The sequence below is a fragment of the Pinus tabuliformis genome, chromosome 3_2, assembly GCF_031772625.1.
Source record: "Pinus tabuliformis cultivar Carrire ecotype Pingquan chromosome 3_2, CPIR1, whole genome shotgun sequence".
Classification (NCBI taxonomy): domain Eukaryota; kingdom Viridiplantae; phylum Streptophyta; class Pinopsida; order Pinales; family Pinaceae; genus Pinus; species Pinus tabuliformis.
Window position 1 is genome coordinate 931,869,609 of NC_142302.1, and position 72,089 is coordinate 931,941,697.

The 72,089-nt window shown below is 39.2% G+C and overlaps 1 protein-coding gene across 1 annotated transcript; it reads left to right on the forward strand.

The window, feature by feature from the left end:
• The first annotated feature begins 24,626 nt into the window (after nt 1–24,626).
• On the forward strand, nt 24,627–28,694 carry LOC149183702 (uncharacterized). The gene is made up of 2 exons (XM_089415037.1): nt 24,627–26,595; nt 26,728–28,694. Exons 1-2 carry the CDS (start codon nt 24,627–24,629, stop codon nt 28,692–28,694), a joined length of 3,936 nt encoding a protein of 1,311 aa, XP_089271163.1.
• Nucleotides 28,695–72,089: the final 43,395 nt, after the last annotated feature.

Consider the following 72,089-nt stretch of genomic DNA (forward strand, 5'->3'; position numbering starts at 1 on the left):
TATGTGTTGGGATACAGAACCAGTGAGCATGTGGATGAAACAATGCTGGTATTTTTAGCTGCATACAGCCCAGGCCAACCCCCTGCCCGCAAATATAACTTTTCCAAGTTCATAGCTAACAAGATTCATGATCAGTTGTGCAAAGTAGACAGACAGGGCGTCTTCAAGTACTCATCCTATATCTACCACCTTTTCATGTACTATCAGTCCGAGGTTTTTCCATGCTACATCAAAAAGCTGGATTATAAAGGGGAAAGAAGATTTGTTATCTTCTGGACATCTGTCTTTCACGAAGTCCAAAATTCACCCTATTCCTATTGTGAATTTATTGACCAATTTGTATACCCTGTCTCTTGCTTATTGATGAGGTCCCCTCCTCCCAGAATATCAATTGAAATACAGAAAGTCCTGCAGCTCTCCAAGAATTACAAAATAGGTGATTGGTACCTATATGAGGATCATACAGTCATCAGAGTCTATGGCTGTGAGCTCTGTCCATACAGGCTCCCAAAATATGTGCCTATGAGGATATTTGCCTTGGAGTATTATAGGCAGTTAATTCACTCTGACCTCACTCACTTTCACAGCTCCAAAAAGGAAGCCTATCTCAAGTTCAAGCACCAGGTGGGCCCCTTCATCATGAATAAAAAAGATGGGAAGATGCTGACCTAATCCTCAAAGACAAATACAAGCTATCACACAGTTTCCGGTGGGTCCCTTACGACCCTGAAGGCTTCATCACTGCTAGAAGAGTCAAGTACAGGCTACTAGGTTATAAGCATTGCAAATATCCACACATTGAAAAATATGCCAACCAAAAAGAATGTCAGCAGGATACTTTAATTGAAAAATTAACTGAAGAAGAGATAATGCAAAAGAATGTCAAGGAATTGGAAAAGACTCTTGACCTAGATTCTGTGCAGCAGGTAACCTTCAAACGACAGCACTCAGCAGGAGAAGGGACCTCGGCCTCAAGAACTGCACCAGCCACACAGGCACCTTCTACAGTAGCACCAGGTACAGACAAAGGGAAAGGAATAATGGGTGCTGAAGAAGAAACCGTGAAAGAAAAGTCTGCCCCTTCAAATGAGCAGCAACAAGAGTAGCAACAAGAGCAGCAACAAGGGCAGCAACAAGGGCAGCAACCAGAGCAGCAACAAGAGCAGACTCCCCCTCCACAAACTGAGCCACCAACAACTCCAATTTTGCAGACCCCAGCACAGGAGGAGAGGGGTACGAAAAGAGACAGAGAAGAGTCCACTCCTGCTAGTGGATCCTCCCAACAACCCCAGACCAAAAGGCCAAGGGCTGACTCCCCAGAGGTAGAAGACATCACTGAAGAAGTCCTTGACAGTTCAAGGAAAGACAGGGAGGGCAGCCAACATACAGGTACAAGCTCCTTTCAGCAGGAGCAGGGATTACAACTTGGTTTGGAGGTGTCCTCCTCCTCTCAGCAGAGCAAGAAGCCCAAAAGCACTAAGGCTTCTTTCAAGCAAATAAAGGCACAGAATGACTTGTTGAGGGTGGAAGTATATAAACAATTCCTAAATGCAATACCAGCCCAAAAAGAAAGGCTAATGTCTGTATATGACATTCAAGAGGAGAAAATGATCCTCAGCCATTTCAAACCTACAGTGCCCCATCCAAAATCAGCGGCAGATTATGTGAAGACAAGGGTGGAGGTACTAGCCAAGGACATCCATCCCATGGACCAAATTGAACTCCACAAGCAAACTGGAGAGATGGTCTATGCAACCTTGGTGGACAGGGAAACCATGGCCCATAAACTAAAAGAGTCACTAAAAAATACCAACATTCAGTTGGATTTTGAAAGAATGTCCTCCCTAGCCAAAGACAACAGAATAAAATCACTTGAGGACATTATTATCGACCTAGGACATGATCCTAAGGATCCAAAGGGTGTAAGGGCCCTCATGAAGAAAAAGGAGGATGACCTCAATGCATTAAAGAAGAGGTTAAAGCTGCTGCCCAGAGAGTACCCTCAAACAGCAGAGCTACAAAAGGAAAAGCAGGTTGATGAGCAACTGGACCTCATAATGCAGCTAAACCAGAAGGTTCTCGATTTGGAGAAAGAGCTTGAAGGGGCATTACAATATAAATAGGGAGAATCTACATCCCAAGCTCCTCCAACTATTTCAACCACTGCAACAACTACAGAGGCAGCAGTGGCTCCCACAACAGAAGCAACAACAACAACAACAGCTCTAGATTCCAGCACAAGCGTGGAAGAATTGACTAAGGCCGTTAAAGAAATGGAGCTCCAGGCAAATGAAATAAAACAGGCCAAGGAAAAATTGGCAGAATTAGATGCCAAATATGACAAATCAAAAATAACTGTGGCAGAACAAGGCAGAGAAATAAAGGCCCTAAAGGAAAGGATAAAGGCCTTGGAGAAAGAGCTGAATTTGGAAAGCACCATGGCTGAAATAAAAAGGATTCTATGGGCCAAAATTGACCAATCCATCACTAAGCAATGGAAGTCAATTAAAACCATACATGAGCAGATGGATTTAATTGGCCAGGCACAGACAGAGATTCAAAGGGCCAAGACAGCGCTGGGAAACAGGCCTGACCAGGCCAATAGAATGATAGACTTTTTGAACAGGCAAGAAAAGGAAGAACTGGCAGCCATTGGCATAGTCAATAGAACAAAGGCTGTCCTCACAGCTAAGAAGGTACTCACTCTCAGGAATTATGTACAAACTATGGAGAGGAAGTGCTATGAAATACAGGCTGAGGTGGATGAGTACCAACTCAAAATGGCAGCACTGCAAGCAAAAGGACTGCCCAGCCTACTAAGCGGTGCAGGAAGACTGATCTCCAGAGAGCAGTATACCAACAGGATGGCAACTTATATTGAAAATCAAATCACTGCATTTGGCAGTACTTCTGAGGAAACAGGGCCTCCAACAGGACAGAGCCTATACAATAAACTTGAAGGCCTATTTTTTATTGAAAATGAGGTAAAGCACCTTTTTGAAATTCCTCCAAATTTTTACAGATATACAGAGGCCGATGAAACTCTAGTAAAAATTCGAAGACATCAGTTGCCCAAGGAGGATTGGTGGCAGGCAATGCTTCAAATTCTGCCACGATAGCTCCAGTTGTTCGGTCATTGCCAGCTCCAACTCACTAGAAGACAAACAGCAAGATAAAGTTAGCATTTAAGGCAGCTAAAAGGTGACTCAGCACATGGAGAACGACAACTAGCCCAAAGGATAAGAAAATACGCGAATTTTTGACAGCATATCCTCAACCGACTCCAATAGCCACCAAGTCAACAGTTTCTGACTATTTTGGACAGCTAAAGCACTGAAGAGTTATTACAGCATTAACTTTCTCAGCTACAAGGCTCCAGGAGTTGACATAACATTAAGGATCCATTAACTCATTTCCTTGATATTTTCTTATGTAAATTTTGTATATATACCCCCCTTAGCAACGCATAAGGGGTTGGTGATTTTCACTCTGAGGCAAATGTATTGTACACTTTCAGATTATCTAATACAAAGGGCTGGACCAGCTCAGTGATTTCCTGAAAATTTGATGTCTTGCTGATGACATGCATGCTGTTGCAGAATTCTTGTGCTGTCTGATGGAATAATAAGTTTTTCTTAATCTCTGTTTTGTCTTCTTATGTTATTAAATCATACTCATGTTTCACTAATCTAGCAATAGAGAAAAGGGATAGTGCAGGATATGTTTGGTTACACCCTGTGCTCAATCTTTTATTGCTGTAAATGTTTTCTTCAGAATTAACTATGGACATGAATTCTTAATTGCTCATGTTTTTCATTAATTCTATAAATATGAATGTTATCTAGAAATTCTTCAGTGCTTCTAAATAATATTCTCACTTCTTTTGCATATCAGTTTATTGGAAGATTCTTAACTGCCTTTCATGAACTGGATACATCACACTTAATCACTATTTCAAAGCGTTGTTTCTCAAAACCTTATCCAGCTCTGCAGCATCACTACTGTATCAACACAGCACACCAAACTACTAAAGGACCACTGACTCCATGCCCAATGGCCTAGAACATTCTAGTGAGCACATATACATCTTGACTGAAATCATCATCGAACCAAGTCCAAAAACAAACCTTGAGCATCATAGCTAGCCTAAAAATTCAACACAAACAAAGCTAAAGTGTAAAGAGAGAGCCCTCTCTGGTCATAGGTAGGCTAGAACCTGTGACTCAAAGATTGGTTAGTGGTTACCTCGGCCGTATTCCCTTGGGAGTCAAAGGGAACAACCTGAGTGTTAACAGGCGCTACGGGAGGACACTATACAGGGTGAGCGACTACGTGAAATATTCTCCGCACAGGGTTGTGGTGGCCAACCCTTCATCAAGATTGAAAATCACATTGCAAGGCCTGTGATGTATGTCAAAGAATAGGTAAACCATCGCAGGGGGATGAGATTCCCTTGAATCCTCAAATGACACTGCAACCCTTTGAAAAGTGGGTGATCGACTTTGTAGGACCTATCAAACCTCAGGGAAAAATGGGCACGAGATACATTATCACTGCGACAAAGTACCCGACTCGTTGGGTAGAAGCATAATCGGTAAATGATTGCATCGCTGCCACAACCACAAATTTTCTATTTGAGCATGTATTGACACAATATGGATGTCCAAAGATCTTGATGAGTGATCATGGTACCCATTTCCTGAATGAAAAAATCAGCGCACTGACAAAATAGTTTCAGGTGTATCATCATAAAAGCACACCGTATCACCCACAAGCCAATTAGACAGTAGAAGCATTAAATAAAATACTGGAGACTGCGCTGACCAAAGTATGCAATGCACAATGAAGTGATTGGGACCTGCACGTACCTATAGTATTATGGGCTTATAGGACAACGTGAAAGAAACTGACGGGACAAACACCTTTCTGGCTGGTCTATGGAGTGGAAGCCGTACTGCCAATGAAGTATATTGAGCCTAGTCTACGCATAACAGTGCTCATAGGTATGACGGACTGTAGAGCCCTTGAGGAGAGGCTTGTACAGTTGGAGGAACTCGAAGAGGAATGGTTTTTGGTTGGATTCCATCGGCAGGTACAAAAGTAGCATGAAAAGGCTTGGCACGATAGACATATTAAGTTGAGCACCTTCAAGGTAAATAATTTAGTGTTACTATATGACAATAAGTTTGATAAATTCCCAAGAAAGTTCAGAATGCATTGGCTGGGACTGTATGTTGCTAAGGAGGTCACAGACAGAGGCGTGGTGTAGTTATTAAAGCTAAATGGAGAACCTTTCCCAGGCAAAGTGAATGGCAGTCATTTGAAGCCATACACAGGTGGCCCAACTATCTGACTAGCTGACGAAAGCACAGTCATCATGCTCTAGGAAGTTGAAAGAAGGCATGGGACTATAAAAAGATGTAGGCGATGCAACAACAGATACGAGGAGCAGTTCCAACATCGTGGCCTTGGAACAACACGTATAGGAGATACAACAGGCAGCCGCTAAATGCATTGCCGACCTTGTAGCAGTCCGAGCAGAGTGGGGAGGTTTCCATGTGAAGATCTCCGCATCGATAGAGTGACTCGAGGGTGAGTCCTGATATTCGTGTTGGGGGCTTATTGGGCATGGGATCCCCCAAAAGCAAGTTTTGGGGCTTAAAGTCTGAGTTTTAACTAAGTCTGAGGTAAAGACTCTGCGATTTGTGGGCACAGAGTGCGAAGATGATAAATAAGTCAGAGGGTTGTCCGCCCTCATTTTTGTAAATGTAATATCAGTTTGAGAGATTTATTGTATAAAGAGAGAAAGGCTCTAAGTGTAAAGAGATGATCATAGAGGAATTAATCAATGAAAGATCGAATAAGGAAGCATTGAATCAAAGTGTAGAGTCGTGTCTTTCGGTTGTAGAGTAGGAGAAGGCTTTGTAGCTGAGTGCACAGAGGCCTAGTAGTCTGCAGCTAAGGGTGTGGACCCATGCAACTAAGTGCACAGGGTAGGTTGAGTTTGTAATCGATTGAATCATTAATAAAGAGAAGTTTTACAATATTTCTGTGTACGTTTTCCTATTTTATGCATTGAGGTATATTGGGTATGAATTGCAATGTTGCACGAACTTATATGAATGTGCTAAATAAGTGAATCTAATATAAGGTATCTGTTTACGCAAAGATAAGTAACTATTATAAGAAGATAAGTAAGATCCATTGTGTGACTTAGGGAAATAGCATAGATCATTACGTTAGCAGCGCGAAGCTCCTTAGCCCCTGGTTAGGGCTACAGGAAGTCGAGTATAACAAGGCGCGAAGGCCTCGTGGGTCAAGAAAGTGCACGAAGTGACCTACACGAAGATATTCATAGTTGGACTAAATCAACCCCTTAGACATCTCAAGGGCACAAAAACTTGGTTTCAACATCCCCCCATACTACTTCGGGTGAGACCTCAGTCTGCTCTCCACGGACTGTTGTCGAAAGGGCTAGTAGTATAGGGATTTGTTTGGCTAATTAACTCCGAACTTGGGTCAGGCCGCATAAAGCCAACATCGGTGGTCCCACAACATTTCTCAGGCATATATATATTTACAATAAAGTCCAAACTTTTAGTACAAAGGCCTTATTACAACTTATTTAATCACATTTAAATGATGTGATTAATTTAATCTAAACATACTTAATTATCCTCTAATGCTACATTTTGACTTGCAAGCATATTTTTTTATTATTCTTAAGGTTTTTACCCTTTTTGGAAATAATTTACAACATGGAATATTATTTACAACACTTCAAAAATAATAATGATCAGTAACAATCAAATGATCCTATAAAAATTAAAAGACCCTAACAGGTCCACAAAACCATGGTGCCAACTTGGCACATGATCCAATCCTTAAGGAGCTCTTCTTCGACTTGATGCACAAGTACACATGTTCCCCAACCTAAAACTTCTTAAATAGCTTGTTTTGATCTGCATAACTTTTATGCATGTCCCGTGCTAGCTTCAAATTCTTATTTATTACCTGCATTTCCAGTTCCATATCTGCCAACATGTTTGGTCTAATAAACACCCTATTCACTGGATCACTCCAACTGATGGGACTATTACAACTCTGACCATACAATGCTTTAAACAAGCTCATCCTCAAATATTCTTGTTACCCATAGTTGTAAGAAAACTCAACCTGTGGAAGATACTCTTCCTGCATCGACTGTTGATGCATCACATACATCCTCAACATATTGTCCAATAGCCTGTTGTCCCTCTCTGAATTTCCATTTGTCTACAGTTGATAAGTTGTACTAAAGGCCAAATCTATACCCAAACCTTCAAATAACTCTTTCCGAAATGTGGAAGTGAGCTTAACATCCCTATCTAAAAAAAATTCTTTGGTACACCATGCAACCTCATTACATCTCTAATGAATACCTGTGCCACATCACTAGCTGAATACATAGACTTCACTGGAATGAAGTGCAATACTTTTGTTAACCTATCCACCACAACCATGATGGAATCATGTTTTTTAGATTTCATTGGTAAACCCAAGATGAAATGCATGGAAATGATCTCCCACTTCCACTATGGAATCAAAATCGGCTATAGTAGTCCACATGGATGCTTACACTCTGCCTTCACTTGCCGATAGTACAAACATCTAGCCACAGACTCTGCCATGCCCTTCTTCATATTTGACCAATGATAAAACTTCTTCACTACTGTTAATGTCTTCTAGTATCCTAGATGACCTGAAAACAATTGTGCATGAAAATCTCACAAGATATTATTCTTGAGCTCACTATCATTTGACACATAGATTGTGTTCCTAAAGTTGACCAAACCATTTTCTGTAAGATCACAGTCCACATCCTGATCACCTGTACCATGCTGCAACCCATGCATAAGCTCCATGCACCTACTATCATGTTGTCCTACATGTAAGATCCGATCATGTAAGTCTATCCCATAAGAACTCTATTAGGCCCCTATACTACTAGTGTAACCCCTTATTGTTATTAGTACAACCCCCTTATTATATTGTTGTACCCCTGTAGTCCCCATATTGTTACTATTGTGCCCCATAAAAGCCCACTATTGTTATTATTTTGCCCTTACATTATTATTGTTATGTCAGCTCTGATTATATTATGACCCCTTAGACTCCTATATATAGAAAGGACGTCTTTTCATTTGTATCATCTAAGAATTGTTCACTTGTGTAATGTAAAGGAGGTTGAGCCCTCGAAGAGGCTGAATTCTAAGGTGTTCAACTATCTTTTCTATCTTTTTGTGAGCTGGTTTCATAACATTTGGTATCAGAGCTTTGGATTCTAGGGTTTCGCTGCTCCAAATAGGTCATTGTGGCATTTTCTCTATAACTTTTTTTTTGCGACATTTCAAAAGAAAAAAAAACTTATTTGAGAAAAAATCAAACTAAACCTAGGATCCAAATTTCAGAGCTTTTCGTGCTATATTTGCGAGATATGATCTGAGGAAGTTGGTCTTTTTGCAGACTCCTCAATTACATTTCAAACAGGTGACCTGGGGAAAATCGTCATAACTTTCTCTTTGAGCATCAGATAGAAATTGCATAAGAAGGTATAGAAAGAGGATAGACTGTAGTTCCTTGTAGATATTTTTCAAAGCCAAAGGTTGAAATAGTGACACGTGGCAAGTCGTACAAGTTCGCTTTACTGAACTAGTCTATAATCAGGTCACTGTGGGAGATTTGGCATAACTCTTCCGTGGAGAATCTAATTTGGATCAGACTGATGGCATTGGAAAGAAGACACAGAGGGATATTGTAGATCACAATTTCAAAAATGTATGATCTGAGATTACAAAGATACATCAGATTCAATATCAAGCTCCTACAAAGTGAAAAAAGGTGTGTAGTTTTTTTTTTTAATTTTTGCATAAGCTTGGTTTGAAAAATTAGTTTGAAGGAATTCAAAGGGCATAGTAAAGAATTATTATAGGTAATTGATGCCCCAAGGAAATAAAATGCAAACACCTAGTAAGCAACCTAAAATCTCTAGCATGACTCATGAAGAAGAGGAAGAAATGCAACATGATATACCAAAATTATGAGACCAAGTGCAACAAGTGTCACTTGCACAAAAAGTAACAGAATCTAAGATGGATGGTTTAAAGAAAGATGTAGAAGCTAAGATGAATGGTTTAAAGAAATGTGTAGAAGCTAAGATGGATGATTTGAAGATATATTTGAAGACAGATTTGAAGATAGGCATGGAAGATTTGAAGACAGTTTTGACAAAGTTTGTACAAGAAATACTTACTACTGGTGAAAGGGTAGTAAAGGAAACTCATGATGAGAAAAAAAGAAATGTTAATCATGATTTCATAGACTCTAATGTTGGATCAAAGATGCACCATATTCCAAAAATCGATATGAGGAAGTTTGATGTCAAGGATCTCGCAACATGGATACTACAGATGGAGCAATTTTTTGATGTCAATAATATGAAAAATACACAAAAGGTATGTATTGCAACTTTATATTTTGAACCAAATAAGTTTGTATATTGGTATGAATGGCTTTGCTCTCATAAAAAAATTATCACTTGGGCAATTTTTACATAAGAAATGACAGCACATTATTAGGATACAAAAAGCAACACTTTTTTTAGCCAATTGATAAGTCTCAAACAAAAGGGTTCAATAATGGAGCACATTGAGGAGTTCCAAAAATTGAACATAAGGGTAAAAAATATTCCAGAGGAGCATAGGATTGATGTGTTCATAGGGACTTTAAAGGATAATATCCAACATGATGTTCACATGTGGGAACCTGATTCATTAGAGAAGTCATTCAGGTTAGCAAGAAAAATGGAAAGAAAAATTATGGCAACAAGGAAGCATACCACTCAACTATAAAGATGGAGGTGTTTTTGCCCCTAGCCTTCCACAACCTATAAATTTGACACAACAACAATTGGAAGAAAAAATAGCAAAAGGGCTTTGTTACAATTGCGATAGAAAATGCACTAAAGGTCATACGTGTGCTGAGAAGAAATTATTTTACATAGAGTATGAAGAGGAGGAAGAAAAGGATCAAGAAACATCAAAAGAAGAGGATATACGCTAGGACCCAACCCCAGAGAAAGAAGAAATGAATCCGACCATATCTTGTAAAGCATTGGCAGGAATTACCACTCAAACTCTCAAGATAGAAAGACATATCAAGAAGAAAAAAGATCAAGAAGTGAAAGATCACATCGATAAATAAGAAATGAATCCAACCATATCTTGTAATGCATTGGCCAGAATTACTACTCCTCAAACTATAAAGATAGAAGGACATATGAAGAAGAAAAATGTTCAAGAAGTGAAATATCACATCGAGCATCAAGAAATGAATCCGACCATATCTTGTAAAGCATTGTAAGAAATTACTACTCCTCAAACTCTCAAGATATAAGGAAATATCTAGAGGAAAAAGGTTCAAGTAGTGAAAGATCACATCGAGCATCAACAACAAGTTCTCCAACTTTTAAAGGATAATGCCACTTTGGTGCAGAATTGAATGAAATAATAGGTAGATCAACATTGTAGTGAAAAACATTTTGATGTAGGTGATTGGGTATTTTTACGGTTACATCTCAAGTAAGCTATTTATGAGAAGGAAATGTTGGCAATACTACATGCACTTAAGAAATGGTGACCTTACCCAATGGGAAGACACTTCAAGGTAAAAATGGATCATGATAGTCTTAAATATGTTTTAGAGCAAATATTATCTTTAGAAGAACATAAAAAATGGGTCACAAATATGTTGGGTTATGACTTTGACATCATCTATAGAAAAGGGAAGAAAATTTTTGTTGCAGATGCACTCTCAAGAAAGGATGAGGATGTGGAAGCATTGTTTTGTGCTATTTCTATTATCCAACCAGATTGGATAAACGAAGCAAGGGATGAATGGAAGAAGGACGAAGAAGTATGGACACTCATTCAAAAGTTGCAGAAGATCCCAATTCAAACAATATTGCCAGAACTTGAAGAGGAAGGAAAAATCATATTGGAACCTGGAGCAGTCACAGAAACAAGAACTCGATAGCTATGAAATCGATCAATTTCAGAGTATCTCATCAAGTGGAAGAACTTACTTGCTGAAGATTCCACATGGGAGGACAAGAATTTTATACAGAAGCATCAAGAACTACTCAAGCATTGAGGACAACACTTTTTTAAGGAGAGGGGTGTTAGAGCCTAGATTTGCCTCAGGCTGAGAAGGCAAGGTTCTAGGTCCACATCAAACCACACTCAGCCTCGTAGCTAGCCCTACGAGGACAGGAGAGGAATCTCTCTGGGTCAATCTGAGTAAAAATAAATAATAGGGTCTGAGATGACTCAAAATGAATACTGATTTTAGGCTAGTAAATGAAGTGCAAAGTTTTGATTTGATTTTTTTGGGGTTTTTGATGGAAAAAGGGAAAGGAAAATTTGGGTTCGGGGATGAGGCCAAATTCTCGTAGAGTTCCAGTTGGGGCGAGGTAGGCAGTAGTTTTGATGCTTTAGATTAAGTGAATGGATGGAAAAGACTACTGAGGAGCTGAAGAGGGCAGGAGGGTACCAAGAATCCTCTTCAAACTGAAGAAAACATTGAAAATTAAACAAACTAACAGGCAGAGCACAACAAGCTAATGAATTCTACCTTTTGTCACTCAGTTGTTTAATTTCAAAAGCAAAGGGAAGGGAAATGGTATACATGGAACATCAATGAAATTACAATTGCATGAAGAAAAACACCATCAAAACACAGAGCCACAGGGATCCCAACAAGTGTTGCAAAAACCCTGGTCTTTCCTTTGCCAAAATTGCAGAAATGAAATGTACAATAAGATGCCAAGCAATTCGAAGTATCCAACCCTGAAAATGACTGAGAGATTACATGATATAGACAAGCCTTACTCCTTCCCATGCCTCTAGGGATCGAGCTCATCATTCTAGGAGCTGTTTGAACCAATTCTAAACAAGGAACTGAAATCTAGGTAGTCTAACAACTTACCCCTATATGCTAGGAAACTCATTCATTCATTTAATTTTCACTTTTTAGTGAATGAATCCTCTAGAACAAGTAAAAATGTGCCAATATTACATCATGGTTATCAAATTACATCATGAAAGATCAAGAGTAACATCAAAAAGCAAAACTGGTCAAAATTGGGCGAATTTATGAGCTGAACAGTGAAAAATAGGCAAAAATCCTCTATGTGCCACGCCTGATTCTCTATGCATTACGCCACTTTGGAGCTGAATTTGAGGCCCTTCCTGAAGTCCAAATTGAGCCCAAGATATATTTTTGGAAGGCCCTACCTATCTACTTTCCAACCCAAGTGGAATTTCTGAATTTGGATGTCATTTGCCCCTCCAAAACTTCAATCTCCGAAGACCGCTTCCTGTGTGTCAAAATAAGGGTAGTGAGGTCATTTTTTGAGTGTTTTTTAACCTTTTGAGGGCTCAAAACCTACCCAAATTTCTTGGCCATGCACAAGAAACCATAATTTATCATGAAAAATCCAAAAATGCAAATGTTTTTGGATTTGGAGCCCTCTAGCAAAAGTGAGCGCCATGTGGCTTGGTGCATAGGGAGGAAAAACCTATTCTTTTAGTGAAAAAAATTTCAAAATGCCAAAAATTGCTCCAAATTTCTTGAAATTTGGGCTGGAACACCTCTAACAAGTGTCATACTAGGCTAAAGAGGCTTTAGCCAATGTCCCAAGATGATCATGCTCCTTTTGCCTCTTTTTCTTCCTTATTGCCTTCTTTAATTTTGCCTTTAGATTCCTTATTTGTGTCTTGCAAACCTTGTTATGTGCCATGTAGTGGAAAGCCATGTGCCTCAGCAATGCTTTGTCTCTATCGGCCTTGTCCAACAGTCCCTCTAAGTGGATGTTGACTCTTTCGAGCCAAGACTCCCGATCATCATTATTCTCTTGCTCCAATGAAGTGAGTTCAATCCTCCTCCTTTGGGCAGCTTGACGATTCTCCCTGATGTTTTGTAATTACATAATCGCCTGCTGATCTTCAAGTTGTTTGTTCCTTTGCTCCAAGTATTTTATATTCCACTTAGCCCTCTCTAAGTCGAGGGACAAGGCTTTGATCTCTGTCTACTACTTTTGGATGATATCTCTAAGGTTGGCACTTTGCGGGCCTATATCTATATCATCATCCTGAATGAGAATGAAGTCAGTTTCTTCTTCACCTGAAGGCCCCTCATCCTACATTGGACTCTTGCCTTTGTCCTGTACCTGTGGTGTTGATGTTGGAAGTGAGGCCCCTTCCACATTGGCTGGAGATAACACTCGCTTAGCTGCTGCAAACAATTGCCTGGTACCCTTCTGATAAGTAATGAAAACCAGTATAGTAGCAGTGTGTGAAACTCTGAAAAACTCACGTGATATAAGTCATCCCAAGTGATGCCCTGCAATCCAAGCTGATGAACCACCAAAATATTGAGGAGAGAAAAATGATAAACATTGTTAAGTTGCTGCTGAGGGGTTTTGTTCTGCACAACGGTGGTCAGCCTCTCTATGTTCCGGCATATGAAATAAGGAATGTTCATCATCCGTACCCAGGTGAAATGCATGAGCAACCTTATGTGATAAGCATATAAACGAGAGAACCGTCCCTCACAGCTAAAATACTTCATGATTAATTTCATTAGTGGATCATATTCATCTTTAAGATATCGGAATGGAAACACTCTTTTGAGCTGCCTCAAGAAACCGGTTTTAATGTATGGCTCATAATGCTGCCGGTCAATATTCTTCCTCTTGTTCCATGGTTCTCTAATGTTGGGTATGCCGGTTGCCAATGAAATGGTTTCTGGTGTTAGTGTGAAAGTGACACCAACTAAGGTAGCCTGATCTCCATGTAAATGCAACAAAAATAGACGAGCTAACTCATGATGAAATTGAACATTAGCCACCTTCTCACAAAACTCATAACATGACTGATGCTGAAAACAGGAGATGGCTAGAGGGCAGGCCTGTAATTCAGTGAGGGCGATTGGTTCTTCTCTGATATGTCTGCCACCTCTATGAGGTCTCCGGGGTGCATGTTCTTCCATGGGTGAATCACTTTGGGTTTCCACTTCATAGTCAGATGAATGCTCAAATGCCATGACTGTTGCACAAGATTCCTTGGAGAAATCTAATTGCTAATGTATGAAAATTGTGTTGGACTGCTCTTTTGTGATGTGCCTGACCTCTGCCACCAAGGGGAGAACAGAACAAGGGACTGTTAGGAGGGAGGAAAATAGTGAGGGATTAGGGGGTATTGGGATAGATTTTGTTGGGAAAATATGGGAGGGTTTGGGATTTTATGTATGGGAATAGGGTTTAGGGTTTTACATTTAGAAATTTGGGAAAGGGAATTTGGGATAGGGGTTTAGTATATTTAGGGGATAGGGAACAATGAAATCAGGGGAAAATGGAATAAGGGAGAAAAGAAAATGATGGAAAGAGAATAAACTTGGTGGCAAACAGTTGTTGAAACCCTAGGCAGCCATTTTTATGTGAAGTCTTTGACATGGTAGGGTTTGATTATGTTTGAACCATTATCATCCATAAACCACCATAGCATATCACAAAATTGGATAAATCACAGAGATGGAGGCTCTACCTGTCAAATCCGTGCAAGTTAATGGAAATTTGGAACAATTCTTGGCAGTTTTTGGGCCTTTTGTTGTGTGTGTCGCGTAGCTCACCCAATGCGCCATGTCTTCCCAGTGCACTGCGCCTGTTCAAGAATACACTGTGCGTTTGCTCCCAGTGCGCCGCGCCTCTCCGGTGCGCCGTGCACACTCTAAACACAGTTTTGGCTTGAAAAATTATAGTATCACCCTCTCACCACTAAAATTCGACCTTCTTTGATCTCTTGGATGCAAATGGACTTTAAAAACTTGGAGACATGCTTTATACATTGGCTTTTCAAATTAATTTTGCCCAAAACCAATTTTTGTAATGTTTTGCACATAACTTTTATTTGAACCTGTGTTTTGGACTTTTTCACTACTTTTTCACTTTGTAATGAGCGAAATGACCTGAGCTTGACTTTTCTTTGCAGGCATTGGAGCTTCTTAGGTTAAGGAAAGGAACCAGGGTGCAGGTGAAGGAATTTACAATGAAGAGAACAAAATTTACATGATTTTGTACAAATAAAGCTAAATACTTTGTTTTTTCCTCAAAACAGAGTTTTGAGGAAAAACACATTTCGAACACTTTTTTTAACAAAATTTATTGGCGATAGAACATCCTCATGGCCTGCTGGTGATTATCGGACACTCTGAAGCATTTATTGACAAAACCCTAATGAAATCCTAGACCTACTTGACACTAAAACCCTAAAGACAACTTTTGCAACTTTGATGAAAAGACTGTATATGTTTTTTAAATGAAGAGCCAGCAGGTAGATAACATGAGGGGAATGAGTGACAAGGCCCTTCCGTCAGATTATGGCATGCTCCTAGTGGAATGCAGATGATCGAGCTGAATGAGACACCTAAAAATGAAATGCAATAAGAGAAATGATCTTTGACAGAGGGATGACCAGACCGACTCTAACAAGGGGCATGTTAGGCCCCTATGCTACTAGTGTAACCCCTTATTGTTATTAGTACAACCCCCTTATTATATTGTTGTACCCTTGTAGTCCTCATATTGTTACTATTGTGCCCCATAGAAGCCCACTATTGTTATTATTGTGCCCTTACATTATTATTGTTATGTTGGCTCTTATTATATTATGACCCCTTAGACTCCTATATATAGAAAGGAGGTCTTTTCATTTGTATCATCCAAAAACTGTTCATTTGTGTAATGTAAAGGAGGTTTCCCCCTCGAAGAGGCTGAATTCTAAGGCATTCAACTATCTTTTCTATCTTTTTGTGAGCTAGTTTCATAACAAACTCATAACTGTTATATGATTCAGCTGTACTCTCCTACTAAGAGCATCTGCAACTCTATTCTTCTTACCCTTGATGTACCTGATCTCAAATTTCGACTCACTAATCATGGCCTACCATCTAGCTTGCCTGGAATTTAGATTCGGTTGGTCAAATAGATACCTCAATCCACTGTGATCACTCATCAAGATGAACTGCCTTCCAAGAAGATAGTGTGTCCACATCTTCAATGCATGTATGATTGCTACCAACTCAAGATCATGTGTCGGATAGTTATGCTCATGCTCATTCAATTTCCATGACACATAACATACTAACTATCCTTCTTGAATAAGTAATCCACTAAGTCCTCTCTTGCAAGCATCTGTATACACCACAAACTCTTTTTCCAGATTTGTAATATTTAGCATCGTAACATTCGTCAGTAACTACTTCAACTATGCAAAAATGGATGCACACTCCTCTGTCCAGTTAATTTTCTTACCTTTCCTATGTAGTGATGTAATAGGATATGAAATGAAAGATAATTTAATGATGAACCTCCTATAATAACCTACTAGCCCCATAAATGATCTGACCTCATCCACATTTCTAGGAGCTACCCACTCCATGATAGCCCTTATCTTCTCTGGATCCACTGCTATACCTTCCTTGGGAACAACATGCCCCAAGCAATGTACCTATGTTTGAAAGAAATTGCATTTACTAAGTTTAGAATACAACTGATTCTGTCTCAGCAATCTCAACACTGTTGTTAATTGCTCGACATGCTCTTCCTCATTCTTAGAATATATTAAGATGTCATCAATGAATACAATAACAAAATTGTCTAGATAAGGACACAATAAATTATTCATTAAGCACATAAAATTAGATGGAGCATTAACCAAACTAAATGGAACTACAACAAACTCATAATGCTCATACCTAGTCCTGAAAGAAGTCTTGTAAATGTCCTCTTCTTTAATGCGTACATGATGATATTCAGATCTCAAGTCAATCTTTGAGAACACTACTACTCCCTTCAACTAGTTGAACAATTCATCAATGTTCAACAACAGATACCTCTTCTTGATGGTTACCTTGTTCAATTAAGTGTAATCAATGCATAGCCTGAGAGTACCAACCTTCTTCTTCACAATCAACATTGTTGCACCCCACGATGATACACTTGGCCTAATGTATCCCTTGTGAAGCATTTCCTTCAACTGTAACTTCAGATTTACTGGCTCTGTTGTTCTCATCTTGTACGGTGCCTTCGACGTGGGTGCTACCCTTGGTACCAACTCAATGGAGAAGTCCACTTCCCTAGGAGGTAGAAACTCTAAAATATCTATTGGGAACACATCCAAAAACTACTGCAATATCGGGTACCTTCTCAGTACCTCCACATCCTCCACATCCTTACCTTTATCACTGGAAATATGCACTACAAATAACACATACCCTTTTATACGACCGTGTTTTTCCTGCATAGCTGTCACCATTCTAATTGATGTTTCCTTATTCTTATTCTGCAAGATACTCTATTCTCCATTTTCGTCCAAACACTCAATTGCCTTGTCATAACAATCCACTTTGGTCCTATGAAGATAAAACCAATCCATACCAAAAATCATATTGTATGATCCCAATGAAAATACATTCAAATGTATTGAGGTAGGAATAGCATTCAAATCGAATGCACAAGCTTTTACCCAATGACACAATCTCTTCTTTGTACCTGTATCCAACTGCACTAACCAAGATTTTGCATGAAATTATTTATTCAAACCACACTTATCCCCCAGGTCACAACTAACATAAATATAATTAGATCCAAGTTCAATTAGAATGGAAACAACTTGATCACAAAATTTACGTCCATATCGATAATAGTTGCCTCGTGATCTTCCTGCTTGTTATTCAGCATTGCAAAAATCCATGGAATGCTCTGCCCAACACCCCTAACTATTTGCGCTTCATGTGCACTGTAAATATGAGGCCTACCACTCTGATTCTGTAGATAATCCCTCTTAATATGCTCCTTACCACATATCCAACACTGCAACCATTCTGTAGCATCACCTTTATTCTTCAACCCTCCATGTTGTGACCCATTAAACTTCTTTTAAGGTGCAACATTTTCTTTCTCACCTAAATCTTGGGGCCTTGTTCTTTTCAGCGACCATTTACCTTTAGCTTTGTCTTTCCCTTTCCAACCTTGCTGGGATTCTATCTTCCACTTTGACTGCTCATAACAATGCTTCAATTTCCCAGTAGCTTCCTCAAGTGATTGAGGCTCATCATACTCAATTCGATCTCTAAATGCTAACAAAAATCCACTGAAAAATCTCTAAACTTTTGCCTTCTTAGCCTTAACATATGGTACACACCTCAGTAACTCCAGAAACTTGGTTGTATACTCATCATCTATTATTGATCCCTTCTTTAGCTCATAGAAATCCTTGGATTTTCTATTGTAGTACCTCTGTAATAAGTGCTTCTTCTTGAAAAATCTCTTGAGTTCATGCCAACTAAACTCTTTTGTTATGATGTCTCTAACCTACTTCACATCTTCCATGAGATATATGCTTTCCCTTTGAGGCTAAAGATAACTATTATGGCCTTCATATTCTCTATGTAATTATGCAACTCAAATAATTTCTTCATCCAAGGTAGCCATGCATCTGCATCCTCTGGCTTCTTCAAATCTCCATCAAAGTTAGGTGGCCTCGATTTCTTGGAGTCATCTGGAAAATATCCCCTATCACTCCTCCTATATGAATGATAACAATGATGATCATAGTGCCTATTAGAACTAGAACTAGAATATAACTCGTGTCCATCACCTCTCCTATCTCGAGTATCCAAGAGCTTGGCATCTCTGATCATGTCATCCCTATGTGACTTGTGACCACCATGATATCTACTTCCATATGCCCCATTAGTTATGTCTTCTTGCCCATGGCTGATCCTAAGAGGTCCCTGTCTCTGCAATTCTAACAAACTCTGAAGGATTACTGCATTGACCTTTTCTTGTTTCTCCTATGCCTGAATGATCCTATCATTATCTTCCTTGGAACTCATTATTTTTGCCTTCAAGCTTCTCAATTTGTCTGCTAAGTTAGAAGAATGCCCAACACCATGCTGCTCATCTGACCCATAGGGAGAATCTCATGAACTGTAGTCTACCATCTTGCTAGTCATCTTTGATCTCTTTCCCATAAGTATACCATGTCAGCTAAAACCAAAACATAACATAATCAACATACCTCAGTATAGCTCAGGGGAGGTTATATCGTCTACAAGATCAACCAGATTAGAATGATACATGTATAATAATAATCACATCAACATATAAAATCAGTTTAACCACTATCCAATTATCAATGCCTGATCATACCAACCACATACCATGACCTCATGCATAAAAAATACAACCATACCAATGCATGCATAACAATATATAAGCACTAACATGCATAACCAATGCATAATAAACATATACTTATGATGACTACATACAACAACACACCATCCACTTTCACATGACGACACTAATGCAACCATGTCCACCATCATGCATACACAACAAGTACATAAAGCACAAGCATAGAGAATGCATATATGCAACCTACATGAATGAACGACCAACACACAACCCATCTAGTCTAAAGGGTGAACTTGGCTCTGATACCACTCTGTAACACCCTCCTTCCACATTTAATCAAGTTAACCAGTTCGTCAGGGTAAACATGTGATGAGAGGCTACTATGATGTGATTCAACTCCCCATGTATAGTTAAGGAATTGGAACTAAAAAAACCAAACTAGTTTCACCTTTCACACATGTTATGGAACCTTCGAGAGACAACCATGGGGGCTTCGCTAGGGGAGAAATACCATATGACGTACATTCATACTATGGAATATATATTGAGGAAAAAATGACATAATATATTGGGAATATAATAGCAGGTAAAGGTTTTCTTTATTGATGGGTATAAAAAATGGAGCTCAAAGTTCATGAAAAAATATAAAGGGGTATAAAAAATGTTAATGAAAAAATGGATACCTACAATATCTAGTGAAAGTAGGGTTTTATAAATTGGGGAGGTGTATTGGGTTTGTATTGGTAGGGGATTAGATAAAGTGATTTTTAGAGGTATTTTCCAATATGAAGTCAAATTAAGGGTATCGTTTAGTATGCCATGAACACACGTGATATGTCAGAGGTTCATTGAGTAAAGCCCCCGTGGAGCCAAACAACCCTTCGAGGTGACCAACCCCAGAGGAAACTTAAAATTTCACTAATATGGACCCCCAACTGCTCCCCTGACAAGCCATGCATGTGATTGATCCCTTCCAATCGCTCCCACAATAAGGGAATGCCAACGAATTTGGACATTTTCAGCTAGTTCTGAGCCAATGACCCTAGATTTTGTGCCGAGCTTTCAAGGCTAGGACTTAGGCCACTACCCAGAACTTCATGAAAGTTCCAAAATGATAAATGGCATTGGAAAAAGGTACTAATGCAAACACTTAATCAATGATTTGACTGGACCCTTGCTAGCCATGATAGGCATTTCGTCAAAGAAGTCACAAATATCCAATCTACATGTCATAACATCAAATCTGATCATATAGGCCTCATAATTATCTGAAATTCATAAAAAAACATTGTTTCCTTATCACAATAGATTAATTATCATCTACGAGGTCATATATTCATTGTACACTCATTTTCAAATCAAAACATGATGAGAGCCATACATCAAGTCTATCATAAAACATACTCATAACCATCATACAACTAATAGAAATAATAAGGATATAATAACCATAAAATCCACATTTAATCTAGTACAATTACACATGAAATAACAAGGAGAAGGGGCTCTTATTAATCATTGGAAAAGAAAACTAGGTTTGGGACTTCCAAGAACCACCCAATCGTAGATTGGCTGAACCAAATACTTCTTTCAGCCAATCACCCTCATGCCATATTCCAAGCATGAATGTGGGACTCAAAACCAAACCAAACCAGGTTTCCTCAGGCTTTACCGCAATCTGCATTAGATAAATAGGACTTGAACAAGCATAGATGCCACCATATTTCTCCACCTACACAGTGAGGAATTTTCCTGTCTCCTAGTCTCTAGGCTTTACCATATATCCTACCATATAACAGTAGAGGATTCTTAGGCCTAATCAAGACTCCACCCTCCAGTATTTACCGTATATCCTGCCATTCACCGATCAAGGATTCCTAGGCCCGATCGAGGGCACAAAACTATAGTATTTAATATATAACCCACCATTCACTGGTAGAGGATTGTTTGGTCCATTGAGGTCATAAAATCTAGATTTACCACAATCCCACCTTCTCTGGTCCAGGGATTTCTAGGTGTTGTGTTTTTTCTTTCAGAGACCACCTCACTCAGTTTTGAAACCATATCACAATCCAACTCAACCAAATACAAGAGAACCCATCAAACCAAGGTAGGGCTGAAGAACACTGTCACACTTGGAAAAACCCATGTCAATGACAACAAGAGAACCATATACACACATGCATGTACCATGCATGCCAAATCTAGCAAGGAAATCACACATGCAAATTGATGCATGCAAATAATCCCATTGCAGCTGCTTGATACTGATCTTCCTTGCTTCATATTTTCCTTCATGGTCCTTCCTTTCCTTTCCTTGATCCAATGCTAGAGTTCTCCAAGAATGATATAAGTGTCCAAGAGTGAGAGAGAGAGGGAGAATAGAGAGAGTCTCAAAACTCCACTGACAAAAGGGTACCAACTGATCCTCAAAGGCCTTTTTATTAATGAGGCCTCTATTTCCTTCAAGTTTCCATTATTTTCCTTCATTTTCATCTTCACATGCAACCTGTGACCTTTCACCTTCTTTTTCTCCTAATTTCCATTATTTTCATAAATAAAATGCTAATTAATGCCACTTGTCTTTCCAAATACTTTTCCATTTCCTTTTCTAATTTCCTTAGCCATAATAAACCAAATGAATGCCCACACTAGAATGTTTTTCCTAACATTCAACTTGGAGTACGTGTCCCATGACCTTGGTTATTATTTTTCCTTTATTAACTCTATTACATGGAATTTTGACCAGGGCTATTACAAGGAAATTCAAATATGAGACTAAGAGGCCAAATATGACTTTGCTAGAATATTCAAATATGCCTACATATATCACAAAACTCATCCAAATTTTATATATAAGTGAATACATGTTATTTTTCTAATATTTAACCCTAAGTTAATTCAAAATACGACTGGGGGAGCGATGAAGGGAAGGCGGAGGTTTCGAACGCGGGTCTGGTTAGAGCCGGGCCCTGACTGATCAAGGTATGGGCCACCGTTGGGAGCGACGACCGGAGGAAGGGAGCTATTCGCACAGGCGTTTGCAGTAGATAGTCAAGGTGGAATGGGCATCTGTAGGTAATACCTCATTGGATCGGGCGGACAGCTAGGAATAAGGGTTAAAACCCTTTTGACCTCAGCGCTGGCGGTAACCCATTTCCGTTTTTTCCCTGTAATCCGCTTTTGTAACTATGGTAAATTCCAAGGAGCTCGTGGATTTGGACCCGGTAATGGAAGACATTTTGTCTGTTTGGGGCAAAGACCCGACAGCTAAAAACATCGAAAGGTACTTTGGAGAGTCTGGGTCATGCAGAACTGGTGCCCTCTCGCCAGAATCGCACAGGATTCATCAATCGTTCATTCAACTGACCAAAGGATATGACGAGAACGAGTTTCTACATCAAGGGTTTCTCGGCGCACAACAACCATCCAGCCCTGGTGAAGGATCTCTACATGCAAGCATCCGCCATTCGAGCCATGGCAGCAAAGGGAATATGCCCTTCGAAGAGCCAGTGCTATCCGGGGGCCTAGAAGACATTGTCAACTTCATTACAAGTGCAGAGCGGTCGGGTGAGAAAAAGACCGGCAGAGTATCAGCTATAACAAGGGTTTCTATCGGGAAAGAACTGGGTGCCCCAAAAGGATATGGTGGACGGCCGGATAAAGCGATAGCAGCTTTCTCAGATTCACAAGAGGAAACACATGCAGAGATCCCGGGTTTTCAGGTAACCCTTCCCCCTACTGAAATTTCTTTCCGAGAGGCTGAGGATCCTCTTCTCTCTCATGCACCTAAGTCAGGGCTCAATCCTTCAAACCCTAGTTCACAAAGGGTCGAAGCAGATAGAGAGGTTCGGGAAGAGGACATTGGTGGGAGGAAAAGAGGCGAAAAGCGCAAGAAAAATAGACCTATTGGTGAACAGGAGCTGGAAGGTAACTTGGTATTAGGAATGGAGGTGAGTATTGAAGAATCTCTGGAGGTGGCTGATTGCACAGTGGTGGGAAGAGCAAGAGGGAAGAAATTCACTTCTAGCTTTCTGCAAGAATGGGGAGAAAAGAACTGGATGGTAGGAGAAAAAAGGGTTTTCAAAGCCTCAACCCTGGCAAAAGGATGGTTTCTATTCAGATTTGAGAGCAAAGATGCGGCCGATTGGGTGATTGCTAGAAATTGGGTGATTGGGAACATCCCAATCCTATTGAAGAAATGGACACCGCTGTTTGATGCAAGACGAGAGAAAACTGATGTCTACCCTGTCTGGGTCAGGGCTCCGGGCCTGCCCTATTTTCTATGGACGGAAGCGGTGTTCAAAGCCATAGGGGATAGACTGGGAACCTTTCTGGAAGCTGACATGACCTTCCAACAAACTCGGGACCAAGCCATGGCTCGAATTCTTGTTAGTTTAAACCCCGGCAAAGGTCTTGCAAAAAAAATTAACCTGCAATACAAGGATATGGTTTTTGAGCAGATATTGGATTACGAATATCTGCCCTTCAGGTGCCATAGGTGTCACGATTACGGGCATCTGGCGAAGGAATGCCCCCTTGGAAGGCGAAGGCGGAGATATCAAAAGGAGCCGGCACCGTGGGAGAATGTTTACAGTCCTTTCCAACACTTTCAAGGTCAGAACCTCTCTTCGGAGATGAATGATGCTGATAAGGAGACAGCAGCCCAAATGGAAGTGCTGCCGACGGAACAAGACCATCTGGACAATCAGGTCACCCCGTTGGAAAAGGAAATCGATCTGGAGAAAGACTCCGCAAAGGAACAGCCACCAGAAAGGCCACCGCAACCTTCTGAAGAAGTAATGGGTATGTGTTCTGATTCATATATTCCTCCAGTTCATAATGCAGAATCCATGGATGTTTGTATGGATCTTTCCCCTTCGCAAAAATTTGTTTCTTTAAATATAAAGGATAATACTTTAAATCATGAAGAAATTAAAGAGGGACTTGGTGTAGAAGATATCTCGGCCGCCCTACCCTCCCTTGATCTGAACAGTGAAGGTGTTTCTATTGAACCTGGGCCTTCGGCTCCCCTCCATTCCTGCCCTTATAATCTTCGTTCCCTCGATCAAAAGCCCATCATAACCATCTCTGTAAGAGGTATTGGCCCTCTTCCCTCCCAAAGCCAATCCAGGAAAAAGAGAGGTAGGAAATCCAACCTTTCCATGGCGCAGATTAAAGCAAAATTTGATGTAGCAGATGGAAAACAACAATCTATTCCAGGGGCACTTAGAGCAGTGCAACCCCCAGAAGAGGTTATCAAATGATCTTATCTTCATGGAACTGTAGGGGTTTAGCCAGTAAGCCCAAAAAACTGGTATTACGGGAGATGTTTCTTAACTCTAAATCTGATATCCTTTTTCTCCAAGAGACTCTCGGAAGAGGGATAGAAGTGGAATCAGCCTTAAATGCTTTGATGCCTGGATGGAGATTCATAGCACTAGATTCAGAAGGCCACTCTGGAGGGTTGGCCATTGGCTACAAGGAAGGAAGGATAAAGGTCAGTAATTTGTGGGGGATGAAACAGGCCATGGGAATGGAAATTCATTGCACAGAACTCTCCTTTCCTCTTTCCATTTGCAATGTGTACGGGCCCTGCCAGGATAGGGTATCTTTCTGGAATGATCTGATGTCAAAATATTTTTTAAAGGGCAAAAATTTGGTGCTGGGAGGGGATTTAAATTTCTCTATAGGAAGAGCGGAGGCTTGGGGTCCTTCAGCCAGAGAAGACCCCCTGATAGACTTTTTCTTAAATATGTTCTCTGTCAACAACCTCCTAGACATAAATTTACTCAAATTAAAGCCTACTTGGAGGAACAGGAGAACTGGGGAGGCTAGAGTGGCTAAAAGGCTTGACCGGTTTCTCATAAATGAGGAGTTGGCAGTCAAAATCCCTATGTTCAGACAATGGATTGAAGAAGGAGGGCTATCCGATCATTTTCCTATATTCTTAGAACTCTCCTCCCCTCCCCCCAAGCCCCCTGCCCCTTTCAAGTTTAATTCTTCTTGGCTTCAAGAGGAGTCTTTTTCAAACCTCTTCAAGCAAACATGGAAGCACCCGGAAGCCAATGCACCAGAGGATAAAGGTTTCTGGTTTATGGAAAATCTCAAAAGACTGAAGAAAGCTACCATAAGCTGGGCAAAGGATAGGAAGGAAGCTCAGAAAGAGGAACTCACAAAGATAAGTGAGGAACTTAAAAAGCTGGAAAGTATAGAGGAGGAGGGCTATCTGTCGCAGGATTCAAAGGAAAAAATTCTCCATCTTGAGAAACTTAAAACTAAACTCCTCCTGGATAAAGAAGAAGAATGGCGCTTAAAGAGTAGGGCAATCTGGCTTAAAGCTGGAGATGAAAATACCAGGTTTTTTCATAATTATGCCAAAGGGAGGAAATCGGCAAATACTATATGGGGCCTAAAAGATGAAGAAGGTAGGGAAGTGCAGACTTTTCGAGCTTTGTCAGATTTAGGCCAGAGACACTTCCAAAATCTCTTTGCAGATCCAGGAGCAACTACTATTGCGGAGGTAATAAGGACAGCTCAATGCTTCCCAAGATTCTTGGAGGAGGATGAAGCGGAGGACCTTAACTGTGAGGTTACCAAGGAGGAAGTGGAAGCTACAATCAAGTCCATGGCAAAAGAGAAAAGCCCTGGACCAGATGGTTGGTCCATAGAGCTGTTCCTCCACTTTTTTGAAATTATAGGAACAGAAATTACAGAAGTGGTGGAGGAGGCCAGGAAAAAAGGTGAAATCTATAGTCCTTTTAACGCCACGTTTATAGCCCTTATCCCAAAGAAGGAAGTCCCGGAAAGTTTTGAAGACTTCAGGCCAATCTCGCTATGTAATAGTATCTATAAAATCATAGCAAAAGTGATAGCAAACAGAATCAAACCAATTTTGTCAAGACATATATCACTGGAACAGTTTGGGTTCTTATCGGGAAGACAAATACATGAAGCCATTGGAGTAGCTCAGGAGGTCATGCACAGTGTGAAGCAGAAGAATAAGAAGGGAGCTGTTATAAAAATCGATTTATCAAAAGCATATGACAGGATAAATTGGTTATATCTCAGGCTGCTTCTAACTCACCTTGGCTTCAAACCTGCTTTTATCAGTTGGATAATGGGCTGTATTTCAAATGTAAGCTATGCAATTCTCATCAATGGAGCAGCCACCCCTTTCTTCAAAGGGCAAAGGGGTCTGAGGCAGGGGTGCCCCTTGTCCCCCCTGCTCTTTCTACTAGTTGCGGAAGGTCTCAGCCAGTTGATCCACAAGGCCAGAAGAGAGGGGAAGGTAAAAGGTATTGAGGTAGCCACAAATTTATTTATCTCTCATCTCCTTTTTGTTGATGATATTTTGATCTTCACAAATACTGAGCTCTCTGAAATAAAGGAACTAAATTCTATTTTAGATCTGTTTCTAAAAGCAACAGGCATGCAAATAAATCATAGAAAATCCCAGCTGATAATGACAGGCCTGGTAGCTCAGGAGAGGGGAAGGCTTCAATCGGTCTTACCTTTCCATCCAAGTTCCCTGGATCTCCCTTTCAAATACTTGGGTTTCTGGCTAAAGCCAAATGCATATAAGAAGGAGGATTGGAACTGGCTGATTGCAAAAATAGAATCCAGAATCTCTCATTGGAGTTTCAAATGGTTCTCGAGAGCGAGCCGTTTGACTCTTATTAAGTCCGTTCTTTTGGCCATCCCAGTGTATTGGGCTGCTCTAACTTGGGTCCCCAAAGGTATTATGGAAAATATCAGAAGACTTTGCAGTAGATTTCTATGGGATGGTTCCAAGGAAAACCAAGTGCTCCCATGGGTGGGTTGGGACAAAGTGGCAAGGTCCAAAGAATGGGGTGGTTGGGGGATTAAAAATCTTCCAGATTTCAGTCTTTCTTTGGCAGCAAAGTCGGGTTGGAGGTTGATAAAGATGGAAAATTTATGGACCAAAGTGATAAGAAGGAAATATATAGACCCGATGCCTTTGGAGGACTGGATAAGGAACCCGGTCAAGAACTTGCAGAATGCATCTGTGATATGGAAGGCTACAGTAATTTCGTTCAAGGTTATTGAACAAGGTTTGGCATGGAAGATTGGGAATGATAGAAATCTGAAGATTGGGAAAGACCCATGGATCGGCTGCAATGAAAATTATGCCCTTTCACCTGATCTAATTAGACACTTAGAAGATAAAAACATTCTTACTCTAGACCAGGTGGAAAAGGTGGGTCATTCGAGCATTTGGTGCCAGGCATGGAAAGATGGTGAGGATCTGCAGCTCGATCAGAGGTGGTGGAATGAATGGTCTTCCTTCACTCAAGAACTTGTTCGTTCAAATGTTAGAATTTCAGACTCTCCAGACAGCCTGATCTGGGCCCACGGAGAAACAGGCGACTACTCCCCAAAAGAAGGATACAAGTTCATCCAATCCAGGAAAGGGTGGGCGAATCCAGAGTGGTGGGCCAAACATATTTGGAAGCTCAAATGCCCAGCTAAGGCTAGACTTTTTCTCTGGTGTCTCCTTAGAAGAAAAGTTCCTACATGGGACATCCTCCAGGCTAGATTCATGTATGGCCCGGGGAGGTGCTCCCTCTGTAAAGAAGCAGAGGAAACAATAACCCATTTGTTCCTTCAATGCCCAGAAACTGTAAAAATCTGGAGGGAGGTTGAAAAGTTGATGAACAAAAAGTTTCAATGGGGTAATGGGAATCTGGACGAGGCCTGGTCAAACTGGTGGCAGCATTATCCGGACGGGAACCTGAGGAATCTCCCACCCATCATTTGCTGGGGAGTCTGGCTTGCTAGAAACAGATCAATTTTTCAAGACAAGGGTACCCAGCCCTCCATCACAGCCATTCAAGTAGTATCCATTTACGCTTCCATCCCAGAACCTGAAGAAAAAAGACCTCAAAACCATATCAAAACTGTCCAAATCAAAGATGGTATTCCTTGGGCGTTTTTTGATGGAGCTTCCCAAAACAACTCAGCAGGTGCAGGAATCGTCATTCACATTAATGCTCACCACTCCCTCAAAGCTTCTGTCGGTTTGGGGTCTGGTACAAATAACTTTGCTGAATTATCAGCCTTAAGACTGCTCCTATGTTGGCTTATTCAAAGAAACACCTTCACTATTCAGATCTTTGGAGACTCCCTCAATGTTATAAACTGGGTTAATGGAAAAAGTTCTTGCAAAAACCTATTATTGAAACCCATGCTTCAAGAAATACAGGTATTAAAGTTATCTTTTAACTCTTTCTCCATATGCCATATCTACAGGGACAGCAATGATGACGCGGACAAGCTTTCTAAGGAAGGTTTGCAGCAAGTTCTGGGAGGGTGGAAAATAGTGGAAGATTGTCAAGGACAGATAGTTTCATCAGATGTGCCGCCTTATACTTAACTCTTCAGCTGATGCTTTTGGTTTTTGTTTATTATCTCTTATATACTTTGCTTAGACTATTTCACACAGACTTTTTTATACAAAAACTCGGTTCCATATATTTTTTTGTGGGCTGTTTTCCTCTCTGTTGAGGAGGCCCAAAGGCTGAAATGTAATGTTTGTATTACTGCTTTTTGATCTGTCTCTTAAAGACGAGTCCATCATGGGTCATAGCTGTTTTGCCACAGCTTTTTTATACTGCAAATCTGCTCTGATTTCTGTGTTCATAAAAACAGAAAGGAGACTTTTGTGTGTTTGTATGCTTGGTCTAGCAAGCAGTTACTTACGGAAATGCTCAGCATATGCAATGTAACTTTTTATTCTCTTAATAAAAAGTTCGCTTTTTCTTCGGAAAAAAGTTAATTCAAAATACTAAAATAATTCTTTGGAAAATAATAACGATAAACCCATATTTAATTATGAATGGTCTTAGTGCATGGTTATGGAGCTGCAAAATATGGTAAATGCTGCAAGAAAATGAAACAAAATAGGGTGAAATGGATGGAATTTTGAAGACCCAATAGGTTTCTTTCATTTACTTGAGTATATCCCCTTGAGGCCATGCTGACTTCAATTTTTCACTGAAGTCACATGTTGTTTGATGAGCATCAGTATTGCAGTAAGAATGTTGCAACTCCTGGGGCTTCCAACATTACTTTATCAACCTGGGGTTCATATAAACTTGGAGGTGATAGTGTTGTATACACAAGTAAATGTGATAGGTCCATTCTTTGTCACTTCTAAGCCGACGATGGACCACTAAGATTTTTCAACCAAACTTCTATTGATTCAGAAGAAGCTTGATTACCAATGAGGAAAAAGGGAAATCTACACTAAAAGAAATCTTGTCTACTGCTGTAAGGAAAAAGACTGAAATCAAATTCTTAAACACACCATTCATCTAATCTAAATGCTAAGAGGCTTTGCTTCAAGATAATTCTAAATTATCATATGTGCAATCATACAATCCTAGGCATGCAATTTGAAACATCAAACATTCTACTACTGTGCATGTAAATGAAAAAAGTAAGTCTTTTTTCCTTTTTGTCTTTTTTTGTGTGAAAGTGTGAAAGATCACTTCTTTTAGTGATGTGGAAAGTGGATTATGGATGATGGTGTATGGTAAAATGGATTGGGAGGAAAGTAAGGGTCATTTTCTAGCTTCCTAGGGATTTTTCCACAATTTGGCCTTAAAGAATGCCACTACAGGTCAACCTACAGGATGTCCTAATTCATCCTACATGATGTCGTAATGCTCCTATAGGATCCCCTATATTCCTATAGGATAAAACCGAGAGAAAGAGGATGGATTTCTAAGGTGATTTAAGGCTTAGGGAAGGTGAATGGTGGGTGAAATAAAGCAAGAGAGTTCCTAAGACTCCTTCAGAACTAAAAAACAGAGTTGTGAGATGGTTGGATTTTCTCAACAAGCTTGGAGAAGTATTCTTGTGGAATGATGAATTTAGTGAGGGATTTAGTGAAGGAAGGTGATAACCATGGATGGATGAGGTTAGGATGGGGTTGTTGATCATGAAATCTCTTTGTACTACTAAAACCCCTGCACTGCATCAATCATTCATATTTATCCATAAATCATGTAAGCAAGAAGCTTTTCAATTAGTTAAGGAAAACTGAATTTCATGACCTAGCTTCCTATTTCATGCATGGGAAAACTTTAGAATAATATGAAACCTTTATCAGATCTAATGTAATAGTGAAGATAATAGAAATGGCAATTAAATCCTATTCTTGAAAACTAGTAAAATGCTGACCTAAGTAATATAAAACCCTAAATTCCATGAGAAATCAGAATTCTGTCTTTTTGGGGCTACATAGGAGTTCTTCCCTCAAACCATGGTCCCTGAAAGGAGGAGTGAGGCCAAATACACCTGATAACAACTTTTTCATATTCTTTTATATTCCTAAGCTAATGCTAAAGCAATGCACAAATGGAAGCAAACTAATCAACTACTTGTATTGAAATCAACTAAGCATACAAATACAAGAAGAGGAGCCTTTGCTGCTAGGGTTGGGCCCTAACCCAAGAGATTCAGCCCTCTGAGTCAACTTAGTGCTGGATCAAGGAAATGTTCATTCTCATTATCAGAACAGAAAATTACATAACAATGTCTTCCACAAGTCTTGAACTCGAAAATTCCTAGTGTTTTTACATCAAAAGATCGAATCGTAATGAGGCTATAGGCCTCCTTATTTATACCAATGGAGTATCCAACGAATTCCTTAAATATAGGGAGGCTTGACTCCCAAACTCAAAATGAACTCTCTTTAACTATCACTGGGTTAGCTTCCTTTTGATCTTTATGACTTGGCTTCTTGTAACTCCGAGCTAGTGTGATTTGATGGAGGAATATTTGAATGAGTGAGGAGTAAATGAGGAGGATATATCTCCTACAATCTCTCCTCCTTGTCTCATTCGAGTTTAAACCCTTAATTAGCCACAATTTCCATGATTTTCTCTCAAAAACCTGCAATCAATGCACATTAGTCAACTAGGAATAATATTTCACTGTGACTCATCTCATTAAGAAAAATATAATCAAAATCTGTAAGAAATTATGAGAAGAGTTTATTTTAATAAGCTACGAGGTGTGTTAAGGTCCGTATAGTTACCCAATGAAGAGGCTCATCATCACCCGCTACTGAAAGTGTTGCTCATCGTCTGAGAAAATCAATCTATAACCATGTCTTTTATTGGTCTAATGGCCTTCCTGATATCCCATGCTTCTATTGCAATTTTCTCTCTTGTGCATAGAATCCGACCTTCATATCTATCTCCTCCCACTGCTTTCTTTCTTCCTCTTCCTTCCTTCCTTCCAACATTCCTAAGAGTAGTGGTGGATTGAGTCTCAAGCCAATCCAATTGACTTTGAGTCTTTGGAGAGCTTGCTTGTACATGGGTGTTCTGTTTAGTGCCTCTCTCATTCTCTGAGGAGAATGGTACTCTCTTATTTTCAAGCTGTAGGGCAAAGTGTTCCATCTCCTTTGCAAGATTGCATGTTGTCATCACCTAACAACTTGAACATGTCCCCAAAGTGCGTGATTTCTTTCTCTTGGGAAGCAAGGTACCTAGGTGCATGTTGAGGGTCATTTGCAATCAAGTTGTGGGTGATGATGACAACCATTGTATTTGATTGCTCAACTATTAGAAAATTATATATTACGGAGCAATGGAACACATAAAATATTGCAGAAATATAAACACAGAAAATGCATAAAACAAGAGAGACACAGATATACGTGGTTCACCTAGTTTGGGCTACGTCCACCCCGAACAGCCAGACCTTTCATTCCATTATCCAACAAAATGAAGAGACACAACCTACAGTAGATCAGCTGTAATATCCTCTGTTTTCTCTCACAGTCTCACCTCTTTGTTTCTCGCTCACTGAATACACATCTATTACACGGCCTCAAATACAATGCCCTCATACAAAGAGAGGAGTTGCCTTCTAGGGCAAAAAACCCTAAACTAAACATAAGTTCTACCGTCAGATCATCCGCCTAATGAACGACCCAGATTGACTAGAAATTACTATATTTTTACAAGGCAATTTTACAGCTGTTTTTAGCTTTAGGGGCGCTGCCCCCGAAAACCCCCACCAAGGGGGGCTCCCAAAGGTCGCAGCCACCCTCGAAACCACCTGCCAGGGGGGGCTCCCAAAGGTCACAGTCACCCCCCCCAGACCCCCCTGCAGCGAATATTTTACGGGTGGCATTGCCGCCCCCATTTAGAACTAGGGTCCAATGTGGTGATACCTTTGAATATAGAAGATAATCAGGCTCCACACCCAACATCAACTCTTATCATGAGGGGTTTTTATTCTTCTCTTGCCATTACTTTCTTCATTTTTTCATCCCTTGCTTCCTCATGATTTATCCACGATGCCAAAGCCATCAACTGTAATTCCCCTAGTTTTGAATTTGGATCCCACACATTCAAAACAGTGAAGGCCAAGTTGAGGAGGTAAAAATCAAACATTTTATCTCTATCCTCCAGGGGGATTTGATCATAGAGATAAATTAATTATCTATAATCTTGGAAGGGAATAGTGCCTCTTTGTGCTAAATTTTTGATTTGGAACTGCAACCACTATTCCTTAAGATACAATTCATAGGACTTTGCTGGCATCTTGGACTAGATTTCCTCTAATGATAGACTAGCCATGCATTCCAATTGATTCTCTCATTATTGTATATGTCCCCTTAACCATGTATTCTCTACCTCCAATTGAGCTTTCATCATTGTCTCTATGTCCCTCAGGCTGCTCAGTTCTCTTCCCATCTCCTATACTTTCTCCTCCATGTGACCTATGTCCTCCACTCCTTTAGATTTGGAAATTTGCATCCACCTATGTGTTCTTTCCTGTTGGTCATGGAATCCTTCCACAACATGTTTTTGGGGCTCAAAGCCTAAGTTTTGAGTGATATTATTGTAAAGCTCCATGAATTGCGGGCACGAAATGTATGTTAGAGTCATAGGGTTTTCTGCCTAAGTTTGAATGAAAGGTCTGCCTACCCATGGTTCCTGGACCATGGGATTGTATAGATAGAGTGAGGCTCTAAGTTGTAAAGAGATAAGATCAAAAGAGAGAATCTAATGGATAGAATGAGATAGCGAAGCATATAGTAAGAGTCTAAGTGTTTCTTGTGTCGTAGTAGTAGGAAGAGGCTCTGGAGCTAAGTGCACAAAGGCCTAGTAGAGTCCGTAGCTGAGTGCACGGACCCTTGCAACTGAGTGCGCAAGGTAGAGTTGAGTCTGTAACCAAAGAAGAGATTAATAAAGAAAGGTTTTGTTACCAATTCAGTGCATCTATTATGAGTTGTTACATGTTTGATATCATTTGCAATTATACCGTTTATTTACTGCGCGCACTTGTGTGAAATGTGAATATCGTTAAGTATAACTAAAAGCATACAAATAAGCTAAGCTAATCAACTAATATTGGATGATTAGTAAGGACTTGGGTAATAACATTGTTCGGCCCCCAAGTAGGGTTGCACAAAGGCAATATCTCAGGTTGCGAGGTACAGGGAAGTGTGCGTAGCAACGTGCGCAACCGCAGACCACTTGAAACCATCAAACATCTCCAGGGTGTGGAAACCTAGTTCTAACACCTTCCCGTACTACTTTGGGTGAGATCTCAGTCCACGCTCCATGTACTATTGCTAAAAGGGCCAGTAGTACCAGGATTTGTTTGGCTAAATCACCTCTGAACCTAGGTCAAGCCCCAACAAGCCAACAAATGGTTCCATTGTAGGGACCGAGATCTGCATAAGGGATGTCTAATGTCATTTCACTAGTATCCAACAAAGAAAGAAATTGAAGGGTGGTTGGACAGAAAGGTTCACGAGTTCACGTAATAGGAAAACAAGAATCCACACGTATCAAAGGAAAATTTGTTGGAGCGCTACTTATGAACATCCTTCTCCTCTGAGTTGTACGAGTGGATCACAAAGTTAGCAGATAGTCAAGGAAGGTGTAGGCTCAACAAACTGATTGTGTGGACTCCAGAATTGGTGTGCAGACTAGAAGCAGTAGAAGATGAGATTGCGCGCACTGTGGACCATTGGCTCAATCACATTATAGGAGGGTTTATCACCAAGTTCACAGTAGACACAACCGTTAGCTACAGCAAGGTAGAATAACACTTCCTCAAAGGACCGCGAGGTAAGTAAATTAAATTGTTGAACACTTGGATTAAAATGCTATTGTGTGGAAAGTGGGTGATGTGAATAAATTGATGTTTGGGGCTATCCGAAGTGGGAAGATCTATAGAAATGAAGGTAGCACATAGATAGAAAATAGCCCCTTGATTTCGCCTCGACGGGAAAGTGAGGAAGAGCGCATGAAAGTTTATCTGAGAAGTGTGATTAGTTTGATAAGGAAGCGAATTCCACGCATACCACCCCCACCTACACCACCACCGATTTCACCATCTTCACCCCCATTTCCACCCACACCACCTTCACCACCCGCACAGTTCAATATGGCGAGTGTGATAAAATTGTCGGTATTTAGAGGAGTAGAGAACGAAGATCCAGGCCAATTTTGGTTCGTAGTAAAGGTTGTATGGGAAGCACAAGGAGTCATGGATGACAATATAAAGAAGGCAATGCTAGTTAGCATGTTGCAGGATCACGCTAACATGGTACATTAAGCATTCTAATTACCATCCAAACACAGTGATAATAGATATCTAGGATGCGCTGAACACAGAATTTAACAGGCCAAAATGGGAGACACAATCGATTATCGGGTTTAAGGAAATCACGATGCTTCCAAGCGAGACACCATGGGATCTGGATTAGAGACTGAAGAGCATGATTCAAGAATCCAACCTGACCTTGATGGATGGACAACACCACACATGGTTTGTAGCATCACTAATGCCGCATTTAAAGATGATGCTATCACAGCAGAAGCTATCCACCCAGGCCAAAACTTTGGAGATTGCAATGAGACTGCACGAGACCCCAATACAATTTCTTGGCATGGGAGTCCAACAAATCCACACGCAAATGGAAAATTTGTGTTTGGAAATGCAGAGTTTGAAACAAGACAGGAAAACTTGGCCAGAGGTGCATGAGGAGGTATGGTGCATAAAATGCAAAGGCCAGGGGCATGACAAAGACCATTGTCCAATCTTCATGAACTACTTGGTGGGAGGAGGGCTAATGCCATTAAGACCAGAGGCACAAGAAAGACCGAGTGCGGTGCCAGAATTATGGTGTGTGATTTGTCAGATAGGAGGAAAACACACTACAGATAACTGTCACCTATTACAGAAGTATACGCAAACATGCCAGCCATTGTTCTGTAATTTCTGCAGGTTGGTAAGCCATGATGAGCACACCTACAAAAGTTACGAGGTGATGATGGATCAGACTCCTGCCTATAGAGTATAGACCAAAACACGAGCCATCGATCCAAATACATGGATGGTGCACACTAGATTTCAGGGGTGCAGATGAGGTCGAGGTGGCATGGGACCAGGAAGGGGTCATGAACAATTGATTTGTTACAATTGCGGAGGGCCAGGGCATTATGCCTGTGATTGTACAAATCCAATGAGAGCATCATGTTTATATTATACCCAATTTGATCATGATATGGAGGACTACCCTACACTGATAGCGAGGTTGCACGATAAAGGAGTACTCTAGCCTCCCTTGACTCAGAACTCCAAATGATGAGGTTTGAGCCATGTAAAGAGGACCCGAATGTAAAAATCATGATTTGAAGTGGTATCACGACAGGAGATGACAAAGGTAAGCAGCCTGAAGAAAGTGTGTGGGTTCACAAGGCTCCTACAAAAGAACCTAAATTTGATTTGGAGCGTGCAAATGAGACATTCATGGAAGCTAAGAAGAGCTTCACCAAGACCTCCACTTCAGGTAGTAAGGATCAACTAGAACCGGGGATGGGTCCTTCAATGCTCACTACCTTTCTAGAGACATGTATGAAACTGTTGTACAACATCAAGACTGTGAAAGGACTGTAGGAACTAATCACTAGGTGCGTTGGGTCAAGAGAACCACGTGTAGCCTGGAAGCTTGGAAAGCACACATCATGAACAGGAAGGGAAATGAGATTGACTATGCAAATTGGAGAGTATGAAATGGATCAAGTGATTCTGGATTTAGGATCGAACGCGAATGTACTGCCAAAGTTGACATGGGAACACATGGGTAGGCCCACATTGCAATGGTCCCCTATTTAATTGCGAATGGAGAACCAACAGAAGATCCTACCAATGGGGAGATTGCAGGGAATAATGATAGACATTGAGGGTGCGAGCACACTTGCAGATTTTGTAGTGATAGAAATTGTTGATGACAACTATCCCTATCCCGTGCTACTGGGAATAGGTTGGGCCATTGATATTAATGGAGTGATAAATTTGAAGAAGCACAAAATGATTTTCGAGAAAATGTCACTACCTGTAGTGGTACCTTTAGACCCTGAAGAAGGAGTGCGCTACATAGAACCGGTGCGTGACGATGATAGTGATGACGATCTCGACTGTATCTACAAGATAACTACATGAAAGCAGGATTGGGTGAATCCAACAGCAGATGTAGGATTTTGAGGGAGCGCAAAAGCTCCTGCACATCAGATTCAGATGAGGAAATAGAAAAATGGTAGAACTAGTTACACGAGGTAACTATGCTCAATTGCAACATGATGGTAAGATCACTGCGTTGCGTGACAATGGAGGTGAGAGATCTTCCTATGTGCGACGAGTTGATAGTGGTGGATGAATTCCTGAACAAAATTGAAGGAGAATTTTGAGAACAGTAGCAGGTCGATGCACTGAAATGGGCACTACGTGCTAAACCCGCAAGGTGGTGGGGTACACATCAAAGAAGTTTTGAGGACTGGTGCGAATGCAGAAGGATGATGTGCCTATGAATTGGGAAACTGTAGATGCGGTTAGTAGACAAGTATGAAAAATGGAATGATCCACATACGCACCTTGTGAAATGGACCAAGGTCTACGAGGAAGAGCGACAACCTGAATGGGTGCATTTATTCTGTCATACCCTGGATGTCTTACCCATGAATTCTATACTGAGACGGATCTCCGCCAAGGTACAAGCGAATGGGATATGTTGTGCAAGGGATTTATGTTAAATTTCATGTGTTGAAGATCATTGGTGGGATACTACTGATGATGCGCTATAAGTAGTAAAAGTAGCTATCTTCAAAATACCCCAGTAGCCAATGGAAGTGCTTCAGCCAGAATGGGTGACATAGTTGAGTTGCACACTGGAGTGTTACAATGTAAATGTTGAAGAGGATGATGAGGACCCACAAAATATTAAAATTCCACAAATGTGTCACGAGGTTTGAGGACCATTGATTAAGGATCCTGACATCACCGCATCGCTAAAAACTGTTGAAAAGTGTGCAACAAGAAATGATAAATTTATAAAGTGCTAAAAATAGAATTGATAAAAATATCACTTCTAAAAATAACATCTTATAAAAATAGCATTTCTGGGTCACTTCCTATTTATAGCAGTCCCTGGTCTATCTATAGGAATTAAATTCGAATTTGGTCTTACCAACAGTTTGGAATATTAATTAATTAATTATCCATGAGTTAATTAGTTAAGGAAAAGAAAACTTGAAGACTTTGTGAGAACATGCAATTATTTCTCTTCTAATTGGGGAATGTGTCCTTGATTCGCTCCACTGATTGAGGAATTAAGGATGAGTTCTATATTGAGAGGATCAATTGACTTAGTTTAACTTAATCAAGTTCAGTTAGATTAGTTTAACAAGTTGTTAAATTAATGAGATATAGTTCTTTGATGCTTGCATGCATGTGACAACTATTATTTTCAGATAACTATGTATTCACTCATGGATAACTAATGCATCTCAGTTCAAATAGAGACCCAGTTGAGATCAGAGAAGGGACAATGTACTATCAGTTCGATGAATACTTTTCCTATAAAGGAATCTCATCAATGATGAGGATTTATCTCCTTCAGGTTTGTGCAATGAGATCAGAGGTTAGTGAGTGTGTGAAGAGGCCAATACACACAGGTGGCAACACTGGACCCCAAGGAAACTGCGCAAGGAAATAGGAGGCTTGGAGGGTAAAGGAGAAGGTTTGTGAGAAGCCTTTGACTATCTATGAACAACAGAGGGATTGTACTGAGAGCTAGATAGCTTTCGAGCTAAGGCTTTGTGTAATCCAGACTATATTTCCACTTATATGATAATACAGAGTTGGGGTTTTAGGCTGAGGCTTTCCCCGGGTAAATTCTTCTGTGTTATGTGTGATTGATTCCTTCTTATCAGTTATATGTGTTCTTATTGATGTTTCTCATGTTAGGTTAAGCTTCCACTAAATTATTTGTAGAAGTAGATCAAGTGTTTTTCTTTAGTATATTGCATTACTAGGTGATCTACAGGTGGGAATTTCTACATGGTATTAGAGCTAGCTGATTTGTAGAAAATTTCTACATGGTATTAGAGCTAGCTGATTTGTAGAAAAAGTTCTACATGGTATTAGAGCTAGCTAATCTGTAGAAAAATTCTACATGGTATCAGAGCACAGGTGATCAAGGAAAAACAATATACCCAGAGGAGATTTCAATGTTTTGAGTTTTGGGCCAAGAGTTTGCAGAGAAGATCTGAAAATTTATGTAAAATTTTTTTAGAAATAAATAGCAGATTTGGATTCCTTGCGGAAAAATACCCAAAATAATAATAAAAAAAATTGGCTGAATCAGAGTTCGGATGAGGGAGATATCGCTGATTTAAAATCAGCTATTAATCTAGAAAATTTCGTGACGGCGGGAAAGTGGAAATAGATTGGTGTGCTATCCAAGAACTTGTATGCACTTGAGGTACAAGATGCATGCAAAGCTTTGAGGAGCAAGGGAAAGGTTAGATACTTGGTGGTTGAAAGGGGGAGTAAATTACCTCTCAACATGCGGCGGTAGAAGAAGTCTCAGACAATTGTGGAGGAGCCACGATTGGTGCAGCAGCTTCAGAAGGTTGTGGAGCAGCCACAACTAGAGAAGCTGAGAGGAGATCGAGTAGAGACATCTACTCATGCAGAGACCTCCAATAAGGGGAAACTTCGAGCCAAGTGGGCAGAGGGATCACATGCACCCATACCTCTAGGTAGGAGGTGGGGCGATGTGGAGTGATCGTCCCAAGGAGGAGGGGCAAGATCCTTAAGGTACCCAACCTCTTGGATGAGACCTTTCTACGGGAGCCTCGATGTGGAGTAGCAGGAACTGACTGATTCGGTAGAGACAGAGGTGGATGGAGTGGCAAAGAGAGCTATAATGCAGGGAATCCCAGGACAACACGGAGCATGTAGGGTGCAGCAATGCGAGAGGCACAAGTGTGTTGCACAGTGAAGGGTAGCATAGAGAAGGGTGCAATAGTGCGAGATGCATGGGGATGTTGCAATAGCGCAAAGATCAGAGAGGGAGCACTTGTCAATAGCAGGTAGAGCTTCAACATCAGAGTAAGTTTCTAGCCCAATAGAGTGGTCAATTGGGAGTTTTTTGTTCTGAGCGTTGCTGGAGAAATTGCACTTGGTAGATGTATTGCATGCAGAACATTATAGAGTTACAAGGTCGGGTTCGAGAGGAAGCCTTTCTTGTTGAGAGGGAGTGTTGAAAAGTGTGCAACAAGAAATGCTAAATTTAGAAAGTGCTAAAAATAGAATTGATAAAAAATAACACTTCTAAAAATAGCAGTTTGGCCAATGAGAATTTTGGCCACCTTGGGTGAGAGGCAAAACTTCTAAAAATAACATCTTCTAAAAATAGCATTTCTGGGTCCCTTCCTATTTATAGCTGTCCCCGGTCTACCTATAGGAAGTAAATTCAAATTTGGTCCTACTAGCAGTTTGGAATATTAATTAATTAATTCTCCATGAGTTAATTAGTTAAGGAAAAGAAAACTTGAAGTCTTTGTGAGAACATGCAATTATTTTTCTTCTAATTGGGGAATGTTTCCTTGATTCTCTCTAGTGATTGAGGAATTAAGGATGAATTCTATATTGAAAGGATCAGTTGACTTAGTTTAACTTAGTCAAGTTAACAAGTTGCTAAATTAATGGAATATAGTTTGTTGATGCTTGCATGCATGTGACAACTATTATTTTCAGATAACTATGTATTCACTCATGGATAACTCATGCATGTGAGTTCAAATAGAGACTGAGTTGAGATCAGAGAAGGGACAGTGTACTATCAGTTGAATGAATATTTTTCCTACAAAGGAAGCTCATCCATGATGAGGATTTATCTCCTTCAGGTTTTTGCAATGAGATCAGAGGTTAGTGAGTGTGTGAAGAGGCCAATACACACAGGTGGAAACACTGGACCCCAAGGAAACTGCGCAAGGAAATAGGAGGCTTGGAGGGCAGAGGAGAAGGTTTGTGAGAAGCCTTTGACTGTCTATGAGCAGTAGAGGGATTGTACTAAGAGATCGATAGCTTCCAAGCTAAGGCTTTGTGTAATCCAGACTATATTTCCACTTGTATGATAATACAGAGTTGGGGTTTTAAGTTGAGGCTTTCCCTAGGTAAATTCTTCTGTGTTATGTGTGATTGATTCCTTCTTATCAGTTATATGTGTTCTTATTGATGTTGCTCATGTTTGATTAAGCTTTCGCTAAATTGTTTGTAGAAGTATATCAAGTGTTTTGCTTTAGTATATTGCATTACCAGGTGATCCACAAGTGGAAATTTGTACATGGTATCAGAGCTAGTTGATTTGTAGAAAAATTCTACATGGTATCAGAGCTAGCTGATTTGTAGAAAAAGTTACATGGTATCAGAGATAGCTAATTTGTAGAAAAATTCTACAAAATTCAACAAAAACGAAGTAGGTAAACATTAGAACGGAGGCATAACCAAAGTATACAATGCTTGGAGACTATTGGGATGATGTCACGGTGGATAAGGTCGTTGAGTTACTCCGTGAATACCATGACTTATTCCAGACCAAAATTACAGATTTAAAAGGGATTGTTGATAACTTAGGGATGATGAAGATCACCCTAAAACCCGACGCAAACCCAGTTAAGCAGAGACCTTATCACTTAAATACAAAATATAAGGAAAAGGTTTGTGTAGAATTAGACAAAATGCTCATAGCTAGAATTATTGAGCCAGTGGAAGAATCTGACTGGGTGAGTCCTATGGTAGTACAGGAGAAAAAGCAGAAGGGCGAAATAAGAATATGCATGGATCTCAGGAAGTTAGATGATGCCTGTTTACATGACCCATTCCCGACACTGTTAAGAGATGAAGTATTGGAAAATGTCCATGGACAAGAAGCATACTCGTTCATGGATGGGTTCTCGAGGTACCACCAGATTAAGATCACACCAGAAGACAAGAGAGAAATGACCTTTGCAACAGAATGGGGATGATTTCAATACACCATTATGCCATTTGGATTGAAGAACACACTAGCCATCTTTTCGCGCATCGTTGTTGCTGCGTTCAAAGAATACATCCACAAATTCTTGGAGGTCTATCTTGATGATTGGACTATCTTCGGATTAGTTAAGCACCATGTAGCAAGCTTACGCTTCATGTTGGATATTTTTCGACAACACCAGATTGTGTTGAACCTTAAGAAGTGCACATTCCTCGTTCCCTTTAGAAACCTATTGGGACATGTGGTCTGCAAGCAGGGACTGATGGTGGACCTTGCGAAGATTTCCGTTATTCTAAATTTGGAAGCACCGCGAAGTGTTAAACAACTGCGTACTACCTTGGGACACACTACGTACTACAAAAATTTTATCAAAAGCTATGCTCAAATCACCATGTCGATGGAAAAACTATTGAAAAAGGATGGTACATTTTGCTGGAATGACGATTGCATGAAAATTTTGGATGTCCTGAAGGGGAAATTGGCCTCTGCTCCAATCCCGGTCTTCCCAAAATGGGATGTGGAGTTTCATGTCCATGTTGATGCATCATGTATTGCACTAGGAGTAGTGCTCACACAAGAGGGTGGAGAAGGCTTGGATCACCCTATTTCGTTTGCAAGTCGGAGGTTTTCCAAAGTAGAGAAGAACTATTCCACCACTGAGTGAGGGGTTGGAGATGGTGTATGCACTCCAAAAATACTGACACTATTTGCTCGGAGGAAATTTCAAGATGTATACCAACCATTCCGTGCTGAAATACCTATTCAATAAGCCTATGTTGCGGGGCGCATATGCAAGTGGCTCTTATTATTCCAGGAATATGATTTTGAGATCGTAGTAAAGCTGGGACACTTGAACGTAGGACCGGATCATTCATTGCGCATTGAGACGAGGGAGGAACCCACTAGAGAAAGGATTACTTGATGCACAACTCTTTGTAGTGCACGTCGTGAATGGCACTTCGAAGATATAATCCATTTTCTGACAACAGGGACTGCGTTGAAGGAATACTCCATCCAACAGAAGAAGGAATTGGTGGTGCGCGCCGTGGTTTTTTCTATCATCGCAGGGAACTTATACAAAATGGGAAATGATGAGATATTACAAAGATACGCACTTGAATTTGAACGAGATCAGATCCTCATGAAAGCACATGGGGGCGCTATAGGAGGACACTATGCAGGACGAGAAACTGCACAAAAGATTCTCCATGCAGGGTTGTGTTGTCCAACCCTGCACCAAGATTCGAAAGTGCATTGTAAGGCCTACAATATATGTCAAAGGACTGGAAAACCATCGCGGAGAGATGAGATGCCATTACATCCACAAATGACATAGTAGCCATTCGAAAAATGGAAATCGACTTTGTGGGATTGATCAAACCTTAGGGAAAGATGGGTGCGTGCTATATCATCACTGCAATGGAGTATCTGACACGATGGGTGGAAGTGTATTGGTCAAAGACTACACGACTGCTATGACTGTGAAGTTTTTGTTGGAAAATGTGTTGACCCGATTTGGCTGTCCGAAAATCTTAATGTGTGGTCTCAGAACACATTTCCTGAATGAAACCATTAGTGCGCTCATAGAATAATTCCAGGTGTATCATCAGAAAATTACACTGTACCACCCACAAGCCAATGGGACTATAGAAGATTTCAACAAAATATTGGAGACTACAGTGACCAAAGTGTGCAACACGCAGTGAAATGATTTGGACCTGCATGTACCTACCATGCTATGGGCTTATAGGACAACATGCAATAAGCTGATGGGACAAACACCCTTCCGATTAGTTTATAGCATGGAAGTTGTCATGCCGATGGAATATATCATATCTATTCTACGAATAACACTACTCACAAGAATGACAGACCGCAAAGCTCTGCAAGAAAGGCTCGCGCAATTGGAAGAACTTGAGGAAGAATTGTTTGTGGCTAGATTTCATCAGCAGGTACAAAAGCAGCGTGAAAAATCCTGGCACGACCGCCATATCAAGTTGTGCGTCTTCAAGGTAAATGAGTTAGTGCTGCTGTATGATAGTAAGTTTGAAAACTTTCTGGGAAAATTCAGAATGCATTGGCTAGGACCATATGTGGTTAAGGAGGTCATAGATGGAGGCACAATCCAGCTAGTCAAACTAAATGGGGAACCCTTTCCAGGAAAAGTAAATGGGAGCCGCTTGAAGCCCTACACAGGTGGGCCAACTATCTGACTAACCGACCAAACCACAATCTTCACGACCCGAGTAGCCAAAAAAGGGCACGAGACTATAAACATACGTAGTAGATGTCGATAGAGATTGAAGGAAATAATTTTGACATGGAAGTCTCAGAAGAACGGACGCAGTAGGTTCAACTAGTAGCAACTTAGTGCGCTACGAATATCAGGACCGTTTGAGACTAGTTGGAGGGACTCCATGCCAAGATTGCCGCACCGACAGAGTGACTCGAGGGTGAGTCACGATGTTTGTGTTGGGGGCTTGTTGGGCATGGAATTCCCCCACAACATATTTTTGGGGCTCAAAGCCCAAGTTTTGAGTGATATTATTGTAAATCTTTGCGAATTGTGGGCGCGAAATGGATGCTAGAGTCATAGGGCTGTTTTCCCTAAGTTTGAATGAAATGTCAGCATACCCATGGTCTGCGGACCATGGGATTGTATAAATAGAGTGAGTCTCTAAGTTGTAAAGAGATCAGATCATATGAGAGAATATAATGGATAGAATGAGATAGAATGAGATAGCGAAGCATAGAAGAAGATTCTAAGTGTGTCTTGGGTCGTAGTAGTAGGAAGAGGCTCTACAGCTAAGTGTGTAGAGGCCTAGTAGAGTTCACAGTTGAGTGTGCAAACCCCTGCAACTGAGTGTGTAGGGTAGAATTGAGTCTGTAACCAAAGAAGAGATTAATAAAGAAAGGTTTTGTTACCAATTCTGTGCATCTATTCTGAGTTGTTACATGTTTGATATCATTTGCAATTATACTATTTATTTATTGCGTGCACTTGTATGAATCATGAATATTGTTAAGTATAACTAAAAGCATACAAATAAGCTAAGTTAATCAATGAATATTCGATGATTAGTAAGGACTTGGTTAATAACACTGCTTGGCCCCCAAGTAGGGCTGCGCAAAGGTAGTATCTTAGGCTGCAAGGTACAGCGAAGTGCGAATAGCAACGTGTGCAACCGTGGACCACTTGAAGCCATCAGACATCTCTAGGGTATGGAAACCTAGTTCTAGCTCAACAGACTATTACCGAAAGGGCCAGTAGTACCAGGACTTGTTTGGCTAAATCACCTCTGAACCTTGGTCAGGCCCCAACAAGCCAACATTTTTGTTTCTTTCTCAAACACAAATAATAAGGGGATGAAAAATTTCTATGGAATGACCCTACCCCCTTCAATGAACCCGTAATAGGAGTCAAGGTTGGGTTGAGGAATAGGTTCCCTCAGTTCTAGATTCTCCTTCTTTTTTTCTTGCTACATGATCCCTTCTTTGTCCAATTTTTGAGTTGCCTATAGGTTTAGCAAAGTTTCCTGTAGGATGGCCTTTGCTTCCTGTACGTCCTTCTGTGTCTCATGTAGGATGGCCTATGCTTCCTGTAGGTCCTTCTGTGTCTCCTGTAGGAGACCTTTTCCTTTGGATGAGGTAGATATAGTGATAGGCCTCCTAACATAAGTGATAGGAGACTTGAGAGAGGCTTGTCCTGATGATCCTTCCCCTTTATTTTTCACATGAGGAGGTATATTTTCTTGTTGTTTCCTGATCCTTGTACTTTTTCTTGTCCTAAAGTACAATGGATTTTGTCTGTCTCTTCCCTTTTTGCTTGATAGGGGTACTTAGGTAAGTGAGCGTAGCTGTTACCTCTTACTCAGTGGGTTCTGGAGATATCTTGTGTGAGTCCTTCCCTTCTTTGCCTTGCATTTATACCTCTATTATTCCTTGTCTTTTGTCTCGTCTTTTCCATTCTCCTTCTCAATTTTTTCTTTCTCCTCTTCTTCTCCCTCTAGCTCCTCACTCCGTTAATCAGTTTCTTCCTTTGCATCTTCTTACATCTCTTCACCACTTTCCTTCTTCTTTTCTTCCTCTTCTTCCTCCTCCATTTCCTCTTCATCCTTATCTATTTCTTCTTCATCCCTCTCTATTTCTTCTTCATCCCTTTCACTGACAGTGAGGCTTTTGTCATATTCAAGGGCTTTTATGTCTTCCTCTATCTCCATGTCTCTGAAAGTTGCCCATGTGATAGGGAGTCTTAGGTTTTGGAGGGAATATTCAATGATAAGTCTAATTAACCCATGAATGGATAGTTGTTAATGGATTCTCCCCGCACCTTAATGCTCATATCTATCATTGATTGAAGAAGAAAGTAGGGTATGCTTAGTCTGTTTTGAGGAGGTGTGTCTGCTCCAAACCTCAGCTCTTGGAGAAGCCTAAAATGGTACCCATATACCACACTTTACCTACCTTCGCATGATATATAATTAATGAGGTGGTAGCTAATTTCATTCCAAGGATATGGCAAGCTTACTCTTCTAACCCCATTTTTGTCTTCCATTGCCTCCTCTCCTTCCAAAAGAATTTTTTCTTTGTAATTTGGTTGCTACCCTTATCTTCCTTTTTCCAAGGAAACCCTAAAGGAAGTGTGATGATTCTTCCTATGATTTCAGTGGTGAGTTCTACAGAGAGGCATTTCACCACAACAGTGGCATGGGTCCTAATTAGTGGTATGAGGGAGAGAGAAAAGTCTCTGGCCACTTCATCATCATATCCCCTCAATTTTTCAAAGAAACCCATCCAATTATGCCTTGTAAATATCTATAGTATAGGAGGGTGTTGATGAATTGTCACTCTATTTGTGGGTTCCCTCTTGTTAAATCCCCCTATTATTTTTCTTTGATGAATGTGGAGGGTTGTATATGTCTGATACCAAATTCTAATGGATGAGGAATTTTAAATGAAAATTATGTGTATAATTCCCCTAGACTGCAATATTTTTAACAAAATAGAAGGCTTTTATATATAAATTTTACTTGCAAAAGGTGGGAAGGTATAGCTCCTACCCCCTTGTCACTGCCTGATGAAGCCAACCTTTGGTTTTTCCCTTCAAAAATTCTCACTACCAATCCTGTAGGCGACAATTCTGTATCCTATAGGATCTCCTGTAGGATCCTGTAGATTTTCCTGTAGGATCCTGTAGGTTCTCCTGCACTAGAAAAACCGCTCACTATTTTTCCTGTAGATTACTTCAGAGGCCAAGAGAAACTTTGCTTTTATGTAGCCTTGAGATTGCAAATTCTTCTATGCATGGGAATCAACATTTTATTTCCTCATATGGGTGATTTGAGTGGGATGGTGTGCTAGCGACCGAGGTACGACTATAAATTTTTGGACCGTTGGTCCTACTACCACATCACCATTCTCCTTACCTCATAATCAACTCCCACTTTGGGCATCCGTAAATTAACCACTTTCGACCTCATCTCTCCTTTCTCCTGACTTGGCTGCTACCATGTGTGTAATGAACTAACTGTATTATCCTCATTGTCTGATTGAAGGTGGCCAAGTTAACTGGCCGCCTTTTGGTTATAAAACCAACTCTTTCACAAATATACATGTTTGATCATATTATCCTTATGAGAGATTTGAAGCAAGAGACATACCTATGGTGAGATGTCTTGATGCTGCTTTGTCGGAGAGTGAGGTCCTTTTTGTGTATTTGTTGCATGTTCTTTTCTCTTATTTTTTTATTGTCCTCCTTTGATGTTTTTATTTGATGTGCAGGTATTGGATGGTGATGCTGATGATCTTGCTACTGCTACTAAGATTTGGAGGAGCTTCTTTGACATTTGGATCTCCATGTTGAAGCTGACTGCAACTTGTGATTTTTTTGTTTTGTGGGATAGGCTGCTACAACATTTCCTATAAGATGTCCTGTAGCTACCTGTCCCTAAAATATTTTAATAAATCCTTCACTTCTGGAGCACGAGGATGGTTGGGATGGGTAGAGAAGGGGTCTAGGATTGGTGAATGAAAGGTATAACTTTTAGGTGTTGTCTTTATCCTCTTTTTTTTTTTTTGTAAACTATAATATTTTTTTTTTTGAAATTGACTTTATTGGATGAATGCAAGGGTGATCATGGTGGGGAGAGACATGGTGATGAGATGGTGAAGTAGACACTTATTTTTTTGACATAATCAGTTCATCCCCTGGCTTTAGGGTTACTTTCCTTAGGATTCCAAAGCCACTGTAATTCCTACAAGATCATCCTGTAGGTTTCTAGGGAATCTTGTGGGTTTATAGGGAATCTTGTAGAAAACAAAGAACCCTTGCAAATTGAGCTAGATGAGTTAAAAAATAGAGGGGATGATGGAATGATGAAGGATATGGAATGGAGGAATGAAAATATGAATTGTATAGGTCCTTTTGATCCCCACTTACTGCTTTGATCCTCCTCGTGCTAACCTGTAAACAACATTTTGAAAGTTTTCTTTTCTCTTTCTCTTTTTTTTTGAAAACAACTAGTCTACCTCCAAGAGGTTTTTCATCCTAGCTGCTTGCCCTGGGTGCCTCAAAAGAGGGTTTCACCCATATCTATATATATAGATATATATATATATATATATATATATATATATATATATATATATATTGACACCATTGGGCCACCTCAAGAGGTTTTCAACCCAACAGTGGGACTCAGGTGCCTCATGGAGGTTTTCACTCGAGTCTCCTTATTCTTTCTTTTTGCTTTTCTTTCTTTCAGTGACTTGATGGGGTGGAAGCTAAGACTTTCTCCACTACCATCACTTTCTTGCTGATGCCATCAACGAATTATTTCTTTGACGAGGGCTTCTTGTAGACCTTCAATATGTGCCCATTGACAAGTAAAGGAATAATTGTTGGCATTATGATGTATGTGTTGACTTGATGGAAACCCACTTGTAGCAGAACAACTCACTTATATATGGTAAATAGATGAATCTACAAAAGACATATCATATGTGACAAAATGTATGACAGTAGTGTTTTAGAAAGTATGAAAATAGTGTTTACAGGTGTGATGAAATGCAGGGCAGCTTCAAGGAATCAGTTCAAAAGGAAACTTACTCAGATGAAAGATCACAGTATAGCAGGTAAACAACAAAGAATTACAGTTCAAACTACAAAGAATAAAGAAAGAGAGGTATACACAGGTTCACCTTGACCAAGCTGCATATACTCGCATGTTAACAGAACAAAAGGATCATATAACATACACACGCACTTTCGCAGAAGGAAAAACGCATATACCTTGGAAAACTAAGTTTTTTCTCCAAAGTATTTGGTCCATGGTATTTTGATCCATAGTATTGGTCCATGGTATTTGGTCTGAGGTATTGACCCTAAGTATTTGATCCAAGGTATTGGTCCTAAGTGGTTTTGTTCCATGGTATTGAAAAAGGCCTAAAACTATAAAAGGAGGAGAAGATCATTAGGCCAAGTACACACGCATTGAATATCTGATGAAGTGTGAGATATAATATGCAGGTTATTGCGTTATGGTGAATTGCTAGATCTAAACCAAGGAAGAACCTTAGCGGTTGATGGAGGACTAGATCTAATGATGGATCAGGATCTTAAGGCTTGAAATAAACTATGCTTATAAGGTTTGATCATGCATAATATAGATCCGAACATTGACGCATGTATTACTCTGTAAATGTTATGATATGGGTATAACTGAAGACTAGAATAGCTGCAAAATTATGAATGAATATTTACAAATGTATACACCGGTTGTCTTTGGTAAAAGCACGTATACACGTAGGTTTGACACATCAAAGCAGCATATACCTTATGAACTATGATGATTGAAGTTATAGTTGGCTTTGGTTGTTGATGCAGAGTTCTGGGTTTTGCTTTATGCTCTGGTGACTGCATTCTGGTAACAATGTTTAGATTGATTGATTGTGATTTTCTTCAGTGATGGTGGATGAAGATTTAATAATGGATCAGGATCATAATGACTTATCATTATGTGGTCTGATGGACTAGATATAATTGCTAACACATGTACTATCCTTTATATGTGATGATCTGGGTATGTCTGAAGTCGGGAAGTGTAGCGAAGTTATAAGTAAGTATTTGCAGATCTACACGCAAGTTTGCTTTGTTGAAGTTGCGTATACATGTTGGTTCGGCTCTTACAAGTTGTGTATACACTCTATTGCATGGTGTTGAGGTTACAGCTAGCTCTGAATGATAAGGCAGTGTTCTAGGTTTAGATCTATGTACTGGTTACAGTGATCTGTCTGGTCCAGCTGATTGATTGAATTTGAATGAATGCTTGATTCAATTGTGACAGAGATTTAGTAAGTGCCTGGTTCAGTTGTGTCAGAGGGTCATGGGTTTCCAGTGATTGATTGATTCAGCTGTGGCCGATTCAGAAAGTTATGATTGAGTTTCAATGATTAGTTGATGCAGATGTATTTGATGGTTGTATTACAGTGGTGATTGATTTTGAGCTTCAATGTTGTTGATGGGTCCAGTATGAAAATTGGATGAAATGTGGCCTTTAGATTATGGTGTTGTGTTCCAGGAGTATCCATTCTGAAAATTTATGAAACGTGGTACCTGGAGGGAGAGAGAAGGTTGTAGCCTTCTATAGGTCGGTGGCTACATGTTAGTAAACATATTGGCTAGTACAAGAGCTAGGGGGTTGTAGCTCCCTTCCAGTAGAAGCTGGAGAACGAGAGAAGGTTGTAGCCTTCTGTAGGTAGAAGCCTACGTACTGGTATGAGTCTGCACCAGTACAATGTTGTAAACAAATTTTCTTATTATTAAAATAAAACAAAGACGGCAACAGTAGGTGGTTTTTACCCACATTGGGTTTACACCTTACATCTTGGTGTTCATGTGCGTTTCTTATGAGTGATGGTTCTTTCTGTTATTAACTACACATGGTTATGGTTTAATGTTTAATAAATTACTCATGCACAGATTAAAGATCAACATATGATGAATTAACTGAATCATTAGTTTGCTAGATATACGTTTGTTTCCTTAAACACAATTGCGTGCACACGTGGGTTACCTTCATTGAAGTAGCATATATGAAATTGAGTATTAATTGAAAAGGATTATTAACTTGACTAATATTGATTCACCCCCCTCTCAATATTATTTCCAATAATTGGTATCAGAGCAAGTCCTTCGGTAGAGGCTTGATCGCTTGAAGGAAATTTGTAGAACAATGGGAAAGAAGCTAAAGAAGAAAGCGCCTTAGAAGAAGAAGACATCTCAAAGGAACTATGAAAGTGGGAAAATCGATTGGGGATTATGTGGAAGCAACTTTTCGGATTCAGAATCACCTCAGAATGAAAATGAACAAGCAAAAGAACAATCATGTATGAATTTGTTATCCTCTGGTGAAACATTTCTCCATCCCTTTGAAGATGATGAAAGTGATAGCGAAACAACTGAATTGCTATTATGGGTGAGGAAGAAAGATATCAAATAGAGGCAGAATTTAACAGGCTTACAAACAAAATTAGAGATCAACAAGGTCGATTGGACAAAAGGGAATGCGCCTTCAAAGAAGAAGCTACCAAACTAAAAGCTCAACTAGAGGAAGCAAACAAAGTAAGGAAGCAATTCAAGGAAAAGGAAGATCAATTTCAAAATATACAGGAAGAAGTGACATCACTAAGAAATGAAGTAAATGAAAGGAGCACAACAATCAAGAAACTCAAACATAGATCCAGTTACTATGAAAGTCTTGAAGCTAATATCATCTTGCTAAAGGAAGATCTTGAAAAATAAAATAAGCATAATGAAGAACTACTCCAAGCTCTTGAAAAACAAGAAAACAAAGTTCTTGAATTAAGGCAACAGATGGAAGAAGGAAGAAAAGCTGAAGAAATCATGAAGAAGTAGTATCTTGAAAAGAAAGAGCAATATCAGGTTGAGGTAAATATACTAAAAGGTAAATTAGAAGAAAAGGATAAGCTCTTACAATTTCAAGATAGCACTAAGATCTTGGATGATATTATTAGTAGTCAAAGGTCTCCTGCCATCAAAATTGGTCTTGGTTTTCATGAATCTATTGAAGGTGAATCTAGCTCACAAAATGAGGAAAGGAACTCTAATGCAAAATCTGAAATGCTCAACAAGTAGATGAGAGGTCAATCCCATCAACAACCAAGGAAAGAAAATCTTCAAAGAAAATCTTTCACTCCTAACTATGCAAGTGATAGTCAGTCATTTCCCCAAATGAATAATGTTGAATGCTTTATATGTCATAATCTTGGACATGTTGCAGCGAGATGCGGAAGGAGAATGGTTCAAGACCATCACACAGAAAGATCATCAGCTTCCAGGGACTTTAAGGGATATTGTTTTTCTTGCAATATGTTTGGTCACAAGGCCATTGAATGATATAAAAGAAATATGAAACATGTAAGATGTTATGCATTTAAGAAGTTTGGGCATATAGCAAAGGACTGCAGGAGGAAATTTTGGGCACCATACTAAAAGGAGAAATCATCATCACACTTGAAGATATGGAAGAAGAAGGAAGTACAATTGGAAAAATGTGGCATGGCACAGTGCACAGACATAACAAACTTAGGGAGATTTGGAAGTGTGAAACTTCAATGTTCTAAATCTCATATGCAAGTTTCCTGAAGATAGGCCACGTATATACACGAGTTCGAAGCTGCATAGTCATGTATATCTGGTTTGAGAAAAATGTAGTAGGACAAACTCAGGGAAACTAATTTGATATGATTCAGACAATTCTCAGTTATCTTCTCTGTTGTGATGATAGATGACTACAGTCTGTGAAGGTTATTTAGAAGTGTTTTTGATCCTCACAAGTTATTGATAACTTGATGTATATCTGATTGATGATGATGCCTTGATACTTCTTACCAATATATGTAGTGATCAGATCTGACAATGAATAGGTGAAACAGGTTCAGGGGGAGAACATGCTATGATTCTAATAAAGCATTGCCAGCATTATGATTAGAAGTCCTTGGTACCTAATCAATGATGATGATGCTTATATGGCTAAATGATACATCTTGCTATGTTACGGTTATGAGTTTCCCATGATAAAATCTCATATGATTCTTGGGGTCACATAGTTGGTATTCAGATCAGATTTATGGATGATTGTAGATGACTCTTTGATGATGCATATAGTACATATATGTTTCTTATATGATGATCTTCATAAGGACAAAGAGAGGTACAAAGCTTGAGTACACAACTTCATTGTTTGATGATGAGCCACTCATTTCTTTTATGCTACTGTCATTATGTCTTATAAAGATCATATGGTGCAGTTATGATACAAGATTCCTATAGTTCTTGGCTCTCACATGGTTGAGGATTGTTGCTGTTGAGGATATCAAGAAATCTTGACAAATGACCATGAGCTCGTGGTTTTCTAGATACATATTGCTATACTGGATACATGGATGATTACTTAAGTTGCATATTGGCAAATATTGTTGGTTGGCCAAGAGAATGGTGTTATTGCAGGTCTCATGAAGACATATCTATTTGAAGACATGGATATTTGAAGTCATGGCTTACTTAGTCACATAATGATGATGAGTTCTTACCTTATGATTATAGGTTGATACTCACATATGTTGATTATCATAGTTGATGCTTATCAGATGTGAGACGTTCCCTAGTGATGATACATAATTGATATATCGAATGTTCTTGTGGAAATATCATGCAGTACTTGATAATGATGTTATGATTGTGGATGATATATATGGTATTTTCACGTACATATGATATCATGTGAATGATTTGGTGCTACCTCTTGTAGATATGACATTTGCTTAGTTGATTCATGAAAGGTTATGGAAATGAAGCAAGTTGATCTTGATGAGATGAAGATGATGAGTTGATATCTATATGCAGACATACTTTGTCAAAGGTTGATGATATTTACACTGTCATATCTTGGGAACTAATGATGTACATATACAGGTTGTTGGTCTGGATGTTGTTGACAAATTATTATGGAGAAGATCACACATGGTGTATGATAGTTGTTGAAGACTATCATGGTCTTGTTTAGATATTTGGTCTTTGTTATAAATGTCATGTATGTAAAGATCATATCAAAAACCATGATGTAATAATTTGTCTCTGTCTATTGTAGTCTTTTGATGAGTCCCTTTTGGTCATATGATGTAATTTGTACCCCCTCTATGCATGGGAAGGATGATGTAATAATTTCTATATTTCAGTCATGTATAAACAATTGATATATCCCCACTTGGTTGGGTGGATGAGTCAAGTTTGGTATATCCCCACTTGGTTGGGAGAATGGATGTATGTATGAGTCATTGATGATAGGAAGGTCAAACTCACATATTTGGGTTATAGAGTCATGTTTTTTTCTTGAAAATATTTGTAGACTCTACATTTGCTTAGGGGGAGCATAGATGATACAATATATCTCAGGATGAACAAAGGGGGAGTTTAATCAGAGAATTCAGCATGTGCTTAGGGGAAGCGTGATAAATTTTTATATTCAACTGTTCATATATGGAAATCTTCTTTTTGGTCAGCCATTTGCCCTTGATATCAAAGGGGGAGAATATCCTGGTCTGCCCTTTTCCCTTGATGTCAAAGGGAGAGAGTATTTTGGTGTTTCTTGTTATCTCTAATAGTTTCTACAGCTTGCAGTAATCAACACCAACATGGTTGCCATTAAGTCCAAAGGGGGAGATTTTTGGCATTATGATGCATGTGTTGTACTTGATGGCAACCCACTTGTAGTAGAACAACTCACCTATATATGGTAACTAGATGAATCTACAGAAGACATATCAGATGTGACAGAATGTATGATAGTAGTGTTTCAGAATGTATGACAATAATGTTTACAGATGCTATGAAATGTGGGGAAGCTTCAAGGAATCAATTTAGAAGGCAAATTAGTTAGATGAAAGATCACACTAGAGCAGGTAAACAACAAAGAATTATAGTTCAGACTACAAAGAATGAAGAAACATAGGTATACGCAGGTTCACCTTGACCAAGCTACGTATACATGCAGGTTAATAGAAAAAAAGGAGCTTATACACATGCACTTTCACAAAAGGAAAAGCACGTATACCTTGGAAAACTAAGTTTTTGGTCCATGGTATTTTGATCCATACTATTGGTCCATGCTATTTGGTCCAAGGTATTGACCCTAGGTATTTGATCCAAGGTATTGGTCCTACGTGGTTTTGGTCCATGGTATTGAGGAAGACCTAAAACTATAAAAGGATGAGAAGATCATTAGGCCAAGTACACAAGCATTGAATATCTGATGAAGTGTGAGATCTAGTATGAAGGTTATTAGGTTATGGTGCATTGCTGGATCTGAACCAAGGAGGAACCTTAGCGGTTGATGGAGGACTAGTTCTAATGATGGATCGAGATCTAAAGGTTTTAAATGAGCTACCCTTATAAGGTTTGATTGTTTATAATCTAGATCTGAACACTGACGCATGTATTACTCTGTAAATGTTATGATCTGGGTATAACTAAAGTCTGGAATAGCTACAAAATTATGAATGAATATTTATAGATGTATACAATGGTTGTCTTTGGTAAAAACGCATATACACGTAGGTTCGACACATCAAAGCAATGTATACATTATGAAACATGATGTTTCAAGTTATAATTGGTTCTGGTTGTTGATGCAGAGTTCTGGGTTTTGCTTTATGTTCTGGTGGCTGCATTCTGGTAACAATGTTCAGATTGATTGATTGTGATTTGCTTCAGTGATGATGGATGAAGATCTAATAATGGATCAAGATCATAATGACTTTTCATTATGTGATATGATGGACTATATCTGAGTGCTAACACATGTATTATCCCTTATATGTGATGATTTGGGTATGTCTGAAGTCGGGAAGTGCAACGAAGTTATAAGTAAGTATTTGCAAATCTACACGCAGGTTCACTTTGATGAATTTTCATATACACACTGGTTCGGCTCTTCCAAGTTGCGTATACACTCTGATGCATGGTGTTGAGGTTACAGCTGGTTCTGAATGATGATGTAGTGTTTTGGGTTCAGATCTGTGTATTGGTTACAATGATCTGTCTGGTCTAGCTGATTGATTGAATTTGATTAAATTTGAATGAATGCTTGATTAAGTTGTGACAAAGATTCAGTAAGTGTTTGATTCAGTTGTGTCAGAGATTCATGGGTTTCCAGTGATTGATTGATTTAGATGTGGCTGATTCAGAAAGTGATGATTGAGTTTCAGTGGTTAGTTGATGTAGATGCATTTGATGGTTGTATTACAGTGGTGATTGATTTTGAGCTTCAATGTTGCTGATGGGTCTAGTATGAAAATTGGATGAAACGTGGCCTTCAGATTATGGTGTTCTGTTCTAGGAGTATCCAGCCTAAAAAGTTATGAAACGTGGTACCTGGAGGGAGAGAAAAGGTTGTAGCCTTCTGTAGGTCAATTCCTACATGCTAGTAAAAATATCGGCTAGTACAAGATCTAGGGAGTTGTAGCTCCCTTCTAGTAGAAGTTGGAGAACAAGAGAAGGTTGTAGCCTTCTGCAGGTAGAAGCCTACGTACTAGTATGAGTCTGCACCAGTAAAATGTTGTAAACAGATTTTCTTATTATTAAAAGAAGACAAAGATGACAACAGTAGGTGGTTTTTACCTACATTGGGTTTCCACCTTACATCTTGGTGTTCATGTATGTTTCTTATGAGTGATGGTTCTTTCTGTGATTAACTGCACATGGTTATGGTTTAATATTTAATAAGTACTCATGCATAGATTAAAGATCAACATATGATGAATTAACTGAATCATTAGTTTGCTGGATATACGCTTGTTTCCTTAAACACAGTTGCGTGCACACATGGGTTATTTTCATTGAAGTAGCATATATGAAATTGAGTATTAAATGCAAATATTATTAACTTGACTAACACTGATTCACCCCCTTCTCAGTATTATTTCCAACAATAACCTCTGCATCAATGGATCTTATCTACAATGAACCATTATCATGACATTTCTCTATGACAGAAGGCCCTAACCATCTAGTCCTTAGCTTGCCTTTAAAATATTTGTATCTGGAATCATAAAAAATGGCCCAATCACCTTCTTGAAATTGTTTGTCCTTTATGTTCTTATCATGCTAGATCTTCCTTTGAACTTGAGTCACCTTTGTGTGCAGTAGGGCCTGCATTCTAAATTCATATAACCCATTCAATTGGAGAAATCTCTCTTGTTGTGCACTAGTGAGATCTTCGTCTAGTTGTGTCGCCATTCTCAATGTATTGTACTCAAATTCAACGGAAAACACGACCTTTTTCCCATAAACCAACTGATAGGGAGTGAATACAGTGGTGGTATTGTCGGTCAAAGTAGCCTCAACGAATCTATTTGACCAATATTTTCTATTGCTGCTAATCACTTTGGTCAGAATTCCCTCTAGTGCTTTGTTGGTGACCTCCACTTGCCCATTAGCTTGTGGGTGGTAAGGAGTGGATGTTATATGCTTGATATTATGCTGGCTTAACAACTTTTCAATCATGTGCGATGTAAACGAGTTGCCTTGATTAATGACCAGTTCTCTAGGGTAAACAAACTTATAAAATACATTTTTCCTTAATCACTCGACCACTTTCTCCTCTGTTTTTTCCTTGATTTCCTTGGTTTCAACCTTCTTGGTCAAATAGTCAGTGCACATAATGATGTACTAATTTTTTCTGGATGGAGGGTCAATAGATCCAATGAAATCCATGCCTCACTTTTCAAATGGCTCAAAAGTCACTTGAGGTTGCAGAGGAATTTCATCCCTTGGAGTAGGATTTCCCATCCTTTGGCACCAATCACACTAACTAGTATACCTCCTCACATCATGATGAAGAGTGGGCCAATAATACCCACCTTGCAGCTCTTTGAATGTTATCCTCTTGGCTGCAAAGTGACCCCCACAAGGCCCATAATGACAAGTCAGAAGGATTTCAAAGACCTCCTCCTCCCTGACACATCTTCCCAGAATTTGATTTGGGCCAAGCTTGAGGAGGTTGCCCCCAATCCAAGTTAATGGGGTTCTCTTCCTCACAATCTTCCTTTTCTCTTTGGAGAACAAATTCGGTGGGAAATATGCAGACACCAAGTAGTTTTCTATGTCAGGAAATAATGGAGAGAGAACTGAAATGACGAATATACCTGTAACCGATCATCAACCATTTATTCCTTCCCTGGAGGCAAAGTTAATCTAGATAAAAAATCTACAACAACATTCTTCTTGGCAGGCTTATCAATAATAGTTAGATCAAACTGTTGTAATAAAAGTAACCATCTAATAATCCAGGCATTCACATCAAGTTTATTCATCAAATATTTAATTGCAGCATGGTCAGTATGTACAGATGTTTGGTAACCTGTAAATTAATTCCTAAATTTATTTAATGAATGCACAACAACTAGGAGCTACTTCTCAATTACTGTATAGTTCAGTTCGACCTTTGACAGATTATTACTGATGAATTAAATGGCATAAGGTAACTCGTCATCTATCTAGACTAGAGCTACTCCTATCGCTTTGTGAGAGTCATCAATGTGTATATGGAAAGGAAGGGCCCAATTTGGGCCTTAGAGAATAGGTGTAGTGGTTAACTTGTCCTTCAGGGTGTCTAAGGCCTCTTGACAACTTTTTGACCATAAAAATTTAGATTCTTTGGCCAATAACCTAAATAAACGAGAAGCTAACTTGCTGAAGTCTTTTATGAATCTCCTATAGTATCCAACTAAACCTACAAAACTCTCGACGTCTCTCTATTTTGTGGAGGTGGGACCCTTTGGTGATGGATATCTTATTTGGGTCTACCTGCAGTCCTTTCTGGGATATTGAATGACCTAGAAAAATACTTGCAGTCATCAAGATCTCACATTTTTCAAGACTAAGGTACAAGTTCATTTCTATGCATTTGTTCAACACATCACCTAAGTTGGACAGAGCCTCCTAGAAATCACATGCATAGGGTGTAAAATCATACATGTAAATCTATACTGCATCATGGACTAGCTCATCAAAGATACTCAGGACTGCTCTCTAGAAAGTGGCAGGGGCATCGCATACGCCAAAAGGAAGGACCTTATAGGCGAAAGTACCCAAAGGACAAGTGAAGGTAGTTTTATCTTGGTCTTCTAGGCTGATCTAGATTTGATTGTACCCAATGAACCCATCTAGGAAAGAGAAAATCTTTTTCCCTATTAGGCCATCTAGCACTTGGTTAATGAAAGGTAGATGGAAACAATTCTTCTTTGTTTCTTTGTTTAACTCTGTAATCGACACAAATTCTTCATTTCCCATTTTTCCTTGGAACCAACACCAAAGGAGAGACCCACACACTGTCTGACATAGGGTAAATGAATCCCGCATCTAGCAGCTTTTGTAATTCTTCTTTGACTATATCCTTGAGATCTGGATTCATTCTCCTTTGGGGTTGTGTTGTGACTATCAAAAACCCCCCTCTTTTATTAGTGTTAGTAATAACATTAATAAATGGGGATCCTTCAAAAAAATAAAATCTTAGTTTTCATTCTCCACAATAGTTAAAATAAAAGTATTTTCTCATGAAGAAGATCCCTTTGATGATGCTTTCTACAAAAAAACACCTTTAGAGAGGTTCAGCATACAGCACAAATTGTTTTTAACCAACAAAATATCCAAAAGTTTGACAATTACAGAAAGCAGAGGTTATCAAAGGTCCCATTGGGCCAATTTCTCATCGAACTAATAAGGGAGCCTACTCCCAGTGTTAGCATAAGTGAAGGTTCAAAAGAAAGGTCCAAAACAATTTCTGAAAAAGAATTACCTGAAAAGTATGGTGATCAATCCAAGAGCGAACATAGTAGAAGTGAGGAGTCAATAAAATACACAAATCAATCTATAGAAAAGACTGATCAACAGGCTTTGTCCCCAAAACAAGCTGAAATTCCCACTCCTCTTAAAAAGAAAATAAAACCACTTGTGATTTATCTTGAAGGAAGATGGGAGAATTTTAATAAGATACCGAGCACAGAGGAACACACCACAAAACCACCAACAAATCCAAAAGAGACAACCATAGAAATGTTAATATAAAGGGTTGTCAATAATTAGGAAACAGAGCACATTCCTGTTGCCCCGTCGTCTGAAATTGTACTAAGGATAGAGGAAATTCCTCCTCTAGATGTATTCTATAGCCCTCAACATAAGGTTGTCGCTAGAAGGAAAATAAAGAAAAGAAAGTTGATGCTATGCTCGCTCCCGAGGATGAACCTCTGGATGTTCTTTGGGAAGACCCCACTACAGACCCATCAGAAAATCTAACTAGTTTCTCACAGAGCATAGGTGCGTACGCTTCGGCAACTATTGATAAGGCAACATAAGTTCAATTGCTACTTAAAGAGAAAGAGAAATAGGATAGGATTTTGTTTTTGGAACAGTAGTTACAACAAGTGAGCATCAATTAAGAAGCATAAATATAGTTTTAAAAACACCAGCAAGACTTTCAGCAAATGTAATTGGCACATCAAAGTAGTTTGGCTAGTAAAGAAGAACAATTACAAGATATGATAGAACTGCATAAAGACAACCCCAAAATTGGGAAGTTTATCACAGAAGCACTTGCTCTCAATTCCCAACTCTTGCAATAGAAATAACTACTATGCCAGAAGATCTTGCAATGGAATTCCCATTGTGGAATGAGAGATAATATTACAAATCAAGTCATAGAATTACGACTTGAATATGATTCAATTTTTAAGAAGGTCTTAGACTTCTTGAACTGGTAGAGATCTGAAGAAGGGAAAAGAGTAGACATGCCCAAAATTGACGAATTGCACAAAGAGATTTTATTCACGAAATGGGATTCTCGGCTAAAGGAAGTAGAATAGGCAATGGAAGACGTAACGACAACAGTGAATAGTGTCATTGAATGCATAAATGAAAATTTGCACAAGGCCAATTTGGTAGTAGAGACCACTCTGGGCTTCCTTCCAAAGGCACAACAACTTCAAATAGTGTGGAAACAAACAACAGAGGAAAGGGTAGAGGCGATTAAATATGTAAATAAGTTAAACTAGGAAACATACTCGTAGTACCTGGTAAAACCACATAGCCAATGGATAACCCTGAAGTGCCTCATAAATTCTGCCGAGAAGATAGTGCCAGCTCTCACCAATGCCATATTTGCAGGACAGTGAAACGCTGAAGTCGGCCAACTGACACTCTTGAAAACGATGCTAGATATTTGTGATATGAAGGATCAGATGCAGGATTTATCATAGATACAGTTTAATTATGTTTTAGTTTATTTTTGCTTAAAATGAGGCAGGTCGTTTAAATCTCCTCATCTATTTTTGTAATATTTATTTTTAGATTTCATAGAGTAGTATTTAAACCCCTCTCATGCATTTAGAGAGGGGTCTAGAGTTTTATCAAAAACAATTCTTCAGAACGTGCATTTTGCCCCCCACTAAGGATCTTTTGATAAAATCAATGGATTGAGATTTATTTTTATATCAGCTTAGTATCTGCTACTGAATTTCACTTTTTTACACTTAGTGGATGTTAAGTGATTTGAAGATAGATCTATATTTTTGCAACTCATGAGTAGAACTTATTACAAATGGTATTTTTATCTCCTAATACTTTTTACTTATGCGTCAAGTGATAAATCATTTTTAGTTATTTATATATAAAAGTTTGAAATGTTTAGTTATCATTATTTCACTTCTGTATGGTGATGACTTACTTTTTTTTTGTTGAATATGTGAATGACTCTTATGCGATATATTTCTCATAATTGTTTCGGCTAACTTTTTATACGAAACAATAATTTTATATGGATTCTATTCTCATGGTGATTGAATGACCTTCATTATCAATTTCTTTTAGAAATTATTTTAGATCACATAAGTAAACGTTACTCCCGGGATAGTTTAAAGTTAGATGTTTTCTTTCATTATAATAGATTGCATATGTTAGTTAGAAGATAGACTAGATTTAGAATAAGTATTCACCCCATAAAACCAAGAAAAGAAAAAAATCATCTTGCTAGCACACACATCATAAACATATTGGGAAACTCGTCCCATCATCCCCAGTTGGAGCCACTATTCCAAACATAAAAGGAGATGCATTAAGGTCTGGACCGGGTGGTTATCATGCTTGTTGGAGACCGGATTTTTCGAGCCTTCAACATATTTGGTGCTAGAAGGAGGTCCTGACTGTGAATGGCAAGTAAATCTACATCTCACGTCATTCTAAGAGTAAAAATCCCTCACCATCACCCTCAACTTCTCGTTCGCATTCTAAATCTCCCATCTCTGAACTAGAAGTTGAAAAGAAAAATACAGAGCACATTACTAAAATCCCAAACAAGCTAGATAATTCTTCTTCAGATCCCCCTGAGTTGCAAAATTTAATTCATAAGTTACAAGGAATTTCTATATATCAAGAAGAATCTGCATTATCTCAAGGTAGTGTCACTTCTCATCTAACCCGATCTCAACGACTAACTAGAGCGCAAAGTGAAAAGCTAGGAATCCCACCAGTTGAGTTTCCTCTACCAAGTCGTAAGAAATCTAGGAAAACACCAGTCAAATCTTAGAGTGAGGTTATATAATCATCTTTGTCTACCATCCCATCCATATCATCACAAGGTCATTGTTGGGTAGCGAAAGCCCCGCGCAATGGGCATGGGATGCGAAGCCCAAAATTTTGGGTACTATTAGGATAAAAGACTTCGTGGAAAGCGCGGAGCGCGAACTATAGTAGATTGATTCAAAGGGTAATATGCCCAATTATAATGTAAATAAATAGTAATAGAGTCGGCCCACGAAGGGATTGCTGGCCAAGGGAAAGTATAAATAGAGAGAGGCTCTATGAGGGAAAAGTAGTTCAGTGGGGTTTTGGGAGGAACAGATCTGACATGTAATGGGTGAATAGTTTGAAAGCGTCTGTAAGTTCGAGTTGAGGGAGTAGGGTAGAAGGTAGAGGTTCTGCAACTGTGTTCAAAGAGGCTTGGAAAGTCTGCAGCTATGTGCACAGACCCCTATAGCTAAGTGCGCAAGGTGGATCTGGATGTATTGTTGAAGATTGGTAATAAAGATAAATTTCTTCTGAATTTTGAGTTAATTGCGACTTTAATCTTTTATGATAACTGAACTGTTATGATCTATGCATTTTCTACTATTGAATACTTGTGAACTAGGTTAATCTTGATGTGTGAAGTAACCAGAAGTACTAAATGTTTGCTTAAAGACCGCTCTACCTAGATTAGAATAGTAATTATTGATCCAATCTGTAATAAACGCGATAAGGGTATTCAGATCTGTGTGGACCTAGTGCAGCGTGAGGCTGCAAGACAGCGTGCGAGCCCCAAAAACTACATCTAAGACATCCCCAAGGTGTGGAAACCTAGTTCCAGCACCCTTCCCTACTACCTTGGGTGAGACCTCAGTCCGCGCTTCATGGGCTGTTGTCGAAAGGGTTGGTAGTTGCAAGATTTGTTTGGTTAAATAATTCTTCTGAACCTAGGTTAGGTCCCTATAAGCCAAGAAATGGTTCCATTGTCAGGACCAGGATTTTCCTAAGGAGTGTCTGGTGTGAAATGCGGGGATGCTAGAAAAAAAAAAGCGACGAAAGATCAGGACGGTAGTAATAGTGAGTGCCATCCAATTACCAATATTCAAAGGAGCAGAAAGCTGAGATCAAACAAGTAAATCTTCAGCACATTGTCTAGGCCAAAAATTACAGGAACATCAAATAAGCCGTCATAGAAGCATGCCACATAGTTCTGAGGGTAGTTATCCCTGAGGATCTTCCAACTCTGACCAAGGTTCAACACATGGCTGCAGAAGTCTGCACGGTCCAGGAAGAGGCCAAAAAAGCACAAGGGGAGCTTGCCCTACAGAATACAGAGCTCTGACTCTAGGCACAACAACCTCTACTTGATGGTGGACATCGTTGCGTGGAAATTCAATAAGGCATGGAAACCATGCAAAGTGCGATCCAAGAATACTCAGGACTTTTGGATCAGTCTATTGGCCTACTTACATCTCTCCAGGACGACCCCATCATTCAACGCATCGAAGTTGAGGTACACATGTTGCAGCAGGCCTATGATACAACTCGTGAAGATGCACAAATGGTCACTATCACACATCGGCTAGCTAAAATGAGGGAAGCTCAGGCTCTCAAGGCCCAAATGGATGTTGCACGACAAAAGGAGGCAGAGCTTAAAGACTGCATTCAGCCATGGATTGATGAAGCATTTACTATTTCTACAATGATGGAGGGAAAGATAGCACAGATGCAGGCAGTCTATGATTCTAAGCAAGCAAACCCACTAGACACAGATACATCAACGACCCGAGTGCCACTGGTACAACAGATCACCGTAGAATTTGTTGAAGAGACACGCATGGCGCAAAAATTGTTAAACGAACTTCACACAAAGATGGATGCACCAGCTCAGTGACTCAGGAAAAGTCAAGATGATTGTGTTGGGGGACTATTGGGTAGCGAAAGCCCCGCACAATGGGCATGGGATGCGAAGCTCAGAATTTTGGGTACTATTAGGTTAAAAGACTCCGCAGAAAGCGCGAACTATAGTAGGTTGAGTCAAAGGGTAGTCCGCCCAAAAATAATGTAAATAAATAGTAATAGAGTTGGCCGATGGAGGGATCGCGGCCCAAGGGAAAGTATAAATAGCGAGGCTCTATGAGGGAAATGTAGTCCAGTGGAGTTTTGGGAAGAATAGATCTAACATGTAATGGGTGAATAGTCTGAAAGGTCTATAAGTCCGAGTCGAGGGAGTAGGGTAGAAGGTAGAGGCTCTACAACTGTGTTCGTAGAGGCCTGGAAAGTCTGCAGTTGTGTGCGCGGACCCCTGTAGCTAAGTGCGTAGGGTGGATCTGGATGTATTTTTGAAGATTGGTAATAATGATAAGTTCCTTCTGAATTTTGAGTTAATTGCGACTTTACTCTTTTATGATAAACAAACTGTTATGATCTATGCATTTTCTACTGTTGAATACTTGTGAACTGGGTTAATCTTGATGCGCTAAGTAATCGGAAGTACTAAATGTTTGCTTAAAGACTTCTCTACCTAGATTAGAATAGTAATAATTGATCCAATCTGTAATAAGCGTGAAAAGGGTATTCATATCTATGCAGATTTAGCGCAACGCGAGGCTGCAGAACAACGTGTAAGCCCCCAAAACTACATCTAAGACATCCCCAGGGTGCGGAAACCTGGTTCCAACACCCTCCCCTGCTACCTCAGGTTAGACCTCAGTCTACGCTTCACGGGCTGTTGCCGAAAGGGACAGTAGCTATGGGATTTGTTTGGCAACATAATTCTTTCGAACCTAGGTCAGGCCCCTATAAGCCAACATTCATACATCCATCCCTCAACTCCAGATCGTGGTTCACATAGGTATAGGAGAAACATCCTCCTCTACCTAATCACTTTCAAATATTGCCACATCTCCTCCTACTCATACTCCAATGATGGCAGGAAATCTGCCACCAAGGCCATGGGCCAATCCAGGGGCTGTGAGAATGCCTGCACCTTTATTGCAATTACTAGCTCATCCTGAGAAATGGTTGCCCAAATTCAATCATGATAATGGACAACTAGCTGAGGAACAAATAAATAATTTCATGCTATCCATTAATTTGAATGGAGTAAAAGAAGAGGACGTAGTTGTACAATTATTCCCCTATACTTTACAAGGAGCAGTAAGATCCTGGTACTTTTCTTTACCAGCAGGCTCCATTAATAACTGGGATACATTTCAGGATCAATTTTTAACACAATTTTGGAATGATAGGTCAACAACAACTTTAATCAATTACCTCTCCAATTTGAAAGTCAAACCAAAGGAACCGATTAAATATTTCAACTCTCACTTCAATAAATTGTTAAAAACAATACCAATAGTGTCTAAGCCTAGTGATGAAGTCCAAAATGAGTGGTATATTTCTGCTTTACCATCAAATTCAGCTATCTTTGTAGATAGAGTTGCTAAGCCAATGCTAGTAGAAAACATGAAAGAGGCAATAGCTGTAGAAAAATGTATCCTAGCCATAGAAAATAAAAATGTTGTAGATGAAAGAAAGTCTAAAAAAGTGTCTTTTAGAGATGATCCTAAGAAAAAATAGCCAAAGGACCCATTTGACCTGGAAGGGTTACAGAAAGTCTTAAAGACCATGTCCAATGAAATGGTTGATATAAAGAAACAAGTAGCAGAAACCTCTTCCAAGAAACCTTTTAAACCCTTTAGAAGAAATCCTTCAACTGATCCTAAACCTCCAAATGCTATAACAAATGCAGAATCAGAAGGAGAAGAGGAAGAAGTTTCAAATGAGGAGCAAACCGATGATGATGAAGTCGTAGAACTGCAGGGAATGTGGGACTTTATTCTCCCAGATGAGGAAGATCAGGATGTATTACCTATTGCTACTAGAAGTAGAAATCAGCATGATCCTCCACAATCCAGTGCGAAACAAAAAAATCCAAGCCTGACTCCCAAGGATAAAATTGCAGGTAAGAAATCCTCACCAAAGTTTACTGAGACAAACCCAGTCCAATCTGATTCAACAACTCCATCTAAAACTCTTATCATCTCTGATGAAATGGAGTATAACATTGTTGAAGATATGAAGAAAACCAGGGAAAACATTACTTTTCACGAGCTCAACAAGTTAAAGCATCAACAGAAATTGCTCTTGAAAGAGCTGAATGCAGTACCTATTACACCTCTCCCTGTCGCTGTGATTTCACAAGCTACTTATGAAATGGGAAAGCCTCCGACTAGCATGTCAAATAAAGTTGATCCAAATGACATTGCTTTGATTGGAGGAAGGTAAAGATCCCATACTCCGCCATTTCTCCCTACCTTTGAAGTTTTCAATAAAAAATTGCATAACTGTCTAGTGGATTCTGGTGCCTCATCTAACATTTTGCCTAAGAAAGTTTTTGCAAAGTTAAATGTCAAACCTCAGAAATCTGCAGTATGAATAGTACAGTTGGATCGGTCTCACGTCAAGGTCATCGATGAACTTAATCAAGTGACCATAAGGATTTCATCAAACCCAAAGGTATGCCAAGTTATCGATAAACTTGTTGCAGATATCCCTAAATTTTATGGACTGGTCCTTAGCAGGGATTGGTCAGAGAAGCTTCACGGTTAGTTTGCAACTGACTAGTCTCATATGTGGCTCCCTTACAATGGCACACCAAATCAGACCAAGGTCGAATGAGAGAGACATCAAAAGTATATAGTAATGGAGTTAGAGGGAGAAAACGAGCCTGTAGTGTACATCAACAACATAATTGGAAACTATTCTATTGATTCTTTCTTAGGGAATTTAATGCTCATACTTCACCTTTTTTGGAAAATTCTGTTTTATCTCAGATAGAAAATTTCTCTCAAATGGAAACTTCTAGATGCATTAATCTTGTAGATAAACCTGTATATAAAACTTTGTTTTGGAAATTATTTTTTGATGGTTCTAAGTCTAATGATGGAGCAGGAGAAGGTTGTATACTAGTTATTTCAAAAGGAGAGAAAACAATCCTAACATGTAGACTCGAGTTCGATTGCACCAACAATACTACTGAATATGAAGCGTTAGTTCAAGGGTTATACAAGGAAATTGGGCTTGATATCAAATACCTGCAAGTATTTGGAGACTCTGAGATTGCAAATAAACAGGTAAGAAATACTATATATTGTCTGTCAGGACACTTGAAGCACTATCAATTGTTAGTATAAGACCTGACCTCACACTTTATAGCATTTAATATTTCATCCATTCCAAGTCTCCAAAATGCTAGTGTTGATATCCTTGCTAATGTCACTTCCAAGCATATTCCATCAGAGGACTATAGCCTAGATAGATTTTCGATTGAATTAATCTTTAGACCCTCCATTCCTGATAACATTACCAACTGGAGATTTTTCAACAATGACCCTGATATTGTGAGTTTTATGACTTCAGAAGGCTCTTACAACAATCAGATAATTGATGAAGACCAACACGACAAGCAGCTAGAACAAGGAAACGACAATAACATTATACCAAAATCCGTAATCAAGTTAGAGGACCTATATGACTTAAAGGACAGATTCAAATGGTCCACCAATTCAAAACTTCAGAGTTCAACTCTGAGATATGAATTAGTGAATCTAGGGACTGACGTAAAACCACAGAACATCAACATAGGTCTTGGCCTAACATCCGAGGAGAAATTAGCTTTTGTTCGACTGTTGAAACAATACAAGAGTGTATTTTCCTGGAGTTACGATGATCTCAAAACATACAACGCTTCAATTATACAGCACACAATTCTGATGATCGCTGATGAAAAGCCTATTTAGTAGAAATTGAGGAAAATGCATCCTAATCTGGAAAGCCAGATTAAATATGAGTTGAACAAATTATTAAGAGGCAAGATTATTTTTCTCGTTAGGCATTCCAAATGGGTCTCCAACCTGATCCCAGTTAGAAAGAATAATGGTGATATCCGGATTTGTATTGACTTTCAAAATCTCAATAAATCTTACCGAAAGGATAATTTTCCACTACCCCCTATGGAACAGATATTACAATCAGTTGCAGGGTCTGAAATAATGTCCTTTTTAGATGGATTTTTAAGGTATAATCAAATCTTGATCCACCCAGATGATAAAATGAAAGCTACATTTAGAACTAAATGGGGCACTTACTGCTATGGGGTAAAATGCATGGTATATGGAGAATGAAAACTACCATCAAAGGCATTCCTAGGACCTTCGACAGACTATAATATTATCTACATATGCTACCAAGTTATACACATGTTCATAAACAAATATCAATTAACAAAATATGGAAAGAGGATTACCTCAAGTCTCCTTCTACATTTGCTTGGCGATCACAATGTAGCCAAGAGGAACTCCCCAAAAGCTGGCTCCAAATCAATTCCTGCACAAAGGAAAGGCAAATACAATAACCACATACAACCTTTAAAACCAATATATGAATACACAATGAAAATATATTTGCATACAACTAAACTACTCATATAAACAAGTATTGAATGAACAACTTAATGAGCAATGTTACCGACACCATGGAGTAGGGAACACAACCGCAGTTCTGTATTAATAATGGAAGAGTGATTTCAACCATCTATTGTATCAGTCTTCCTTTGCCCCTTTCGCTTCTCTCTCTCTCTCTCTCTTCTAGCTCACGTCTTCAGATATGAGACAGTTCTCAACAACTTATTAGGCTATCCTTTCAAATGCTCTAACCCCTTTCACAATGACCCTCTCGTTGCTTATTTAGCAATCGAGTTAGGGTTTCCAAGCTCCTCATAGAGTTCACTAGGGAAAAAGCAATGAACTTTCCCTGCTTTTCAGCTCTTTCCCATTTGCCTCTGTTCAGATTAGAATTTCTCAAAACATGTCGATTCTAGATATTTTCTTGATTTTCTTGAGTGTTTTTAGGAACAAATATCTAGATATTTGTGAGTCAATTCGTTCCTTTGACCCTTGGAACTGCATCTAGTTTCACTAACGTTGTCCCCTACCTAACAACTTGAGTTACTAGGGTCACTAACGCACCCTTAGGCTTGGTAACAAGCTTTATAAAGTAGGTTTTCAGTGTACAATCAATGTTAGTGTGGAATCAAGGCGGTAATTGTGGTCTTTACTTCAGTCATCCCATCTTTCCCCTATGAGTTAATGAGGAGGTCATTTTGTTGTATAACACTTACGCATATCAAAAGATGCCATTTAGCCTGATTAATGCTGGTGCCACATTTCAAAGGGCCATGGACATTACGTTTAAAGGATTAGTGAACAAGTCAGTGGTGATTTACTTAGATGACATAACAGTGTATTCTAAAAAATGCAGTAATCATCTCAGAGACTTAAAATAGATCTTCCAACATTGTCAAAAATATGGAATCTCGCTTAATACAATATATCTATATATATATATATATATCTATATATATATATATATATATATATATATATATTTGCGTTAAGTGAGGGAAAGCTTCTCAGATTCATAATGTCTAAATCTGAAATTCATATTGACCTAGATAGGATTAAGGAAATTTCTAAGATATCTTTACCCCATAAGAAAAAAGAAATGCAGTCTTTCCTTGGCCAGATCAATTTTGTTAAAATATTTGTCTCTGGCTTCTCAAGAATCATGTCACCTTTCCAAGCCATGATAAATAAAAACTCTCTCTTCAAATTGGGTCATGTAGAACATGAAGCGTTTGGCTTGATAAAACAAGCGATTATAAATGCCCCATCTCTAGCGTCTCCAAAATTTTTTGATCCTTTCACTTTATATACATTTGCCTCTGAGAAATCATATGTTGCCATACTTACAAAAGTGAATCGAGATGAAGCCGAAGCCCCAATTTCCTTCTTTAGTTCAAACTTACAAGGAGCTGAATTAAATTACTTCGATATTGAGAAACAGGCTTATTCTATTTTCAAAGCAATCAAACACTTTAAACCCTTCCTTCTCAAGACTCATACGAAAAGAATAGTACCATTTCCAGTGGTAATAAATCTTTTGGTACAAAAAGATGTGGGTGAAAAGATGGAAAATTGGGTCACAACCCTACAAGAATATGATGCTGAAATTAAACAAACAAATATTGTAAAAGGTCAAGGTTTTTTCAGGATGTTGGTAGGAGCATCACACATATTAGAAATGAAGTCTCCAGATAGTGAACTACAAGTATATGAGGTAAGACTAAACGACACTGAATCAAGGTATGATGATATCATGTTCTACTTAAAAAATGGATATGCTCCTTCACATTTGAATCATACAAAGAAAAGAGCCCTGAGGCTAAAATATAAACAATATCAAATTGTAAATGATGTACTCTTTAGGATGTTATGATTCTGTTCTCCTTAGATGCCTTGATAAATCTGAACATAAAAAGTATTGAAGGAATTTCATGATGGACCAGCAGGCGGACACTATGCAGAAGATGCAATAGCACATAAAATCCTGCACACAGGCTACTACTGGCCAACTTTATTTAAAGATGCACATAGCTATGTAAGAAGATTTTATATTTGTCAAACTATTGCTGGAAGATAGAGGAAACCATCGTTGCCATTGCAACTGGTTAACATCGATCAACCATTTTAACAATGGGGATTAGATATAATACGTGAGATCATTCCTCACTCTTCTAAATAGCATAGATACATCCTTACAACTACCGACTACTTTACCAAATGGGTAGTAGCAGTTCCACTGAAGACAACCAACTCTGAGAGTATCATCAAATTTATAGATCAATTATAATCACCAAGTTTGGCTTACCTTCTGCTTTAATGTTTGATAATGCATAATATTTCTCAGGTAATGCTATGAAAGAATTTGCACTCAAAAGAGGTTTTAAACTTAAATATTTTTTTAATTATTATCTGCAAGGAAATGGGTTGGCCTAATCAACAAAGAAAAACCTTTTTAGAATCATCAAATAGACTATTGATCAAAATCATAGAAACTGGCATAAGTCTTTAATGTATGCTCTTTGGGCAGATCGAATAACTCAACAAACTTTTATTGGCACTTCTCCTTTTAATTTAGTTTATGGGAAATAAGTGGTCCTACCAACAAATCTAGCTATTCCTTCTTTAGCCTTAGTTCAATTCATTAAATAAATCCCTTCCTCATCCTTGCAATTAAGAAAAATGCAGATCCTTAAGCTTGAAGAGGAACGAGAAAAGGCCAGAACTACCCACGCACATCATCGACAATTAGTGAAAGCTTCTTTTGATTCAAACTCAATGTCTAAAAAGGATTTTCAACATGGAGACTTAGTATTAAAATGGGATAAATCCCATGAAGAGAAAGGCAAGCATACTAAATTCCAATGGATGTGGCTCGGACCATTTCAAATTGTCGAACTCATCGGTCCATAAACTTTCATGATACAATATTTAGCAGGGAAAAGGGTGTCTTTACCTATAAATGGATAGATCCTAAAGAAATATTTCCCATAAAAGATGATCTCTTCTATTTTTTGTAGATTATTGTTTTTATTTAAGTTTTCCTTTGTTAATAAAACAAGTTGAGAGTGTTTACTTTTGGTTTCCATGAAAAGAATAATGTCCCATGTCAATTTTGTTCTTTTGCTTGTATAAGTGGGAGTGGTTAGGAAAATTAATCTCCATTTTTGAAACATAGGGTTAGGTGCTACCATTCTGAAAATTTTACTTGTTCTTTTGTTTCAACTATACAAATTTTGGTAAGAATAAACCTTAGGAAGAATTTTTCCTTATATCAGTCATAAAAGGTATCAATCACAAAACAAAGAT

What these genes read in the sequence shown, in the direction of transcription:
- LOC149183702 (XM_089415037.1), top strand. Translation starts at nt 24,627, where the DNA reads ATGTTTCTTAACTCTAAATCTGATATCCTTTTTCTCCAAGAGACTCTC. An exon ending in AAGAGAGGGGAAGGTAAAAG is followed by an intron (nt 26,596 to 26,727) that starts GTATTGAGGTAG and finishes TAAAAGCAACAG; the next exon opens with GCATGCAAATAAATCATAGA.